This window comes from Rhinolophus sinicus, linkage group LG07, assembly GCF_036562045.2.
Source record: "Rhinolophus sinicus isolate RSC01 linkage group LG07, ASM3656204v1, whole genome shotgun sequence".
NCBI lineage: Eukaryota > Metazoa > Chordata > Mammalia > Chiroptera > Rhinolophidae > Rhinolophus > Rhinolophus sinicus.
In genome coordinates, this window is record NC_133757.1 from 64,096,162 (window position 1) to 64,168,250 (window position 72,089).

Consider the following 72,089-nt stretch of genomic DNA (forward strand, 5'->3'; position numbering starts at 1 on the left):
AAATCTCCAGAGAAGGCACTTAAAGATACAGAAATATGTGACTTAAATGACAGAGAATTCAAGATTGCAGTTCTGAAAAAACTCAACGAGATACAAGAAAACACAGATAGGCAGTTAAAGGAACTCAGAAACTCAATCAAAGAACAGCATGAGCATTTTACGAAAGAGATTGAAATCTTAAAAAGAACCAAATAGAATTTCTGGAGATTAAGAACTCAATAGAAGAAATTAAGAATGAAATAACCAGCTTAGGTAGTAGAGTTGACCAGATGGAGCAAAGAATCAGTGACATCGAAGATAGAAACCTGGAAATGACACAAATTGAAGAAGAAAGAGACTTGAGACTTAAAAGAAATGAAAGAACTCTACAAGAACTTTCTGACTCCATCAGAAAGAGCAATATAAGAATAATGGGCATACCAGAAGGAGAAGAAAGAGAGAAGGGAACAGAGAATATATTCAAACAAATTGTCGATGAGAACTTCCCAAATTTGTGGACAGAACTGGACCCTCGAATCCAAGAAGCAAATAGAACACCTAGTTACCTCAATCCCAACAGGCCTTCTCCAAGGCACATTGTATTGAAGCTGTCTAAAATCAACGACAAAGAAAGAATCCTCAAGGCAGCCAGGGAAAAGAAACCGGTAACCTACAAAGGAAAGCCCATTAGATTATCATCAGATTTTTCAGCAGAAACTCTACAAGCCAGGAGGGAGTGGAACCAAATATTCAAACTATTGAAAGAGAGAAACCATGAGCCAAGAATAATATATCCAGCAAAGATATCCTTTAGATATGAAGGAGGAATAAAGACCTTTCCAGACATACAGAAGCTGAGGGAATTTTCTAATACACGACCTGCACTACAAGAAATACTAAAGGAGGCTATTCGACCACCATCAACAGGGACAATTTGTGGCAACCACAACTCAAAAAGGGGAGAGTAAAGGCCTGAACCGAATATGGCAATGGAGAAAGTAAACGTGCTGAAGAAAATGGAATACTCTAAATATCAAACTTTCTTTTACATAAACTTAAGGGTAACCACTCAAAATAAATCCAGAATTGAAATATATACTGAAATAAAAGAAGAAACAGAGGAAACATCATAGAATACCACCACACAGAAATAATAGACAACAAAAAGGCAAAGAAACAAAGGAGACACAGCCTTACCAGAAAACTAAGATAGAATGACAGGAAATCCTCACATATCAATAATCACCCTAAATGTAAATGGACTGAACTCACCAATAAAAAGGCACAGAGTAGCAGATTGGATCAAAAAATTAAACCCAACCATATGCTGTCTCCAAGAGACACATCTCAGCTACAAGGACAAGCATAGACTCAAAGTGAAAGGGTGGAAATTGACACTCCAAGCAAATGGTACCCAGAGAAAATCAGGTGTAGCCATAATGATATCAGATGAAACAGACTTCAAGGTGAAAAAGATAACAAGAGACAAAGATGGACATTTCATAATGGTGAAGGGGACTGTACAACAAGAAGACATAACAGTCATCAATATTTATGCCCCGAATCAGGGAGCACCGAAATACACCAAGCAACTACTAACAGAACTAAAGGGAGAAATTGACCAAAACACAATTATACTAGGGGACTTAAATACATCATTGACAGCTATGGATAGATCATCCAAACAGAAAATAAATAACGAAATAGTAGCCCTAAATGACACATTAGATGAAATGGACATAATTGACATTTATAGAGCACTTCATCCTAAAACATCAGACTATACATTCTTTTCTAGTGTACATGGAACATTCTCAAGGATAGACCATATATTGGGACATAAAATCAGTCTCAACAAATTTAAGAAGATTGAAATCATACCATGCATATTCTCTGATCACAAGGCTTTGAAATTGGATATCAACTGTAAAAAGAAAGCGGCGAAAAACACAAATACATGGAGATTAAACAACATACTTTTAAAGAAGGACTGGGTCAAAGAAGAAATTAGAGGAGAGATCAAAAGATACATAGAAACAAATGACAATGAAAATACATCCTACCAAAATTTTTGGGATGCAGCGAATGCAGTTTTAAGAGGGAAATTTATCTCATTACAGGCCTATCTCAAGAAACAAGAAAACTCCCAAATAAATAACCTCATGTTACACCTTAAAGAACTAGAAAAAGAAGAACAAGTAAAACCCAAGGTCAGCAGAAGAAAGGAAATAACAAAAATTAGAGCAGAACTAAATGAAATAGAGAACAAAAAGACAATAGAAAAAATTAATATGACAAAGAGCTGGTTCTTTGAAAAGATTAACAAAATTGACAAACCCTTGGCTAGACTTACTAAGATAAAAAGAGAGAAGACACTGATTAACAAAATCAGAAACGTAAAAGGGGAAGTTATCACGGACACCACAGAAATACAAAGGATCATCCAAGAATACTATGAAGGACTATATGCCACCAAATTCAACAACCTAGAAGAAATGGACAAGTTCTTAGAAACATATAGCCTTCCAAGGCTGAACCATGAAGAACTGGAAAATCTAAACAGACCGATCACCAGTAACGAAATTGAATCAGTCATCCAAAACCTTCCCAAAAGCAAAAGTCCGGGACCAGATGGCTTCACTAGTGAATTCTACCAAACCTTCAAAGAGGATCTAATACCAATTCTGCACAAACTCTTCCAAAAAATTGAAGAAGAGACAGTACTCCCTAACTCATTTTATGAGGCCAACATTACCCTGATACCAAAACCTGGTAAGGACAGCACAAAAAAGAAAACTACAGACCAATATCTCTAATGAATACCGATGCAAAAATCCTAAATAAAATTCTAGCAAATCGAATACAACAATGCATTAAAAAGATTATTCATCACGACCAAGTGGGGTTCATCCCGGGCACAAGGATGGTTCAACATACAAATCCATCAATGTGATACATCACATAAACAAAATAAAGGACAAAAATCATATGATTATATCAATTGATGCAGAAAAAGCATTTGACAAGATACAACATCCATTTATGATTAAAACACTTAATAAAATGGGTATAGAAGGAAAATACCTTAACATAATAAAGGCCATATATGACAAACCCTCTGCTAATCTCATAATTAATGGAGAAAACTGAAGCCCTTTGCTCTACGTTCAGGAACACGACAGGGATGTCCCCTATCACCTCTGCTTTTCAACATAGTGTTGGAAGTCCTTGCCAGAGCAATCAGGCAAGAGAAAGAAATAAAAGGCATCCAAATTGGGAATGAAGAAGTTAAATTATCACTCTTTGCAGATGACATGATGCTATATATAGAAAACCCTAAAGACTCCACCAAAAAGCTATTAGAAACAATCAACGAATACAGTAAAGTTGCCGGCTACAAACTCAACGCACAAAAGTCCATTGCCTTCCTATATACTAACAATGAAATCTCAGAAAAAGAAATACAAAAAACAATTCCTTTTGCAATTGCAGCAAAAAGAATAAAATACCTAGGAATAAACTTAACCAAGGATGTGAAAGACCTATATGCTGAAAACTATAAGACATTTTGAAAGAAATTGAAGAAGACACAAAGAAATGGAAAGACATTCCGTGCTCATGGATTGGAAGAATCAACATAGTTAAAATGGCCATATTACCCAAAGCAATATACAGATTCAATGCAATCCCCATCAAAATCCCAATGGCATATTTTAAAGAAATAGAACAAAAAATCATCAGATTTGTTTGGAACCACAAAAGACCCCGAATAGCCAAAGCAATCTTAAGGAAAAAGAACAATAATGGAGGTATCACACTTCCTGACTTTGGCTTGTACTACAGGGCTACAATAATCAAAACAGCATGGTATTGGCAGAAAAACAGACACATAGACCAATGGAATAGAATTGAGAACCCAGAAATAAAACCACATAAATATGGACAGATAATTTTTGACAAAGAAGCAGAAAACATACAATGGAGCAAAGACAGCCTCTTCAATAAATGGTGCTGGGAGAATTGGATAGCCACGTGCAAAAGAATGAAACTGGACTGCTATTTGTCACCATGTACCAAAGTTAATTCAAAATGGATCAAAGACTTAAGCATAAGACCTGACACAATAAACTGCATAGAAGAAAACATAGGTACTAAACTTATGGACCTTGGGTTCAAAGAGCATTTTATGAACTTGACTCCAAAGGCAATGGAAGTAAAAGCTAAAATAAACGAATGGGACTATATGAAACTTAAAAGCTTCTGCACAGCAAAAGAAACCATTGACAAAATAAAGAGGCCACCAACTGAATGGGAGAAGATTTTTGCAAACAGTGCCTCCGATAAGGGGCTAGTTTCCAGAATATACAAGGAACTCATGCAACTCAACAACAAAAAAACAAACAACCCAATTGAAAAATGGGCAGAGGACTTGAAGAGACATTTCTCCAAAGAGGACATACAAATGGCAAATAGACATATGAAAAAATGCTCAACATCACTAATCATCAGAGAAATGCAAATCAAAACCACAATGAGATATCACCTCACCCCAGTCAGAATGGCTATCATCAACAAGACAAATAGTAACAAATGTTGGAGAGGCTGTGGAGAAAAAGGAACCCTCATACACTGTTGGTGGGAATGCAGACTGGTGCAGCCGCTATGGAAGGCAGTGTGGAGGTTTCTCAAAGAATTACGAATAGAATTACCATATGACCCAGCAATCCCTCTCCTGGGTATCTACCCAAAAAATCTGAAAACATTTAGAGATAAAGACACGTGTGCTCCAATGTTCATTGCAGCTTTGTTTACGGTGGCCAAGACATGGAAACAACCAAAATGTCCTTCGATAGATGAATGGATAAAGAAGTTGTGGTATATATACACAATGGAATACTATTCGGCTGTAAGAAAAGATGATATAGGAACATTTGTGACAACATGGATGGATCTTGAGAGAGTAATGCTGAGCAAAACAAGTCAGACAGAAAAAGCAGAGAACCATGTGATTTCACTGATATGTGGTATATAAACCAAAAACAACAAAAGAACAAGACAAACAAATGAGAAACAGAAACTCATAGACACAGACAATAGTTTAGTGGTTGCCAGAGGGTACGGGGGGCGGGGGGTGGGGGGTGGTAGATGAGGGTAAGGGGGATCGAATATATGGTGATGGAAGGAGAACTGACTCTGGGTGGTGAACACACAATGGGATTTATAGATGATGTAATACAGAATTGTACACCTGAAATCTATGTAATTTTACTAACAATTGTCACCCCAATAAATTTAATAAAAAAAAAAAAAAAATCATAGAAAATCAACCTGGAGAACCATCTGAAGTCTGGCTGAACAAAAGTTTTATAACTAAGGATAAAAAGAAGCCACCCTGAGACTGGTAAGAGTGGCAGAGACGTGGAACTGGCTAACCCCAAAACTTCGTGTCACAGTTGAGAATGAGGAAGGATAGCTATCTCAGCTGCAGAGGATACCCCCAGAGAAGCAAGAAACCCCAACCTTATACCAGCCTCCCCAGCCTAGAGTACTGGTGCTGGGAAAAGGAGCCTCCAAACATCTGGCTGTGAAAAACAGTGGGGATTCTGAGCATCTGAATGTGATGGGAGGGGGTGAGAAATCCAGGCATCCTCTTAAAGCACCTGTGCACTGACTTTCTCACTCCCAGTCACTCCCCTTGGGCTCCAGCAGAGGGACAGTAACTCGGAGGGTGTCAGAGACATGCAGGGGGTGTGGGGGCAGACTGAGTTGTGTTGCTTTGGGTTGAGGGCTGCAGGATAGTCACAATTTCCCTGTGAGGAGGTCCTCCTCCTGTACAGCTAGCAGGTGGGTGCCATCTTTCCTGTGTTGAACCTGCCCCCTTGCCCCGCTTCCCAGCCAAATCTGAATCTGATTGGCCTAGTGAGCTCTGTAGCTCTGCCCTGCTGACTTACTGGGACCCTGCCCCACTCCACTCCCCCAGTACTAGAGGCACTTTCTCCAAGAGCAGCCAGCCTCGCCCACATTGCCCTCATTCTTGGTAAACTATCAGAGACCAACAGACCCTAGGCGTGTGGAGACCGGCCTCAGTGAGCTCTGAGACTTTTATCAAATAGCTCAAATAGCTTCAGGTTCAGCACTGGCACCAAACCAGAATTTACATTAACCTGGAGACACAGTTCTTCCCACTCTAGCAACTGACTCCCTGAGACCCTGCCTCACCCAACTTGCATACCACATGAAGCTTTATCAGTGGCTGAACCTTAAGTGAGCTGGCAGGTGGCAGCAGGACTGGAGGTGTCCTGGCATTTTGTGAAGCTACTCTATGCCCAGTACTGGCAACATACATCCTCAGTTCACAGAATGGCCTCTCCCACACACGTCCAGAACTAGCAGAGGCAGCAAACAACCACAAATTGCTTTGTAGCTTTTACCAGGTATTTGGCCCAGGGTGACCTGCACCAGAGCCCCTTGTAAGAGACCCCAAAACCAACATACTTGGAGGTTGGTTTCAGACCACAGCAGAGCACTGCTCAATTAGCCCCACAAGCCGCACACCCAAAGGGTGCTTTCAACAGGCACTGGAGCCCACTGGGGAAAATCCAAATCAGTGGGGTAAGTCCCCCACCATAAGCCTGTAAGCTGTGGACGTGGCCAAACCCCACAGCCAATCAGCCTGAGTCAATTCCACCTACTGACATGCCAGTAGCAACCAAGGCTCAATTATAACAGGAGGGCACACAAACCACACAAGGGACACTCCTACAGCACCAGTGCAGTTGACAAGGGAAACTGTGCCACTGGGTCTCCCAGGACACCTACTATATAAGGCCACCCGGCCAAGACTGGGAGGCAGCCAAAATGAGGAAACAAAAAAATACATCCCAAATGAAAGAACAGGAGAAAAACCCAGAAAAAGAACTAAATAAAATGGAGGCAAGCAACTTAGCAGATACAGAGTTCAAAACAATGGTTATAAGGATGTTCAAGGAGCTTAGTGAGAACTTCCACAAAGAGATAGCAAGCATAAAAAGGGACATAGAACCCATAAAAAAAAGAACCATTCAGAAGTGAAGAATACATTAACTGAAATGAAGAATGCAGTAGACGAAGTCACCAGAAGACTAGATGAAGCAGGATAGTATCAGCGATTGGGAAGACAAGGTAGCAAAAAACACCCAATCAGAACCGCAAAAAGAAAAAAAGAATTAAAAAAAAGTGCGTATAGTTTAAGAGACCTCTGGAAAAACATCAAGCATAACAACATTTGCATCCTAGGGGTACCAGAAGGAGAAGAGAGAAAACAAGCGATTGAGAAATTATTTGAAGAAATAATCACTGGAAACTTCCATCATCTGGTAATGGAAATAGACATGCAAGTCCAGAAAGCACATAAGGGAGCTCCCATAAGACTGTCAGCTGATTTCTCAACAGAAACTTTGCAGGCCAGAAGGGAGTGGCACAAAATATTCAACGTGATGAAAAGCAAGGACCTACAACCCAAAATTACTCTACCCAGCAAAGCTATCATTTAGAATCAAATGACAGATAAAGAGCTTTCTAGACAAGAAAAAGCTAAAGGAGTTCGTCATCACCTAACTAGTATTACAAGGAATGTTAGAGGGACTCCTTCAAGATGGAAAAAACCCTCAAAATTATGAATTATAAAATGGCAATAGATACATATCTATCAACAATTACTTTCAATGTAAATGGATTATATATTCCACTCAAAAGACATAGGGTGGCTGAATGGATTACGAAAAAAGACCCTTACATATGCTACCTACAAGAGACTCATTTCAGATCGAAAGACACACACAGACGGAAAGTAAAGGGATGGAAAAAGATATTTCATGAAAATGGGGGAGGGAAAAAAAACTGGGGTAGTAATACTTACACCAGACAAAATAGACTTTAAAACAAAGGCTATAACATGAGATAAAGAAGGACCTGGTAATCCCACTTCAGGGGATTTATCTGAAGAAACACAGACACTACTTTGAGGGGACATGTGCATCCATATCTTTATTGCAGCATTGTTTACAATGGCCAAGATGTGGAGGCAGCCTGGGCATCTGTTGATGGAAGAACGGATAAAGAGGACGTGGTGCATATATACAGTGGAATATTGCTCGGCCTGGGAAGGAAATGTGTTCTTGCCATGTGTAGCAGCATGGATGGACCTGGAAGGTATTGTGCCGAGTCAAGTGTCAGACAGAGGACAACAGATGCAATGTAATTTCACTTATATGTGGAACCTAAATAACAAAATAAACAAATAAAACAGAAAAAAAGCTCATAAATACAGAGAACGTGGGAGGGAGGTGGGGGTGAGCGAAAAAAGGAAAGCGATTAAGAAATGAAAATTGGTTGTTACACAGTAATCATGGGGATGTAGGGTATAGAAAAGGGAATCTAGTCAATAATATTGTACCATAATAATTATGTATTGTGCAGATGGGTACTAGATTTGTTGGGGTGATAGATGGGAGGGGGTTAGGGGCAAGGTGAAAAAGATGAAGGCATTAAGAAGTACAAATTTGTAGTTACAAAATGGTCATGGGGATGTAAAGTAAAGCACAGGAAATATAGTCAATAATATGGTAATAACTATGTATAGTGCCAGGTGAGTACTAAACTAGTCAGGGGGATCATTTCTTAAATTATACAAATGTCTAACCACTATTCTGTACACCTGATATTAATATAAAATAATATTGAATGTTAACTGTAATTGAAAAAATTTAAAAGGGGGTAACCAGTCAAAATGGTTATCATCAATAAATCAACAAACAACAAGTGCTGGCAAGGATGTGGAGAAAAGTAAACCATTGTGCACTGTTGGTGGGATTGCAGATTGGTGCAGCCACTATGGAAAACAGTATGGAGGTATCTCAAAAATCTGAAAATGGAATTACCTTATGACCCAGCAATTCCACTCCTAGGTATATATCTGGAGAAATCCAAAACTCTAATTCAAAAAAAAAAAAGTATGCACCCCTATATTTATTGCAGCACTATATACAATAGCCAAGACATGGAAACAACTGAAATGCCCATTGGTAGACGACTGGATGAAGAAACTGGTACATTTATACAATGGAGTAATACACAGCCATAAAAAAGAAGGAAATCTTACCATTTGCAACAATATGGATGGACCTAGAGAACATTATGTTAAGTGAAATAAGTCAGACAGAGAAAGACAAATACCATATGATCTCACTTATATGTGGAATCTAAAGAAAAGAATAATGAATAAACTAGTCAGAAACAGTTTCAGAGACATAGAGGAAAAACTGAGAGTTGCTAGATGGGAGGGGGGGTGGGGATAAGGGGGAAGGTGAGGGGATTAGAAAGCACAGTCGGTAACCACAAGATTGCCACGGGATTACGAAAGTTAATTTGGGAAATGTAATCAATAATGTTGTAAAGATTTTGTAGGGTGTCTGATGGATACTTGTCTCATTAGGGAGACCACCTCAGGGATGGTGTAGATGCCTGATCACTGCACTGTACACCTGAAGCTGAAGCTGAACAATAATGAATGTCAATTATAATTATATATATATATATATATATATATATATATATATATATATATTTATATATAAATAAATATGTGTGTGTGTGTGTATATATATATGTGTGTGTGTGTGTGTGTGTGTGTATTTACAAGAAGCAGAGTACAGCATTAGGAATAGAGACAGTGGAAATGAAATGGCTGTGTGCGATGTCAGAGGGGTAGTGGATGGGGGGGGGAATTGTCACTGTGTGAGGGATATAAATGATAAATGTCTAACTATTACATTGTTTTGTGCACCTGAAACTAATAAAAAAATGTTTTAAAAAAAGGGGAGGGTAAAAGGTGAAAGGGAATAAGAGGTCCAAATTTCAAGGTATAAAACAAATAAGTCAGGGAGATGTAATGTACAGCACAGGGAATATAGCCAATAATATTGTGATAGTGTGGTACGGTGTCAGATGATTGCTAGACTTATCATGGTGATCATTTCTTTGGGTATATAAATGTTGAATAACTATGTTATACCCCTGAAACTAAAATATTATTGTATGTTAGCTATGTTTTAATAAAAATCTTTTAAAAATAAAATAAATTGAAAAGAAAAAAAGGATCAGTGATTGCCAGGGTTTAGGGTAGTCAGTGGTGGCCAGAGATAAACAGAGCACAAAGGATTTTAAGGTCAGTGAAAATGTTCTGTATGATACTATAATGATGGATCACGACACTATACATTTGTCCAAACCCACAGAATGTACAACACCAAAAGTAAACACTAATGTAAACTATGGACTTTGGGTGATTCTGATGTGTCAGTGTAAGTCCATCAATTGTAATGAATGTCCCACAGCAGTGGGGATGCTGATAATGAAGGAGGCGATGCACATGTGGGGACAGATGGTGTATGGTAAATCTCTGAACCTAAGAGTGCTCTTTAAAAAGTCTTAATTGTGTTTATATACCACAATGGAATACTATTCGGCGGTAAGAAAAGATGATATAGGAACATTTGTGACAACATGGATGGATCTTGAGAGTGTAATGCTGAGCGAAATAAGTCAGACAGAAAAAGCAGAGAACCATGTGATTTCACTAATATGTGGTATATAAACCAAAAGCAACAAAAGAACAAGACAAACAAATGAGAAACAGAAGCTCATAGACACAGACAATCGTTTGGTGGTTGCCAGAGGGTAACGGGGGCGGGGGGTGGGGGGTGGGAGATGAGGGTAAGGGGGATCGAATATATGGTGATGGAAGGAGAACTGACTCTGGGTGATGAACACCCAATGGGATTTATAGATGATGTAATACAGAATTGTACACCTGAAATCTATGTAATTTTACTAACAATTGTCACCTCAATATATTTAATTTTTAAAAAAAAGTCTTAATTGAAAAAAAACAACAACAAAACCTCACCATACAGGATAAATTCTAGACAGAAACTAGTTGAGGAGAACATTAATGAATTGGAAGATAGACAAAAGAAATTAAAAGATATATTGAAAAATCGATTATGAGAACCGAAGGCTACTTTGACTTGTTCTAACAAATATCTAATAGGGGTTCCAGAAGCAGGGTTTGGAGAAAATAGCAGAAAATACATATTTGAAGAGATAATACCTGAGATATTTCCAGAATTGAAGAAAGTGTTCTCAGAGTGCACTATGAGTACCAGTTAGCATAAAGAAATATAAATCTATACCTAGATAAATTGTGACAAAACTGCAGACCATCAAGCGTAAAAAGTTTCCAGAGAGAAAACACAAATTTCTACCAGAACAATAATTAGACTGATGACAAAATTTCCATCAGCAACAATGAGAGCCAAAGATGATGGAGTAATATATCTTCCGAAAGGCTGAGGGTAAATAACTCAACTTAGAATTTTATGTCAGAAAAACTATGATTTATGAATGGTAATAAAAGAGTTTTTATACATACAAAGGCCTATAGATTTTCACTAAAATAATTATTAAAGATTTGTTTGAAGGGTACAGGGGTTTGTTTTAAGATACAGGGATTTGTTTTACTCAGATGTAGTAAGACACAGAGATATGGAAATGAATGGCATGAAGGAAGTTTTTATATTTACAGATCCCTAGAAACAGGGGGCATGGGACATTACATGGAGGGCCACACAGGGCAGCACCAGAGTCAGTCAGGAGGCAGAGAGAGTGGGGAAAACATGGGCAAGAGCCTTTATTATGGTTTCTGTAGGAAGAAATGGGCAAGGGAGAGAGAGCAGGTTTAGGATTGAGTAGTTTGAATAATCTTGGCGGGCTCTGGAGCAAAGGAGCTGTCCCTAGTTGTCTGGTACCTGACCTTGAGCGATTAAGGCTGGAGGATAGTGGTCCAGAGTGGAAGAGTCCAGTGGAGGAAGTAGTGTGGATATGGGTTCTGAATTGGCTGGTTTGCATATGAAAGTCATGCTCAAGAGGGAGTCATTTAGTATCTCTAGGAATTGGCTCAGCCTGGGAGGGACAGTCCCTCCAGGATCAGTGAGAACCCAGATGTCAAACATCAGAAAATACAGAAAATAAAAAACATGGTTAATGCAAGGTTGTATTTTAGCCCAAAGAAAATGAACTCAGATGGAAGTTGCGGGATACAAAATACAATGCTGAACACAAGGATAAATAAAACATCATTAAATTTAATTAACAAAAAATGGTAACATACTCATATTAAAATAATGTAATTTCTGTGTTTAACAATATTGTTTTAGATAAGAAGACCAAAATGGGAGTTATTCAATGGTAGTTCATTTTTTCAAAGTTTCTTTGTTAATGAGATTAGAAATACTAAGTAACTCAAGTTTTTTTGTTTTTGGTTTGGTTTTTATAAAAGCTTACCCTAAAGAATGCATACTAGAATGAATTTTAAAAATATGTGGCCTCCAAACCGGAGGAAAATAAATTGGATTTAAAAAGTTGTTAATGTTTATTCAACAAAAAATAGGATAAATAAAATGGAAAGATAAGCTACAATTTGGAAAAGGATATTGGTAACAAATATAACCGTCAAAATTAGATTCCAAAAAAAAAAAAAAATTAGATTCCATAATTTATAAACTCCTAAAACTCAACAGAAAAACAAAAACAACAGAGTTTCAACTGTCTTTGTTAGGTTTTATTGTTTTGAAAATATATAAAGTATGTATGGCAAGACGTTAGGATTTGATCAAGATAAGTGGTTAATGGGCACACTGATGTCTGTTCTCATATCCTCTTTTCTGTGTATTTGAAACATTTCGTATTTTTTATGAATTAGAGAAAAACATTCATGTTATAGCAGCATTACATATGTACCATTTGATCCCCAAGTCTTTACGCTTAACCACCACACTAGAAAGCATGTTCATCGTGCTCCCCCAAAGAGGTCTCCGCTGAGACCAGAAAGCCAGGAGGTGGAGGAAGGGAGCTTCTTGGACGTAGTTCCGCCAAGAAGAAGAGATCTTTGCCTCTCTACTGGAGGTAGTCCCTTTCTTTCTGCTGTTCTGAAGAAGCTGAAGATTCTACATGGGTGGCAGATGCAGTCCACCAGCTGGTCTTACCCTGGAGAATCCAGTCCTTTTTAGTGTGGTTTTCCCAACGAGCCTCCCATATGGTGTTTAGCAACAGGGAATCACTGGTCGCTCCATAGAGCTCGCAAGGGGTGGAAGGACACTGCTGGGACTTCTGCTGTAGGAGCCCCATTTCTACTGACTCCTCAGGACTGATCACTTCCAGCATTTCAGTACCTTTGGGATAGGGATTTCAATACAAGAAAATCCAGTTCAGCAGTTAGCTGGATGAAGATAAGTAAGCTGGAGCAGCATTCAAGCCATGGGATGTTCCAGATACCACATCCTACACAGTTTTCAGCGAATTTAAGCATCAAAGATACAAAGTTTATGTAAGTTCCTACTTAGGTAATAACTTGGGGGTCCCAGGTAAGCCAGAAACTCCAACTTAAAACCAAAAAGCATATCAATATAATCAATTCTCAAACCATAGTTGCCTAGTTTTTATTGATTACAAAGAACTTATCTCTTGGAGAGATTTCAAGGCCATTCTCGTGAGTGAAAAACAGCCAGTCTCAAAAGGTGCTATTCTATATGATTCCATTTATATAATATTCTAAAAATGACAAATAGAGACGGAAAAGAGATTAATGATTGCCAGGGGTTGCCAGGAGATCAGTGGGGGTGGGGTGGGAGTTGTTATTAGAAATGACTACTGTGAGAGACATCCTTGTGATGGTGTAACAGCTCTGTATCTTGAATGCAGTGGAAGTTATTCAAGTCTACACCTATGATAAAATAGCAAAAAACTATACACACACTTTGTACCAATGTCAATTCCCTGGATTTTATATTGTACTATAGTGATGTACAATGTAACCACTGGGAAAACTGAGGTACACAGGATCACTGTACTATTTTGCAACTTCTTGCAAATTTATATTTTAAAATTAAAGAGAACTTACTTGTATTTAAATAGTTAAATCTATAGAATAGGGGTGAGCAATCTATTAACCACAGACCAAATCTGGCCTACTGACTATTTCTGTGTGAAAAATCTATATGCGCATGGGTAGGAATATCCCCAGGATAGAACAAAGAAATGAAGGAGTTTAAATTTTTAATAGATATTGCCAAATTGTTCTAGGAAACAGCTCCTGGTAATGTAAAGGAGCTTATATCAAATTAACTCTCCTACAGATAACATTTTAAAATGCTGGGCAAAATGTAAAAAGAATGGTGGGGATCAATTAAAAGCAGGCAGAAATTGATCAGATATGACTCTTACAAGAACAAAAGTAAAGTAGGTAAGAAATATATTAAACCAGCTTTTCCTCTGAAGGTGCTCCCTTAGAGGACAATGGAGAATAGAGGCCAAGTAGAAAGTGTCTTATAGAGCTGAGGAGTCAGAAATCAAAGGATGCCAGCTAGAAGGGTAAAGAGAAGACATTTCAACAATTGCCTGGTGTTGGGGAATTGGGATTTTGGAGTTCAAATTCTGCAACTTGAAAAAGTGTGGTAAACAGAATTTCCACTAAAACCTCAGAAGGATCACAACGTCAGAGTAAGGATCACTTACTAACTAAGGACTATACACAGACAAAATTTCTCAGCTTTTTTTTTTCATCATCTTCCCCCTCCACCCCTGCTGAGGAGAAAAATTAAATTTAAATTTCCCCTAATGAGAAAATGAAAAACTAAAGAATATTTTGTCAGGTATGGTTGAGCTTTGGAGGACCACAAACCACTGTGATATCTAAGATATTTTTCACCTCCACCAAGTATCAATTTTCACCCCTTTGGGGGTAATATTGCTCCTGTTGAGAATGCATGGCCTGGCAATAAGAGAAACCCTGGGGGGGAAAAAAAACCTCACTCTAAGCCTAAAGCCAAGCCTTCACTGGATCAAATTGATCCACCAAAAATCTAACTGCCTGCTAGATCAAAAATCTACCTTTCTTCACAGGAAGATAACAGAAATCAGAGTCTCTGCAGTCTGTCACCCATAATGTCCAGCATGGACAAATTGCTACATATGTGAAGATGCAAGCAAAAGTGATCCATGACCAAGAGGAAAAATAATTAATAGCAGCACATTCACAGGCAAGCCAGCTTTTGGAATTAACAGACAAGGACTTTAAAATAACTATTTTATGTTAATAAACTTACAGGAAAAGATAATGGGTAAAGTGATGTGAAATTTCAGGAGAGTATGAAAACTCATAAGAAAAAATGGTAATTCTAGAATCAAAAAATACAATATCTGAAGTAAAAATTCATTAGATGAGATTATCAACATGCTTGGACAATGAAGAAGAAAGAATCAATGGGTCTGAAATTCAATTAAAATGAGCCTTGATTGCTTTTGGCACATCAGTGGATGGAATTGTTTCAGGCTGACTGGCTCTAAGGATTGCCTATTCCCACAGTGTGTGAGCTGCTGTGTGTGGACTGACCCCTCAAAGACGGATTTACCCCAATGGGCTCTTGTGTTGTTGAGATCACCCTTTGGGTGTGCCACTTGTGGGGCTAATCGTGTGGTACCCTGTTTTGGTCTAAAGCTGGCCTCTGGGTGTGTTTTTGCTGGTGCCTCTTGAGAGGGGCTTCTGTGAGGGCCAAGTTCAGCTGTTGCCTGTGACCAGCCAGAGGCTACCTAGTCGGAGCTACAGAGCTAAATGTGGTTGGTTGGTGCCTGTGCTGGACTTGCAGGTGTGTGGAGGTGGCCATGCTGTGAACCAGGATTGGCTGCCCCCAGTATCAGGTTTGGGGCAGCTTAGCAAAAAGCCCAGGGAACTCCTTGGTGTGTTGCCACCTGCCAGTTACAAGTTAAAAGCGCCTCCCTAGGTGCTCAGTCTGGGTTGTTTGTTCTGGTGCTGACAGTGCCTCTGGTGGTGCTCAACTACTACAGGAGGGCACACATGACCCACACAAGGGACACTCCTGGAGTACACACACAGATGATCAGGGAGACTTGCCACTGGGCCACACAAGACCCCTCCTACATAAGGCCACCCGTCGAAGACTGAGAGATATAGGAGATCCATCTAATACATAGGAGCAAACACAGAGAGGCAGACAAAGTGAAGAAACAAAGAAACATGTTTCAAGTAAAAGAACAGGAGAAAACTCCAGAAAAAGAACTAAATTAAATGGAGACAACCAATCTACCAGAGACAGAATTCAAACCACTGGTTATGAAAATGTTTAAGGAACTTAGTGAGTACTTCAACAAAAAATTGTAAGCATAAAGAGAGACATACAAACCATTAAAAAGAATCAGTCTAAAATAAAGAATACAATAACTGAAATGAAGAATATGCTAGGAGAGACTTTCAAGATGGTGGATTAGGTAAATGCTATGCCTATTTCATCTCAGAATCACACCAAAATTACAAATAAATTATACAAAAATCAACCTCAACAATCACCTAAACACTAGCTGAATAGAAGCATTATAATTAAGGATATAACGAAGAGTCCACATTGAGAATGGTAGGAGGGACAGAGATCCAAAATGGGCTGACCCCAAATCCACAGATAGAGGTTGAATGCTGGGAGGGACACCTTGGTGGCAGAGTTCCCTCCTGAAGAGGAAGGGCTCCCCCAAACTACACACTGGGCTCCCCAGCCCAGGGGTCCTGTGCCAGCAAGAGGAATTTCCATGGCATCTGGCAGTGAAAAATCAGTAAATACTCTGTCTGCCCTTCCAGCTGGAAACCCAGACACCCTCTTGTAGAGCCATCATATGGACTCAATTGATGGTGGGCACTCATCTGGTCTCTGGTGGAGGGATGACAGCTTGGGAAGCCCAGGATCATGTGGGAAAGGACTGAATTGAGTGGCTTTGGTGCAGGAGCTGGAGGGATAGGAGCCATTGTTGTCACTGTGTGGAGCCTGACACACATGTGGCCTACAAGAGGGTGCCACCTTTTCAGGGGTAAGCACTCCCCCAAAAGGCCAAGTGTGGGACTGGTGGACCAAGCATTGGTCTGGTGGAATCCTTGTGTGCATACTGCCTTGGTGATTCCCTGGGTCCCTGCCCTCTGCACAACTGGTGCTAGGTCACCCATGAAACTCTTGACTGCTGGGCTGCTGGTCCCACCCCACAGGCTGCTGATTAAGGCAGGTGGAGGACCTGTGGAAGCCCAGGAAATGTTTGCTGGAGGGTAGTAACCCAACACCTGCAATGCAGCATAGACAGGCAGTGGAGGGCCTGAGATGGGTGGTGGTTAGCCATACTGTTCTCCTGGTGTTTTTACACCAGGGTGGTGGCAGGCCCAGCACTGGTATGGGAGCTGATACTGCATTGACTTTGTAGAAACCACTAAACACATCCCTTAGCTCCCTGGAACCCCACCACACCGACCTAGATCTGCATTGCCAGGGGCACTCTCAGCACCTGGATGGCTGGCCCCACTCCCACAAGCCATGGAGGTTTTTTACAGCAGTGCACAATCTGCAACAGCCCAGGAAGATTTTGGCAATGGACAGAGACCCCAAAACTGTACCACACCCACTTGGGAGCAGCTCTCTGGAGTTTGTAAGTGTGAGGTGGTGGCTGGATGCAGTGTTCTCAGGGCGCTGTGCAAGGTGGTCATAGGCCAGGCACTGGTGTAAGAACTGAATCTGCATTAACAATGTAAAATCCACCAGTCATCTCTCGTGACTCCCTTGAACTCCACCCCACCCAGCTAGTGCTGCATCACTGAGGGCATTCTCAACAACAGGACAACCAGCCCGGCATGTGAACCTAAGGAGCTGCTTTCAACAGCTGGGCCTTACGAGGAGTTGACAAGTGGCAATAGGCCTAGGGAACCCTGGGCCTTTTGCTAAGCTGTCTCAGGCACACTATTGGTAGCAGCCATCCTCAGTTCACAGTGAGGCCACTCCCACATGTCTCCAGGTCCAGCACAGGCTGCAGCCAACCACATACAATTTTGAGGCACCTACCATGTGTCTGAGGGCCAGTAACAGGCAAGCCTGAAATTGCCCTGCTTGGGAGCCCTGCCCAAGGGACACCAGAAACAACACACCCAGAGACCAGCTTCAGACCACACCAGAGCACTACCTGGTTAGCCCCACAAGTGTCACACACAGAGGGGTTTCTCAATAGGCATAAGTGCCCACAGGGCTGAAGCCTCCTCTGAGGGGTCAGCCCCCACACAGCAGCTCATACACTGTGGGCATAGCCAATCCTCATAGTCAGTCAGCCTGGAAGTCAATCCCACCCATTGATTCACTAAAAGCAATCAAGGCTCAAATACAACAGGAGAATACACACAACACACAAGTGACATGCCTGAAACACACTTACAGGAGATTATGGAGACTGCACAATTAGACCACACAGGACACACACTACATAAGACCACCCAGCAAAGACTGAGAGACATAGGAGATCTACCTAATACACAAAAGCAAACACAAAGTGACAGCCAGAATGAGGAAACAAAAAAACATGTCACAAATAAAATAACAGGAGAAACCTCCAGAAATGGAACTAAATGAAATGGAGGCAACAACATACCAGAGGCAGAATTTAAAACACTGATTATAAGAATGCTTAAGGAACTTAGTGAGAATGTCAACAAAGAGATAGCAAGCATAAAGAGGACATAGAAACCATAAAAAAGAACCAGTCAGAAATAAAGAACACAATAACTGAAATGAAGAATACACTAGAGGATTCAAGAGCAGATTAGATTTAGTAGACAAGGTAGCAGAATACACTCAATCAGAAAAAAAAAAGAAAAAAGAATTAAGAAACAATGAAGATAGTTTAAGGGAACTGTGGGACAACATCAAGCACAACAACATCGCATCATAGGAATACCAGGAGGAGAAGAGAGGAAGCAAAGTATCGAGAACATATTTGAAGAAATAATGACTGAAAACTTCCCTAACCTGGTGAGGGAAACAGACACACAAGTCCAGGAAGTACAGAAAGTCCCAAAAAACAAGATGAACCCAAACAGGCCCACACCAAGACACATCATAGTTAAAATGGCAAAAGTTAAAGACAAAAAGAGAACCCTAAATGTGGCAAAAGAAAGAAAACTAGTTACTCACAAGGGAACTCCCAGAAGACCAATAGCTGATTTCTCAAGAGAGACTTTGAAGGCCAGAAGGGAGTGGCAGAAAATATTCCAAGTGATGAAAAACAAAGGCCTACAACCAAGACTACTCTACCCAGCAAGACTACCATTTAGAATTGAAGGAGAGCTAAAGAGCTTTCCAGAAAAGAAAAAGATAAAGGAATTCATTATCACCAAGCCAGTATTACAGGAAATATTTAAAGAACTTCTTTAAGCAGAAGAAAGGAGAAAACAAACTAATGAAGATAAAAAATATGAATAATAAAATGGCAATAATTATGTACCTATCAGTAATCATTTTAAGTGTAAATGGATTAAATGCTCCAATCAAAAGACATAAGGTAGCTGAGTGGATGAGAAAACAAGACCCATGCATATAATGTCTACAAGAGACCTGCCTCAGATTGAAAGACACACACAGACTGAAAGTAAAGGGATACAAAAATATATTTCATGCAAATGGAAATGAGAAAAAAGCTGGAGTAGAAATATTTATGTATATCGGACAAAATAGACTTTAAAATGAAGACTACAATAAAAGACAAAGAAGGACATTACATAACAATAAAGGGATCAACCAAACAAGAGGATATAACCCTAGTAAACATTTATGCAACCAACATAGGAGCACCTAAATACATAAAACAAATGTTGACTGACATAAAGGCAGAGATCAACAGTAACAAAATCATAGTAGGGGAGTTTAACACCCCACTGACGCCAATAGACAGGTCTTCTAGACAAAAAATCAACATGGAAATAGTGGCCTTAAAAGACACACTGGACAGGTGGATTTAATTGATATTTTTGGAGCATTCTACCCCAAAGTCCACCCCAAAGCAGCAGAATATACAAATGGAGGCTAAAAAAATATGCTACCAAACAATGAATGGGTTAGAACTGAGATCAAGGAAGAAATCAAAAGACACCTTGAGACAAATGAGAAGGAAAACACAATGGCCCAAAATCTGTGGGAGCAAAAGCAGTCCTAAGAGGGAAATTTATAGCAATGCAGACCCACCTCAAGAAACATGAAAAATCTTGAATAAAAAGTCTAACTTTATACCTAAGATGACCAGAAAAAGAACAGCAAACACAGCCCAAAATGAGTAGAATGAAAGAAATAATAAAGATCAGAGCATAAATTAATGAAATAGAGGCTTAAAAAAATACAAAATGTCAATGAAAAGATAAACAAAATTGATAAATCTTTAACCAAATTCATCAAGAAAAAAGGAGAGAGGATTCAAAATCAGAAATGAAAGAGGAAAAGTGACAACTGAAAACACAGAAATACAAAGGAGTATAAGAAAATACTATGAGCAAAAATTACATACCAACAAATAAGAAATTACATACCAACAAATAGGACAATCTGGAAGAAATGGATAAATTTCTAGAAGCATACCATCTTCCAAGGCTGAATCAAGAAGAAACAAAAAATCTGAATCAACTGATCACTAGTAATGAAATCGAATCAGTAATCAACAGCTCCTCAAAAACAGAAGTCCCTACACAGGTGAATTTTACAAAACATTAAAAAATAATTAACATCTATTCTTTTCAAACTATTCCAAAAAATTCAAAAAAAGGGGAGGCTCCCAAGCTCATTCTATTAGGCCATAATTATTCTGATTTCAAAATCAGACAGACATCACAAAAAAATAAAACTATAGGCTGTTATCCCTGATGAAAATAGATTCAAAAATCCTCAACAAAATATTAGCAAACTCAATTCAGCAATACATTCAAAAGATCATACAACACGATCCAGTAGGATTTATTCCTGGTATGCAGGGTTTGTTCTATATTCACAAACCAATTAATATGACACACCACATAAACAAAATGAAAAATAAAAGTCAAATGATCATATCAATAGATGCGGGAAAAGCATTTGACAAAATCCAGCACCCATTTATGATTAAAAAAAAAAAACAACTCTCAACGAAGTTGGAATAGAGGGAATACATCTCAACATAATAAAGGCCATAAATAATAAACTGATAGCTAACATCATACTCATCAGAAAAAAAGCTACAAGTATTCTCCTTAAGATCAGGGACAAGACAAGGATGTCCACTTTCACCACTTTTATTTATCGGAAGTCCTAACCACAGCAATCAGACAAGAGAAAGAAATAAAAGGCATCCAAATTGTAAAGAAAGAAGTAAAACTATCACTATTTGCAGATGACATGATACTACATATAAAGGACCCCGAAGATTCCACCAAAAAGCTATTAGAACTGATAAATGAAATTAGTAAAGTAGCAGGATACAAAATTAATATTCAGAAATCGGTTGCATTTTTATACACAAATAATGAACTACCAGAAAGAGAAATTAAGAAAACAATCCCATTTACAATTGTACAAAAAAATACCTAGGAATAAATTTAAACAAGGAAGTAAAAGACCTGTAGTTAGAAAATTATGACATTGAAGAGAGAAATTTAAAATGATACAAATAAATGGAAGCATATACCATGCTCATGGATAGTAAGAATTAATACAGTTAAAATGTCCATACTACCCAATGCAACCTACAGATTCAATGCAATGCCTATCAAAATAACAACTAGAAAATAATCCTAAAATTTATATGGAACCATAAAAGACCCTGAAGAGCCACAGCAATCTTGAGAAAGAAGAACAAAATTGGAGGTATCAAGCTACTTTATATCAAACTATATACTACAAGGCCATACTAATCAAAACAGCATAGTATTGGCACAAAAAGAGACACATAGATGAATGGAACAGAATAGAGTGCCCAGAAACAAATCCATGCCTATATGGTCATTTAATCTATGACAAAGAGAGCAAGAATATAATTGGGGTATATTGTTGGGGTAAAGACAGTTTATTCAATAAATGGTGTGAAAAACCTGGACAGATACCTGGAAAAAATAAAACTGGACCACCTTCTTACCCCATATACAAGAATAAACTCAAAATGTATTAAAGATTTAAATATAAGACCTGAAACCATAAAACTCCTAGGAGAAAACATAGGCAGTAAACTCTCTGACATTACCTTTAGTAATATTGTTTCTGATCCATCTCCTCAGACAATGGAAACAAAAGAAAAAATAAACAAATGGTACTACATCAAACTAAAAGGGTTTTGCACATCAAAGGCAACCATCAACAAGAACTGACTGTGGGTGGTGAACTCACAATGTGATATACAGATGATGTATTACAGAATTGTAAACCTGAAACCTATATAACTTTACTAACCATTGTCACCCCAATAAACTTTAAAGAAAAATGAAAAAACATCCTATTGAATGGAAGAAGATATTTGTCAATGATACATTTGATAAGGCCTTATTATCCAAAGTTTATAAAGAACTCATACAACTCAACATCAAAAAAAAAATCCAGTTAACAAATGGGCAAAGGACCTGAATAGATATTTCTCCAAAAAGGGCATACAGGTGGCAATAGACATATGAAAAAATGCTCAATATCACTAATCATCAGAGAAATACAAATAAAAACCACAATGAGCTATCACCTCACACCTGTCAGAATGGCTATCATCAATAAAGAAAAAAAAAAGTGTTGGTGAGGATGTGGAGAAAAGGAAATCCTCATGCACTGTTGGTGGGACTGCAAATTGGTGCAGGCACTATGAAAAACAGTTTGGAAATTCCTCAAAAAATTAAAAGTGGAACTACCTTATGACCCAGCAATTCTACTTCTGGGTATTTAGCCGAAGAAATCCAAAACACTAATTGGAAAAGATATGTGCAACCCTAGGTTCACTGCAGCACTGTTTAGAATAACTAAGATATGGAAGCAACTGAAATACACATCAATAGGCGATTAGATAAAGAATATATATATATATATATATATATATATATATATATATATATATATATATATATATATATGAGTAATCAGACCAGACATAAAAAAATAAAATCTTACCATGATTGACAACATGGATGGACCTCGAAGGTATTATGCTATGTGAAATAAGTCAGACAGAGTGAAAAACACCAAATGATCTTATATGTGGAATCTAAAGAATAAAACAAACAAACAAACAAAAACAGAAACTGACTCAGATACAGAAAGTAATTCTGTATCTATGGTTACCAGATAGGAGTGGGGTTGGGGAGCTGGATGAAAAAGGTGAAGGGATTAACAAATACAAATTGGTAGTTACAAAATGGTCGTGGGGATGTAAAATACAGTATAGGAAATATAATCAATAATACTGTAATAACTATGTATAGTGCCAGGTGGGTACTATATTTATTGGGGGGATCACTTCATAAATTATATAAGTATCTAACCACTGCACTGTACACCTGAAACAAATATAAAATAATATTTAATGTCAACTATAACTGAAAACTAAAAAATAATAATATACTGTGCATTTGCAGTATATCCTGTATTAACAAATATTAGGAATATTCAACATTTCTGATTAACAATGATTTGTTGTACAGGAATAAAAATACATACATACATATACCATTTCCCCTCAAACAAGACCTAGCCGGACAATCTGCTCTAATACATCTTTTGTAGCAAAAATTAATATAAGACCCAATCTTATATTATATAAGACTGATCTTATATTACAGTAAATTAAGACAGGGTCTTATATTAAGTTTTGCTCCAAAAGATGCTTTAGAGCTGATTGTCCAGCTAGGTCTTATTTTTGGGGAAACGTAGTATATACCAGGGATGCCAAGAAAATGTATACATTTTAAGAGATGTTATCTATGTATTACTTTTCAAAGTTGAATTGAATTACAGTAGTAATGTGTAGTATGACATGCACTCAAAAGATGGCATTAATCAAATGAATGCTAGCATCATTCATTGTATTACAATTTTAACACAGTTTTTTCCTTCCTTAAAATGTGTATACATTTTTTGGAGAGAGATATATATATATATATATATATATATATATATATATATATATATATATATATATATATATATATATATATATATATATATATATATATATATATATATATACACATATATATATACATAATATATATTGTACTATGTATGTATATATTATATACATATATGTATGTGTGTGTGTATATGTGTGTGTGTGTATATATATATATATTCCCCCAACACAAAACAAAAGGAAGCCAGAGTAGCTATCACAGAAAGTAGAATTCAATTCAGAAGAAGGAATATTAGCAAGAATAAAGAAAGATACTATGATGACAAAGGGATCAATTGATCAAAAGTAGCAATACTAAATGTGCATGCATCAAAGAACAAAGCTTTAAAACATATAAAGGAAAAACTGATAGAACTGAAAGGAAAAATAGACTACACTATAACTATATTTGAACATGTTGACACTCATTTGATAATTAATAGAACAGACTCTAAAAAGTCAATAAAGATTTAAAAGTCTTAAATAGCATTATCAACCAACCTGTCCTAATTGGAATTTCTGAAAGAGTCTACACAACAACAGCAGAATAAACACTCTTTTCAAGTTTACATGGAACATCACCAAGATAAACTATATTCTGGGGCACAAAACAATTCTCAATTTGAAAAGGACTGAAATAATGGATATGTTCTCTGACCAAAATAGAACTAAACTAAATATCAATTAACAGAAAGATATTTTAAAAATACCCAAATATTTGGAAATTAAACCATATGTTTCTAAATAGCCCATTGGCTAAATATCACAAGGGAAATTAGAAAATGTTTTGCACTAAATTAAAATGAAAATACAAACTATTAAAATTTATGGTATGCAATTTGGGTCTTCCTTAGAGGTAAATGTATAGCATTAAATATTTATATTAGAAAACAATAAAGGTTTAAAAACAGTGATCTATACATCTACCTGAAGAAATTTTTTAAATGAGCAAATGAATCTTAAGAAGAAAATAAAGAGAACAAAAGTCAATGACACAGAAAATGAAAAAAGAAATAAAGAAAATCAATAAAACCAAAGTAGGTTCTTTGAAAAGATTTTTTTAATTGAACAACTTTAGTCAGAATTGTCAGAAAAAAAGAATGAAGACACAAATTGCCAAAATCAGGAATAAAAGGAGACATCACTACAGAGGATACAGACATTGAAAAAATAAAGGCGATACTGAACATTTCTGTGTGGTAAAATACACGTAACATACGATTTACTGTCTTAACCATCTTTAAGTGTACAGTTCAGTGGCATTACATTTGTAATATTGTACATCACTACCATCCATCTACAGAACACTTTTCATTTTGCAAAACTGAAATTTATGCCCATTAAACAATAACACTCCATTTCCCCCTGCTCCCAGCCCCGGGCAACCACCATTCTACTTCTGTTTCTATTACTTTGATTACTATAAGTACTGCATAGAAGTGGAATCATACAGAATTTATATTATGACTGGCTTATTTTACTTAGCATAATGTTCTCAAGGTTCATCTATGTTATAGAATATGTTAGAATTCCCTTCCTTTTCACGGTTGAATATTCCATTGCTTTTATACACCACATTTTTTTTTTTTTTTAAGAGGAACAGGACTTTATTGGGGAACAGTGTGTACTTCCAAGCCTTTTTTTTTTCCAAGTCAAGTTGTTGTCCTTTCAATCTTCGTTGTGGAGGGTGCCATTCAGCTTCAAGTTGTTGTCCTTTCAGTCTTAGTTGTGGAGGGGGCAGCTCAGCTCCATGTCCAGTTGCTGTTGCTAGTTGCAGGGGGCGGAGCTCGCTCACCATCCCTTGCGGGACTCGAGGAGTTGAACCAGCAACCTTGTGGTTGAGAGCCCACTGGCTCATGTGGGAATTGAACCGGCAGCCTTCGGAGTTAAGAGTATGGAGCTCTAACCGCCTGAGCCACCGAGCCAGCCCCACCTTTTTCTTATTCATTCATCCAGTGATGGACACTTGGGTTGCTGTCACATTTCAGCTATTATAAATAATGTTCCTATGAAAATGGGTGTACAAATATTTCTTTGAGACCCAGATTTCAATTCGTTTGAGTATATACCCAGTAGAATTGCAGGTTAATTATATTTTTAATTTTTTGAGGAACTGTCCATACTGTTTTCTCCAGTGGCTGTACAATTTTATGTTCCCATCAAAAGTGCACAAGGGTTACAATTTCCCCACATCCCCACCAACATTTATTTATTTTGAATAGTAGCCATCCTAATGAGTGTGAGGTAGGAGCCCTTGTAATTTTGATTTGCATTTCCCTATAGTTTTATGTTACAAAATTCAGCAACTCAGTGAAATGGACAAATTCTTTGAAAGACTACTTTTAGTAGGGCTGTAGTACTTTACAAAGTACTATAGACTGGGTGGCTTAATCAGTAGAATTCTTCCGCCTCACAATTCTGGAAGCTAGAATCCGAGATCAAGGTGTCAACAGAGTTGGTTTCCTGAGTCCTCTTTTCTTAGCCTGTAGACAGCCATCTTCTCCCTGTATCTTTACATGGTCTTTCCTCTGTGGATATCTGTGTCCTGAAATCTTCTTATAAGGGCACCAGTCATACTGAATTACAGCCCACCCTAATATCCTCATTTTAATTTAATTCTCTCTTTAAAGGCCCTATCTCTGAACTCAGTCACATTATGAAATACTAAGGGTTAGGACTTCAATGTTTGAATTGGAGGTGGGGTATTGGGGACAAAATTCAGCCCCTAACAAATACAAACTACCAAAGCTCACTCAAGAGAAAGTAAGTAACATGAATAGCCCTGAATTCATTAAAGAAATTGAATTCGTCATTTAAAACCTTTCCACAAAGGAAACTCCAAGCCCAGGTATCTTCACTGGTTAATTCTACCAAACATTTAAAGAAGAATTAATATCATCACAATCTCTTCCAGAAAATAAGAGATGGTGGAACGCTTCTCAACTAATATCAAAACCTGACAAAGAATTACAAGAAAAAAAAGTGACAGAACAATATCCTTCACAAGCATAGATGCAAAAATTTTAACCAAAATTTTAGCAAATTAAGTCTATTAGTACATAAATGGATAATACAACATGACCAAATGGGTTTATCCCAGAATGCAGTTAGCTTAACATTCAAAAGTCAAGCAATATAATCTATCATATTAATAGATTCAGAAAGAAAACTATATGATCATCTCAATAGATGGGGAGATATTGCTAAAGTCCTATTTTTAAAAAACTCCTTATAAAACTCTCAGCAAACAGGAATAGAAAAATTTTGCTCAACCAGATAAAAAGCACCCAAGAAAAAAATCTTTGGTTAACGTCATGCTTAATAATGCTTTCTAAGAACAGGACAACTTCTTACAACTTCTGTTAAACATATTATAGGAGGTTCTAGCCAGTACAATAAGGCAAGAAAAATTAGCAAAATGCATTAAAAGTGTAAAAGAAGATATAAAACTATTTGGAGATGATATGATTGTTTTTGTAGAAAAGTCAACAGGATCTATTTTTAAAAGCCATTAGAACTAGTAAGCCTCATTGCATTATGTAAAAATAAATTGCACTCCAATATACCATGTTTCCCCAAAAATAAGACCTAGCCGGACAATCAGCTCTAATGGGTCTTTTGGAGCAAAAATTAATATAAGATCTGGTCTTATTTTACTATAACACCTGGTCTTATATAAAACCGGGTCTTATATTAATTTTTTGCTCCAAAAGATGTATTAGAGCTGTTTGTCCAGCTAGGTCTTATTTTTGGGGTAACATGGTACTAACAATGAAAAATTAGAAATTTAAAAATATCTATGATGGCTAAAAAAATACAGAAAAATTTAACTATGTGTTATACCTGTACACTGAAAAACTATAAAACATTGCTGAGTGAAACATTGGGGAGAACTGATTCCTAACATTAAGCCTTCCAATCTATGAACATAGTATAACTCTCTATTTATCAGATCTTTAATTATCTCAGTAATCTTTTACACATTCAGTGTACAGGTCTTGTATATCTTTTGATATTTTTGATGCTATGTAATTGACTAAATATACAAAAGGTCCCAAGTTAATTCAATGAATAAAGGATAGTCTTCACCTGAAACTAATAATAAAATTTAATTTTTTTAAAAAGGATAATCTTTTTAACAAATGGTACAGGATCAATTTGATATCATACAGAAAATGCTAAATTTTGACGCTTACCTCATACCACGCATAAAATAACTCAAAAGTGTATGTTTACAGACATAACCTTGAGTTAAAACTATAAACTGTCTAGAAGAAAATACAGGAGAAAATCTTTGTGACATTAGGTTAAGCAATATTTTTTTTACTTAGGATATAAAAAAATGCAAGCTATTAAAAATGATAAATTGAACTTTATAAGAATAAAAATCTTTCACTCTTAGAGAAAACTAAAATACAAGCCACAGACTTACAATATTTATAAAACATGTATCTGATAAAAGATTTGTATCCAGATTATATAAGGAGCTCTTACAACTCAGTAACAGGGAGCAAATCATTCATTTTTAATTTACCTTTTTTATTGAATTGTGTATTTACATGCAGTTTAAGATATATCTCATGTAGCCTTTACCCAATTTCCCCCAATGATACCATCTTGCAAAATTACAGCACAATGTCACAACCAGGAAATGGACATTGGACACTGATACGGTCAAAAGATAGAACATTCCCACCACCCCAAGATTCCCTCATTTTTTCTCCTCCTGGGACCCCGTTAAGACGCATGTCAGAACAGTGGAATCTATATGTACTCCATGTCTCTTTAAAGAAGTTTTTAAAAAAATACCTCTTTGCTCTTTGTTCTATTTTCTTAGCAGCATTCCTAGGCCTTATGTCCAGATTTATTATTTTACATTTCAGCTGTGTCCATTCTGCTATTCAGCCCATTTTTGAGGATTTTATTTTGGCAATAGTTGGTATTATCTAAATATCTGATTTTTTGTCTGTTACTCTTTAATAGTAGTAATGTCCTCCTTGCCCTCTTAGTTATTATAGTTCATTTAGTCTTTGTGTGTTCCATGAGCTCCATTTTACTTCCAGTGTTAGTCTTATGTTTGTGGAGTTTGCAGCCCTCTCTTCATATGATTGTTTTTCCTTGGTGTGGTCTCAAAAGTTGGTCCTCACTAGCTCTCTGCAGCCTTCCTACGTAAGAGTGAGGAAAGGGCAGTGTGTGCTACGAGCAGAACGTGCCAACCATTCAACTGCAAAGCACGAGGGCTCCCTGTCTAGCCCAGTCACCTGCGTTCCTTCTCACTGTCCACCCAACTGCAGGGAGAGCTGGGGCTGCTGGATCTCCATGGGGCCAGGAATACATGATATTGGAAAGAGCTTATTTACCAAGGGAAGTAGTGTGGTCCTAGGGACAGAGGCCACGTCTAGCTGGTGAGTAACCCTGGGCAAATAACTTCATGTGAACCTCAATTTCCCCATCTATAAAATGGGCACATATATTCCCAGCATGCAAGTGACAGTGAAGGTTAAATTGTATTTAGCAATATATGCAAAATGTCCAGTAGAAGGCCCAGGACCCAACAGACACACTACAAAGGCAGCTGTAATTATTTCTACTTTATGTCACTTGGAATGCTCCAACAATGTGATTCAGAGGGTACCCTAACAAGCTGTATTTGAGGCTGATGGAACTTAACACCGTTCTCCAATTTCAGGTAGATTTTTCCTTCAGGTTGCCCCGCCTCAATCCCTTGGCCAGTATTTCTGGGCTGCTCCACAGAAGGCTCATCTCTCCCATGTTCTCCTGTGAGACTCTTCTTCCTTCAAACACCATCTCCTCCAGGGCGACTTTGTAGGACTCCCACAATCCTCCGCACTTACCTCCAATATAACTCATAACTCAGCGAATAAACTATTTACACATCTCCCCACTGGACTCCTGAATGGAAGAGCCAGCACACAGACACACACCTTCACCCTGGGCCCCAGCGTAGAGCACAGAGGAAGTACTCTGAGAAGGGGATAAATGAATAAATGATCTGCACAAAGCAAAACATCCCTCCTGTGATGCAGCTTCCCTGGCATCTTTGTGGGGAAGCAAAACCAACAAAAGGCCAAAGAGTGGAGACATCAACAGGTCTGCAAACACTGCCTGGTGCTCAAAGGAAAGTGTCTCATGGAGGCAGGTATTTTATACTCTCCACGTTTAGCTTTTTCTTCTCCCCATTCCACACCTTCTCTAAACCATCTACCTCTCCCACCAGTTTTGCAACAGAAAATGAAAACAGAAATCTCTCTTAAGCATTTTTTAATTTCTCTATTATTTGGTTTTCTAGTTTGGTGCACGTGAGCTGTGGTTGGCTATACATCACACAGAAGCTGACATGTCTCATCCTGACACACCCGTAAAACAGAGCACGTATGAATCAGCTGGCACGGTTTTGCTTCACCTAGTTGTTATTGCTGAAATCTCTATTTCTAAGAGCACAAAAGAACATTCCTTGAATCTACGGATGAACGAGGACAGAGTGAACAGCAGCCTGATGTGCTAGGATGAGAGACCCAAGACATGGGCGCCTGGGTTTCTGCGAGAGATGCAAATGACACAGACGGGAAAGCCATACACAAATCCCAGAAAGACCAGGGCAGCTGGGGAAACACTGCAGAATGACATCCCATCTATCACCCCCTCTGGCTTTCTTGGTCCTACCAGATTCTGAAATCAGCAGGAAGGCAAAGGAAGCAGTGCCTACTCTGGCCTCAGTTGCTGCGTGAGCATGTTTTCCCCTGGAGCCCTCAGCAGACCTCTCCTGTGCAGGCTCACCGACCTTCCCCTCAGCAGCCCTTACACCCCCAGCTAAGCCCACGTGAGCCCCAGGCAGGCCTTGCCCAGCTCTAAAAAGTCTTGCCCTCAAAGGCCTGAAGATTGAAGGCAGTATCCAGAAACTTCTTCAGAGACACCAGGTGAGTGTTCCTGTTTCCTGTGGCTGGTGCAGCCGCTGGGTCCCGGCCAACATACCTGAGGGAGGAGAGACAAGATGAGGGGAGGATGGGGCCACTACAGTGGGCCTCCATTAGGCCTAATCCTTTTCATCATCCTGCTGAAGAGATGAAGAGCCTGGGGCTCCAGGAGGCATAGCACTGGCCTAAGATCAAAGGGAGATTTGAGATATGCAGGAGGTTCTCTAGTTCAGTTCTGGCTGCAGAACAAGGGCAAAGGTTTGCTCTCTGTAAGGTGGCACTGACGGGGGTCCCTGATGGGGAAACCGACATGTCCCCAACAGTCACAGAGCCAGTAAGGACTGGTTCCAATGCAGCCCAGAGAAGGCAGTGGCCTTTTCTGAGGCAGGAAAGCCAGAACGGAGCCTCAAGCCCCAATGCCCCCCAGCAGGGAAGAGGTGGTGGCAGCCCTGCACCCAGCCTGGTACCAGATGGGCCGCGCCCGGCGCAGGATGGTCATGAAGCGCGGGCTGATATAGTCATAGTAGCCCATGTTCTTGTGCTCCTCCTGGCACCACACCAGCTCTGCGCCTGGGTACTTCTCTGCCTCTCGCTTGACCAGGTCAAAGGGGAATGGAGAGATCTGGGGCAGACAGGGAGAAAGGGAGCTTAGCCGTGGGATGGGGGGCAGCTCAGCTCCCCTCACCGGCCCCAGACCTGGCCCTGCCTGGCACACTGCCCAAGGCCACGGGCTGGCAATCTGACTGCCCATCACTCTGACCAGGTACCTGCTCCAGGCGTGTGATGGCCACTTGCCCCTCCAGGCCCTGGCTGCTCCGCTCCTTCACCAGGTCATAGTACACCTTTCCCGTACAGAAGATGAGCCGCCGCACCTGCCCAGGGGTTCGTGCTGCGGCTCCGTCCTCAGGAATCACCCGCTGGAAGCTGGTCCCTAGGGGACCGACAGGGCATGGTACAGGCACCGGCTCCCAGACGGGCCGAAGAATCCTGGGAACAGGCCTGCATCCCAGCACCCCCAGGCTCTCCCCGGCCACTGCGACTAGCCCCGAGTTTAGATCTGTGGCTGCACTGGGCACCTCTTCAGCCAAACGATGGAGAAGGGGACAGATGAAACTTGAGCTATCGTAGGGAGAGAGGTATAGATAGGGGCTGGAACCAAGGGCACAGCTTTGGGACCATCAATATTCAAGGTGATATGGGGGTATGATGGAAAAAGCCCTGTGGGGAGAGAGAGTGACATCACAGCCCCATCTGATGGCACCATTGTTGGTCCTGGACCCGCGCCCCATCCAGCCGTGCCCACCTCCTGCATGCACTCTGGCCATCCGATCACCCAGCTGGAAGGCAAGCAGCTGTCCCTGGAGACCACTGCACATTCCTCCCTCCCTCAGGCCCACAGTCGAGCCCCATCTCTAAGTCCTGTCCATCTTTCTTTCCTGAGTGTGTCATGTGCCAGGCACCAGGCAAAGCATGCTGCAAAAACCTCTGCAGAAGCTACTGTAGTGTCCCCGCCTCCCAGGAGAACACAGAGAGACACAGAAGGTAACAGGCTGCCAGGCACCACCAGAGAAAAGCCAGCCCCAGGCATCCCACCCAGGAGGTCCAGCCCCAGCCAGAGCTCTGAACTGCCAGCTCAGCCACCTGCCCACACCGGAGGGACACCCAAACTCACACAGGTGAAAAACAAACGCCTGTCCATGCTGCTAGGCCCTTCCTGGACAGACCTGCCTGGCCCCCTACCACCCGGGACTGTTTTCTAAGACAGCTCTGCTCTGCCAAGCCGCCACTGGCTCCCATCTTAACTCCAACACTTGGTCGTCTAGGTGCTTTATCTCACTGACTCCTGACTCCCAGGTAAATGAGGCGGAGGGCTCCTAGAGGGGCACGGTGTTCTCAGGACCAGTAATATCTGGCTCATGAGTAAAGAAAATGTATGAGTGAGTAACACTCAGGGTGCTGTGAACCAGCAGAGTCCACCGGGGCCCCCACCTCTAAGGTCCCCTGGTACAGCCAGGCCAGCCCACTGGGGCCAGTACACTCCTCTGCCCTGGTGCTCAGCCCAAGTGACCCGACCCAGCCAAGCCAGCCGGCCATGCGCCAACTTCCTACGCCGGCCACTGGTGGGGACCATGCAGGATTTGCTGCAGGGCCCCCAGAGCCGCAGAGGCGAGGACAGAAGAGTCCCAGTGGCAGAGGCCATGCCATGGGCCAGCAGGCCGCACACCAGCCACCTCTCCAACACGCCCAGGCACATACCGGACACCATTTGGTCAAAGCTGGACTTGGCCTCTGGGTGCCTCAGCAGAGACTTGGGTGTGAAGATGATCAGCTGGAAGGGAAACAGGTGCCCAGCTGCCAGCTGCCCCAGCAGGCCAGGGCCCCTCCCGCATGTGGCCGCGGCACCACTACGCTGACGGCTAGGGCGGCTCACCGGCTTGCGGAAGGGCAGCAGGATCTGCCTGCGCAGCACGTGGAAGTAGCTGGCGGGGGTGGAGCAGTTGACCACAATCCAGTTGCAGTCGTAGAGCTGGCTCACCTCAAAGTCCTCGGTGAAGGCCTGGGGGGACAGGGCATGGCTGGGAGGTGGCCTGGCCTGCCTGTGGTCCTGGGGCCTGGTGCCAGTGTGCCCCTGTCCTGGGTAAGGTGGGCAGCACTCACGGGGTAGGCATCCGAGTCGTCATTGCTCATCTGCAGGAACCTCTCGGGCCTCGCTGAGGAGTGCTCCGGGCCCTGGAAACAAATGCCACATGGCCCAGGCTGGCCGAGTGGGGGTAGGGGGGGGTCACATAGGACAGACACCTGGTCTTGCAGGGACCCAGGTCTCAGGAGTGTAGATGGATTCTCAGAGAAGTTGCCCTCACTCTGGAGCCTTGAAAGAACCAGGAATGTGGGAGAAGAGGAGGAAGGCCTCCTGGGGGTGGGGGTGGGAGTGGGGGTCCAGCTGGAGCCAGCAGCTGCGGACATGCGTGGTGGGAGTATGAGGCAAAAGTCCAAGGTGAGAGGTCCTTCCTGCAAACGCTCTGACTGCAGCGACTGCTGCTCCGAGCCGTGCTGTGCCAGGCACACTTGAGCAGACCCCACACACAGCCACCAGCCCTGAAAGCAGCCCGGTGATACAGGTGATGTAGACAGTTACTTTCCAGGTGAATAAGGGCAGGGTAAGGAGATGAAGAAACAACCCCAAGGTCACTCAGCCAGGAAGGGCAGATCTGAACCCAGGGATGGCTCCTCCTGCCGCCCTTGCCCACGTGGGCTGCTCCGGCCCATGAGCACAGACTGCCCCACAATGACCTCTAAACTGGCTCCCCAGGCGACAGCGTGACCTGCACCATGGCTGCCACATGCCCCTCCCTTAGTGGGGACTCAGCACGGACCCAGCACAACAGGCACCAGCCAGGCCAGGCCAACCCTCCTCACCCAGCCTGGCTTAAGCTCCACTAGTGAGAAGCCTTTAGTTGGTGACCTTGGGCAGTTCAGGCCCCTCTCCTCAGGTGTGAAATGGGAACGGGACCAACACCCAGTCCTGTTCCAAGGATCCCACAGGGTTTTACACAGCATGTCAAGTGCTCAGTGTGGCCAGATCTGGCTCTGAACAGCCATGCAGTGGTGACACATGATCAGTCCCTGACTGGATGACCAGTCCTAGTTGAGGGGGGCCTCAGGGACATCCACTGCAGCCCGACCATCCAAGGTGGGGAAAGACTTGCCCCGGGTCACACAGCCAAGCCCACCCTGTGCAGTGCTGCTGCCCCTGTCCAACCCCGACCTGGTCAGGGTGCACAAGCAGTGGGGTGGCATCTCGTGACACTCGGCTCCTCCCCTCGCCTCCCCTCCCCCACTGGCCTGCATGTCCCCTCTCCCCATGTGCGGCTACACAGGCTGGTCACCGAGACGGGGACCAGAGGACAGGAGGACTGCACAGATTAGGTTCACATCCAAGCCACTAGCTGTGTGACCTTGGACAAGCTAGTCCACCTCTTTGTGTCTCTGTTTCCTCATCTGGAGAATGGGAACAGGGCCTACTCCATTAGGTTGTAAAGATTAGAGAATTTAACAGATGGAGGGTTTTCACGGAGCCTGGCACATAGCAAGCTCTCAGACATGTCAGCTACTCCAAGTTAGTAACGGGAAGGTCACGATCGACTTCAGACGTCTGCAGGCCCCACCCTAAGCAGACCCATGTGTTCCAGGGGCCCAGAGGGTGCCCTCCAATCCTGCACTCAGGCAAGGCTCCACCCACCCTTCCCCGGGCCCTGGCCAGCAGGCAGCCCTCACCATGCCCTCCATGCCGTGGGGCAGCAGCAGCACGATGCCATTGTGCCGAACCCACTTGGCCTGACCGCTGCTGATGAACTGGTCGATGATGCACTGGGCCGTGTTGTGGAAGTCTCCAAACTGAGCCTCCCAGAGGACCAGGGCGTTGGGGCTGGCCATGGCATAGCCCAGCTCAAAGCCTGAACAGAAGACACCGAGACAGCCTGCCACACGCTTTTACTAAGAGGCAGTGGCTCCACTGAAACGCAGCCCGTTCACAGACCCTCCCTGTCCCAGCCAGGCCTCCCAGCAGGCCAGGAGGAGCCTGGGGACTCCTTGGGGCCCAAAGGCCAGGATTTCCCTTCCTGGGAACTGAAAACATGCCGGGAGAGGCCACCCTTAGCCCTGACTGGCTGTACGGCCAGCTCCAGCCTTATCTGACAAAGAGTCAACAGATATGCTAAGGAGGCAGCAGGATCCGTCTTCCAAGAGGAGCCCCCCAAATATGTGCAGGGTTACTGAGAGGAAGGGGCAGGGACAAGTCTCTGAGGGTCCCTGCTTCTGGGAGGATGCAGTGAGGGAGGATGCAGGCCAGCTAAAGATCAAGCAGAAGGAGAGAGTGCAGGAGACACAGTCTGGGGAGCCCCAAGCCTGGGGAGGGGACCTCAAGACAGGGATACTGGGTGCAGCACAATGGAGAAAAGACAAGGGTCAGGAAAGTGGAGCAGCCAAGCCAGGCTCAGGGCTAGCTGCTGGCTCTGTCCACAGGGACTATTGGGTTTTCTGGGCCCACTGGGGCTGGTGCCCAGCGACAGGCCTCTGGTATCCAAAGAGCCCCTCCCAGGCAAGCAGAGACCCCCAAGTGGGCTCCCTGAGGGGCCAGACAGGACAAGCCCTCATCTCCCATGTGGCGTTGGGGTCCCTCAGCACCCAGCTTTACCCCAGGGGTCTCTGAGCCTCTCGGCCCCTCCTAGGCCCTGGCCCGGCCCCTCCCAGCCCTAAGCTCAGTCCATGGTCAAAACGGCAAAGACAGGACACCGTAGGATGCAAGCCCTTCTCTGGTCCCTCAGTGTCTCGGCCCACCTGACCTGCCCCCAGTCTCACCCACCCAGAACTCCATACTCCGAGAGAGAGCTGTTGCACACAGTGTATGGGGCCTGGTCAGGCCAAAGGTGGTTCATGGGGACGCACGTCCTCCGGTCCACTTCCTGGTCATGGAGAACATGGTGCCGGTGACTAAAGAGAGACAGACATGGAAGGGGTGAAGGGCAGGCAGGCTGGAGCCTCTTCACCCAGAGCAGGGGGCCGGGCAGCAGGAGGCAGGCAAGCCCTCAGCACTGTGCCAGGAAACCTACCAGAGTCTCACAGGATGACGACACCAAGGACGCCCTGAAAGCCAAAGCAGCCTGTCGCCTCCTCCAGGCAGCCTCCCTCCCAGCAGCGCCCACATCCCACACACTAGGGGTTTTGGAGCACAGACCTCAGAGATTTACCTACAGAAGGACCCGACAAGACCTGCCTCGCGGACCCCCAAGTGCTGGGTAGAGCCCAAGACCCTGAGACCTCATACCCCGAAGACGCTGTGCCCCTGCCCATCCTGCTAGCCCTTCACGACCTTGCCTGCCCTGCCCAGAGTCACAGGAGGCAGGGACTGCATAATGGGGGGGACCTCGTTCACCCCACGCCCAGCGACGACTCACATGTGGCTCACGGTGCAATGGAGCAGCCCCTGTGCCCCTAGCTGGAGCAGGGCCAGCAGTGACAAGCAACTGAGGCCTGAGAAAGACGGCCTGTTGGATCCTGGATGTCACAGCACCATGACTCACTAACATGGCAGTGACCGAGCCAGGACCCAAAACATCTGGGGCCCCACACAGAGAAAACATGATAGGGACAACTGACAAGTGTAAAGTCCCTCACCTGGACTCAAAGAATCAACTGTGAACAAGCCAGATGGGGAGGGCTGCCTTGACAGCAGTGTACACACACATGCACACACACGTGCGCTCACGCAGGCACACACATGCGCACACACATGCACACAGGTATACACATGCACACACGTGCACGCGCGCACAGGCACACATGCGCACACACACGCGCACAGGCACACGTGCATACAGGCACACACACACACACACACACACGATGATCACAGATGACTACAAGCCTTGGTATCAATCAACAGCTTGGGCCAAGGAGTCAGCTCTGCATGCTTGTCCCATAGGGGTCAGAGAGGTGTTCCAGCGGCCCTCTGATGGCTTGGCCCAAGGGTGGGGGCTGGGGGTGCTGATGGCGTTACCTCTGATTACCTCAGCCAGACAACAGCCCTCCGCGGGCTCCTCAGACAAGGTCTGGAAGGAGGAAGGGCCAGCTCCACTCCAGAGCTCCTGGGCTGACTCCGGGAGACCCAAGCACAACTGAGCCCTCAGCTCCCCCACAGGCTCAGTGCGGAGAAGACCAATGTCCACAGGCCTGGCGCCCAGAGTCCCGCCCTCACCTGAATGTGCCCCTCTCCACGTCCTGCCCGCTGAGCCGCACGTGGATGCCCTCCTTGAGCAGGGAGCCGAAGGCCATGTACTCTGCCAGGGCCCAGTCTACCATCCGATTCTTGGTCATGTCTGCAAGGCCCCGAAGGATGCGAGAGAGGCCTGTGGGAGGGGAGGGCCAGCCTGAGGGACCCAGGGGCTTGGCCACTCCAGGGGACAGCCATAGCCCCAAGGACCGGGGCCAGGTGTGCAAGTTCTGTTACACCCCTCCCACAGAGCAGAGGGACCTGGCCAGGCACGCCTTCTCCAGCACCACCAATACGATGGGCTGGCCTGAACCACCATCCTCCCCAGACTCCCCGGTGGGAAGGAGGAGCAGGTACGCCATATGTACACACTGCATGCCCTGAGTTGGGTACATTCCTCACAAGCGCACAGAGTGGACTGTCCCCACTCACCAGATGAGGAGACGGAGCCTCAGAAGAGGGAAGTCATTTACTCACAGTCACACAGGTATAAAGGTGCTTGGATTTGAGCCAGGCACGTGGGCCATGCTGGGCTCCTGTCAGCCCTACACCTGCCCAGACCCCCTGTGGTGTACACACAGAGTGAGCACCTCAGGACACCTGGGCCTCCATGTACATTGTGGGGGAAGCCCCTCAGAACCCCCCACATGCTGGTCAAAAGGAGCGCAGGTACCCCACTACCACCTTGGGGGCCCTCCAGGCTGCCCAAGCAGAGGCCACAGCCAGGATTTGTAGCCAGAAGCCAGCTACTAGCCCAAGCTCACCCAGGAAAGGCAGGGTCACCTCTGTCATCCATCTAGGCTGCCAGCAAGCTCAGTACTTCCGCCCCCCACATTCCTCCAGGGAAAGCACTTGCTTCCCTGCTCTCCTTCTGCCTGACCCAGGGACCGCACATAGGCCTGGTCTCTGAAACACAGCTAGGAGAGTGGCATCCACATCTGCAGGGCCTGCCTGAGAGGGGCAATTACCATGCGCACCTCACAGGGTGGGGCGCAAACAAGGCTCTAAGAGCATGGCTGACCCACCAGTCACCAAGTGGGGATGCAGGCCAGGCCTCCCTGACCTCTGAGGCCATCTCTCTTGGGGGACAACATCAGGTCTGGGACAGTGGCCCACGCTGGAGCCTGCACAGCAACCTCACCCGTGTGGATCTTAAAGTCTTCCAGGGGCACAGAGCTGGCCACGTTGCCGATGTGGGTCAGCACGTCCTCAGGAATGCCTGTGGCCGGGCACGTCATACTCTTGGGCTCCCCATCCACATTGAAGAAGCCTGAGATGGCAGAGACTCTGTGCACTTTTGGGTGGTGGTGGGGCCTCAGATCTCCATCAGCCTGCCTCCCCAGGATTCAGGGCCCACCCCTTCCTTGACCCCACCTGGCACTCAAAGCCTGAGCCCATCCTGGAGAACTGCGACAACTGATAGTCACAGCTCCAGCTCCTGCACCTACCCAATGTCCTCCCCTGGGCTCCTGCGGGAGCCACTCCCTGGGCCCAGGGTCACAGCCAACTAAGTCCACTCCAGGGAGGCCCTCTGAGCTCCTACCTCCCAGGGAGATCCTCTGAGCAATACCCCCTGGCTCTCCCCACTTTGGTGCCCACCCACCCTCGCTCAGCCCTCCTTTTCCAGAGTTCAGCTGCTCACACGTGCTCTGAGGGCAATGCTAGCCCCCCTCTACCCCAACCCACCCCAACCTGCAGGAAGCAGCCCCAACAGCCTCAGGGGTCTCAGGAATAGAGCCTGTAGCCTCTGGGCAGGGCCGCTCTCATCCTGGGCCCAGTGCTAGAGTCCAAGGCCCAGGCAAATCACTTTTGGCCACACAGCTCACTCACCGGGCCAGGGGGAGTCCAGCCAGTGCTTTATGTGCAGGATCTTTTTATCCTTGGACCTGCCATATGCCTCCTCACAGATCCGGTCATATTTAGCGATTTCTTCCTGAAATCAGGGTGAGGGCATGGATGGAGGCAGCGATGCAGTGGGCAGCCAGAGGCAAGGCAGACCTGGATTCATAAGTCCTGGTCCCCCTCACCACATTCTAGAACTCTCTGTCTGCAGGGACCTTGTGGCCAGAGGCCAAAGTCTGAGAGTTCAGGGATATCCTCGACAGAGTTCTGGAGGATCCCAATCAGCAAGAGACTTGGGAGAGGCGGGAAACCCTCAGAGCCCTGTCAAGGAGGGAGGACCGACATGGCATCAGGTAACTGTGGGGACAAACCCGGTTCAGGGCCACCTCCTGCAGGAAGCCTTCCTGGACTCCTGCCTGAGCCTTGGCTTCCCCATCACAGCATTTGCTGCATCCCACCAGGTTATAAATGTCTTTGGTCCTCATCTCCCTTGATAACTGGGGTCTGCTGGGGACAAGGACCATACTGGCTACTCCTTCAAATACCAGCTCCCAGCACTGGGCTGGCAACATCAGCAACCACGCAGGGTCCCGGCTCCACCACGGCCTACCCCAGGCATTTGTGAGGCCGCCCACCCACCTCGAACTCCTGCAGGGTGACCGTGCCCTCAGCAATGAGCTTGTCTGCGTACTTCTTCAGCACAGGCACCTGTCTGTGGATCTGCTTGTACATGAGCGGCTGCGTGAACATGGGCTCATCCATCTCATTGTGGCCGCGCCGGCGGTAACAGACCTGCAGGGACAGTGGAACACGGGGCTCAGGCCCTGCCCGTCACTGCACAACTGGAGCACATCTGGCAGGGCACACGCTCTGAGGCCCCTGAAAGGGCCCCACTACCACCTCTCACTGATGTCCCTCCCCCAAGCCTTTGTACAGATTGCCCTTGTGGCACTAAACCTTTTGTATCTTCCCAGCCCCGACTGTCGAAGATACTGCAGACCAGGCATGCTCAGCACAGCAGAGACAGGCTGCGCCCCCGGCCCCGGCCTCGCCCCCCGGCCCCGGCCTCGCCCCCCGGCCCCGGCCTCACCCCCCGGCCCCGGCCTCCCTCCCCAACCCCGGCCTCACTCCCCGACCCCGGCCTCGCCCCCTGGCCCTGGCCTCAGCCCCACGACCCACCAGGTCTACAACAACGTCTTTGTTGAAGGTGTTCCTCCACTCTGCCGCTACGCTGCACACGTATATCACGGCCTCTGGGTCATCTGCGTTCACGTGGAAGATGGGAGCATTGACCACACGGGCCACATCGGTGGGGTATGGTGAGGAGCGGGCCATTCGGGGGTCTGTGGTGAAGCCAATCTGCAAAGCAGGAGGAACTGGCAGCGTCTCTGTTTACTCAGAGCTAGACGTCTGGGTCAGAGAGCTGGCGGGGGCTGGGGAGGGAAGGCCTCTGTCTCAAGGTCCATCAGGTGTGCCCAGGAGGCACGTGGGACAAGAAGGGACAACCAGACGTAGCAGTAGGTTCCACAGGGAAGCATGCCTGCTCTTTTCTCCTGCAATCATTTCCTACAGTGGCAGGAGAGAGCACAGGTCTGTGCTCCACCAGTTATTAACTGCACAACCCTGGCCAAGGCACTTAAATCACCAGAGCCTCAGTGTCCTCATCTGTGAAAAGGGCTCATTAAATCCCTATCGCACAGGGATATCCTGTGAAGTTGTTAACCCAGGGCTTCGGAGGCACAGAAAAAGAGCTGTCACTAAGCACAGCTTCCTGAAAGCAAGGCCTGTGGGAGCGGCAGTCTAAGCCTGACTGCCTCACGTGGGCTAAGGCCGCAGCTAGGACCATGACGCCCACCTCTGAGCCAGCCAGTTACAGCCTTTACTGCTTTGTCCTGACAACTTTCTCCACGATGAGAGATAAATAGATGAGGTGGGGGGGCTGGGGAGAGCAGGCATCCTGCCTGACACCACACCCTGGGACGTGACGGAACAGTGGTCTTAGAACCAGGACCATCTCTTCCTCTCAAAGCGCTGCCTCGATTTAGGGAAGAAGGATGCTGACGAGGCCTGACATGCAGCCAGGCCCTCACCTGGTTGTTGACAACGACATGCACGGTGCCATTGGTGGTGTAAGAGGGCAGGTCGCTCAGGTGGAAGGTCTCATACACCACACCCTGGCCTGCGAAGGCAGCATCCCCATGGACCAGGATGGACATGACCTGCAGGGTAAGGTGTGAGCCAGGAGGAGCCCCCAGACCCAGCCTGTGCAGAGCTCACCCCCTCAGAGCCCACCCCTCAGACCCACTCTCACACCAGCCCCTCAGGGCCTACCCCTCAGGGCCCACTCCCCAGATCCATCCTCTCAGACCCAGCCCCTCAGGGCCCAGGTGAGTTGAATTCACCTTCTTGCCCTGGGCGTCCCCGCGGTAGAACTGCTCTGCCTTCGTCTTCCCCTGCACCACAGGGTCCACAGCTTCCAGGTGGGAGGGGTTGGCCACAAGTGACAAAGTGATATTTCTGTTTGTGACCCGGTTGATCCTTTCATGGTACATGCCGAGGTGATATTTAACGTCTCCGGAGCCCTGGAGGTTGAGGGGAGGCCTGTCATCTCAGGTAGATAGATCAAGCCCCCAGTGGGGCTGAAGGACTCCAAACTTTGCTCCCTGGGAAGGCTTGTGCTGTCCCTGACCTACCCCCTCTTCCAGCCACCCCCCACCCCTGCACACCCCTCCTTGCCCTCCAGGCTGGCCTGAGAAAGGCTCAGAGGGCAGACCAGCTGCTCCCTCATTAGAGCCCTTCTGCATTTCAATTATGTCCCCCTGTCATGAATGACTGTTGAGTGGGACAAGGCTAAGGCACCAGGAGGAAGGGGCCGGCCAGCCAGCATCAGTGAAAGCAGAGAAAGGAGGACGGTTCAGGCATGATGTGGAGACCACTGGCCAGGCCTCTGGGCAAACACCAAAGCTGAGCTCCTCCTGACTCCTTACAGCAAAGTGACTAACAGTGTACATGTGAAACATGAAAACATCAGAGGAAAACATGCAATTTTATGGCCCTGGAGTAGGGAAAGCCTTTCTAAACCATGTACAAACCTCAGAAGCCATAAAAGATAAGGCAGCTAAAATCTGATGAATTTGTCACAGGGGAAGCAAATCCACGCACAGTGCTAGGGGAAAAAAACCTCAAGCTGAGAAAAATATAAGACAAATGAAGGCAAATGGCTGGCTCCCTAAATATATAAAGCACTTTCACAAATCGGTAAGATACAGCCTAAAATCCCACAGAAAAATGTGCAAAAGCCATGAAGAGGAATTTACAGAAGAAATATACATGGCTTAAAAACACGGAGATACTCAAATTCATAACAAAGACATATGTTAAAACAATCACGTTTGCACCATTCATGTTGGCAAAGATGGAAAGACGGAAGGAGGGTCCTTGTGCACATCATGGGTGGGCACGCTGCTGTCTGCCGGCTCTGAGGACAACAGGCCTCGCCCCTCAGAGCCAGCCATGGCCTCGCTCAGACACCACCGAACACAGTACTCACACACACGTGCACTCATTCCAGCACCCTAACACCCATTGAGAGATGGCGTAAACCACAGGGACACGCAGAGCTCATGGAGCTGTGTACTGCCATGACACAGTGACAAGTCACTAAGTGAAAACAAAGTGTCGCAAGCTGCTCCCCTGGCCTGTTACAAATAAGGCTGGACTGGACAGATGTGTGTTTGTACCTGCATGGGACACTTCTGGACGTACACACCTTAATACAACAAACACTGGCCACAGTGGAGCCTCCGGGAGCAGGAAACGTGGCTCGCCAGGAAAACTTGCTCTCGTTATAAGCTTTTTTTTTTTTTTTAAACAATGCTCATATTTCTTCTTAAAACAAACAAACAAACAAAAACCCTAAAAAACAACCTAGTAAATACTTTCTTTTTAAGTACCAACAGAGGAGAGAGCAAGGCCGCTGGACTGAGGCCCAGCAGGGCAAAGGCGTGGGGGGTGAGGCATGTGTGACGTGTGTGCCACGAAGATGCTGTGAGCAGAGACATGTCTGCTCTGCTCACAATGCACAGGAAACCATCCTGACCTCTTAAGGCTGCCCCCGGGGAACACACGACTGAGGCCCTTCTGGGCTGGAGGACAGGACGTTGGGCAGAGGCATGGCCCGTGCCACAGTGAATGACTTCAGGACTTCCCTGCACTGTTCTGGGGCTCAGTTTTCCCAGCTGGAAGCTGGGAGGCTTGCCCAGATCCTCCCAGCCATCAGAGACCACAGCACTTGCTCCTACACGCCTTAGTGGCCTCGCGCAAATATTGCCAGCCTCCTTCCCACTCTGCTGCATGTCTGTCCATCTCAAGGTCTGTCTGAACCTGGAAACTCCTGGCCCAGTTCCTCCCCAGCCCACCTCCCAAATACCCGGCTCTCCAAGGGTTCTGAGACCTGGGCTTGGCACCCACCTCGTCGGCTGCCTCCAGCTTGGGGTCAAACTGGCAGAAGATCTGCTCCAGGTCCTTGCGGATGACGTTAGCCAGCACATTCAGCCGGCCCCTGGAGACAGAGGGGGCGGGGCTCTTACCTGGCACAGAGGCCACCTCCCCCAACAGGACCCAGCAACATCACAACGCTCCCTGCCCACCTGGTACCTAACAGAAGCAGCATGGAGTCTGAGGGAACCCCCTTTCCCCAGTGGAGCCCAAGAGAGGCCTAGCCCTCATCCTGTCTATAAGACGTGAATAACCCTGGCTGGCCAGTTCCCCCCAGAGACACACCCCTACACATCAGACTCAGGAGACCCTCATGAGCCGGGAGCCACCAGCCTCACAGCAAAGTGCCCACCCTCCCCACCTAACAGTAGAGCCAGCCAGGCATCTCGGCCCCAATCTGCTAACGCACCATAGAGGCTCACATGAGACCTCCCACCCAGCCCAGCAGCATCCTGGAGAAGGATAGGGGAAAAAGAACTACCCTGACCCTAAGATCAGAAGTTACCAGAGGACCTGTCCAGGGGAGCTGAGGTCTCGGGGGTGGGGTGGGGGGGACAGGAAAGCAGCCAGGGACCAGGGATTCTCCAATCCAACTGAACTTCTCATCAGGGGGCAGTTTATTCAGGGGTGGGCACCAGCCAATGAGGGTACACTTAGCCCTAAGAACTCACCCCCCAAAGCCCACGAACAGATACCAGCCCCAGGCACACACATACCCTACCCCGATCTCCAGCTCCACATGGCCTTGTGACAGAAGGGCAGCCCTTCTCCAGGTAGCCTCTCCCCCCGTTCTGTAGGGCCACGGGAGCCATATAAACAACCCTCAGTCCCTTCGGGCAAAGCCTGCCAGCCTCAAAGGCCCCCCTCAACTATGGAGGCCTGGCCCTGCTCGGCATGACCCTGCTGTCCCCATATCCCTGAGCCCTTCCCAGGCCGAGAGCCTACCCAGCACCACCACACGGTCCCAGAGCTGCTCCCGACCACCGCGTTCCATCCTCTTCCACAGGTCCACTGAAGCCACGGGCCCATGCCACCTCAGACCATGGGGCTAGCTCTGCCTGACCGTGACCAGACACCGGGCATTTCCAGGCCCCTCAGAGCATGAAGCCTGTGATGGGCAAATGCCCAGCTCTGGGCAGGCCAGCCCACAGAGTGGGGACCTTTTCACACTGCATATGGACCCCTGGACCCCCTCATGCTGATGCAGTCTGAGGCTGGCCCAGTTGCTCATGAAATGGTCACAGGAAATGCTCGGGCTTTGCCTCCCAGACTGCTCAGCACGTCCTCTTATGGCCCATTCGACAGGACCCCTGGCCAACTTCGTTTGTCCCCGGGCTATATTCCTTATCAGACCACAAGCTCCAGCTCAGAGGTCAAGCCAGTTGCCAAGTCAGTCTTCCAAGTCTTTATCAAGGTCACAGGGAAATGTGCAGTCAGCCTGCAACCAGAGGAAAAGACCCCTGGCTCACCTCCAAAGACCTCCCTCCAGGGGATGGCAACCAGGTTCCACCTGCCCAAGCCCTGCCCACACTTCCCTAGGACATGCCCCTTCTTGTCCTCAAGAAGCACAATACAACCCTTTTCTGAACTCTTGACCCTGCTGGGGACAGTGGCAACGTGGTGAGAGAAAAACAGAATCTGCGAGAACCTGGCTCCATGCAGCTTTTGCCAAGTGCGTGGCTCTTTCTGTGATGAGCAGACCAGGGCCCAGGTATGCTGAGAATTTTCTAGGCCACTCTGCCTCTACCCTCAGGTCCTACCAACAGCCCTGCTCTGATTTTTATCCCTTCCTTTCCAGCTCAGTCTGCTGGGCCTGGAGGAGAATGGAGTGGGCTGTGCAGGGGAGGGAAGGGGCCCACCTGTGTGGCATCCCCAGGATGACATTCTCAATCCCCATCTCACTAGATTTGTCAATGATGGTCTTCAGGGCAGGAATCATGACCTCACAGCCCTCTAGGCCAAACCGCTTCTCTGAGGACCATTTCCGGGCCAGGAAGTCTTCGAACCTGCTTGGGGAGAGAAGGGAAAGGAAGACGGGGCTGGGCTCATGGGGGCTGCTCATGAGGGCTCGCAGCAGGGTGCCCAGAACAGAGGAAGGTGCAAAGTTACCTCCCTCCACATAGTCCAGGACCTGCCACACACACCATGACACCCCCCCAGCAAGGAGCACAGGTCCTCCCAGCTTAACCAAAACCTCTGCCTACACCCGTTCGCAGCTATCGGCCTTTGTCCTTTCCAGTCAAACTGCTCCGATGAGCCATCTCCCTGCTCCCAGCCCCTGCCCTCCTCACCCATGTACACTGCACACGGCTCCCTCACCAGCCGAGACCTCCTCATGGCTCAGCGCACATTACAGTCCACACCTCACTGCTCAGGGATCTACTGTGCACCCAGCAGCGGTGCCAGCTGCTGCTCTAGGGCCCCAGTTCAGAGAAGGTGGTAGGCAGTCAGTGGTGCCCACCGGCAAGGCCTTGCTATATTCACTCAGCACAGGGACATCTTTCTGCCCAAATGTGCCCAAGCCACTTTCTGCCACATCCACCCCTGCTCGGCATGCCCCTCCTATCCTGTTCTCTCAGGGCCCCCATCCTGCCCACCCGCCTGGCTCTGCCTGAGCACCAGCCCCAGTGCTCCCCCCATGGCTGCCCCCAAGCCAGGGGCTGAGGCCTACTCAGTCCTGCCCTCCCATGCCAGGCATCCTCCTAGTTTCTTAGCCAGGGCCTGGGACCCCTCGCACACCCTGGAGCAGACCCTCCAGCCACTCGGGCAGTCCGGGGGTGTGCTGAGGGCCTGACCTCATGGAGCGCACCAGCCGGGCCAGGAGTCTCCGCTTCTCCTCACTGGAGAACTGCATCACACCAGGGGTCTCGAACTTCTGCCGGATCCACTGGCACTGCTCCACGTCATTGATGAACATAAACTCCAGGCCGATGTGCTGGCAGTAGGTGCTCTGGGGGGACAGGTGGGTACTCCCTGAGAAAGTGGGAGGAGGTCCAACTGCCTGGCATCTGGAACAGAAAAGGCAGTGCCCTCCCTCCCTCTGGCAGGCTCCAGAGAGTTCCATAAGGTGTGCTGACACACATGCCTGTGCTCACCTCCAGGCGCCGAATGATCTCCCGCAAAGAGAGGGTGTGCTCAGAGCCCCCGATGAAGGTGGTCGTGGGCAACTGGAACTCCTTATCCAGGTCAGCCTCCCGTAGGTCGTAAAAGGCTGGGGAGGCACACACGGCACAGGCCAGGTGGCAGAGAGGAGGAGAGGGGGGCCCAGGGGGGCCGCAGCAGTGAGCCCAGGCACCCCACCAGTACCCCTGGTACCCTCCTGCCAGGTCTAGCCTAAGCTCAGGGATCCTCTGTCTGCAGGGAATAGGGGGTGAGAGTCAGAGCCCAGCTTGCCACCAGGGTGGGCCGGACAAGTCTCTCAAGCGTGCTGAGCCTGATGCACCAGCTAGGGAAGATGGGGCGACATTCCTCACAGGGACACGTGCAGTAGATGGGTAAGGGTCAGAAAAAAGCCTCCTGGGCTGCTCACTGGGCCCCGGTACCCACAGGCACTGCTGTCTCGGAGTCCCTCACAGGGCACAGGTACCAGCTGGTTCTGGCGTTACCAGGGCAGTAGGAAAGGGTACTGACTCTCACCCAATTTATCAATGGTTGTGATTAAGTCTGAGGGCACAAAGGAGTCCAGGTCTGCGTCCAGAATGCCCAGGGGGTCCAGCTGGGCCACATGATGTCCCCGGATCTGGGAGAAAGGGGAAAGGTCAGGCAGGGCCAGGATACAGCTGGACGACCCTCACCAGGAGTAACGCTGTGGGCCCCGGACCCTCACCTCCCACTTTAGAATCTCAAGTGTCCATATGTCTCCAGCCCCCAGTCACTGCACAAGTGCCTACAAGGTCCCACCACGGCCACTGAAGTGGCAGGAGATCAACTCTGTTTAAAAGTACAACATGCAACTTTTAAAAACAGCAATGGATGCATACACAGAAGTAGTCACTATGGTACTATCAGGAATTGCAAAATTCTAGAAACTTCCCAAATGTCTATCAACAGGAGACTAGCATACGGATATGGGAAATCCACGCAGGGGAGTACTAGAGAGCTGCTAAAAGAAATGAAGAAAATCCCTATCAGCTGCTCTGAGGTAATCTCCACAAACAAATTATAGAAGTGTATGGAAAACTACCATTGTCTATGACAGGGGAACTACAAGTAAATATAGGCATTTGCATTTATTTGTATACATACAAATAAATATATGCATTAGAAGAATAAATTGTAAATTAAGAAAACCAGAAAATATGAAAAATTATCTATGGGGAAAGGATGAAATAGGGTAGAGTGGCAGAGCTAGAAGCTAGACTTTTAAGAATACCTTGCTTTGAAGATTTGACTTTGGAATCTTGTAAATATTTTATATCACTATAAAAAAAATTAACTTTTAAAATTGAAAGTAAAATGAAACAAATGAATTAATGCATCCATTTGGTGGCACGATGCACGGAGAGGAACTATTCCAACTGACTAATAGAATATTCCCTAAAGCAAACAGAACTGCAGGGGAAAATTCATAAATTCATTTCCATTACCAATCGGCAGTGGTAGTGTTAAAATTGTGTTCTAAGACTGTTGTGTGGGGGCTGTAAGAAAATCAAATAAGTCATTGTATTGCTATCTTGGAGAACCTCTATTTTTGGTGTCTTTAAAAGGAGATGGTGAGATAAGATGAGGCCGAGGATAAACCTGAAGTCTCACGTAGAAGCATCAGTATAAACCCATAAAGTATGTTACCTTAAAAAAAAAAAAAGTACTTCCAGGCTGTAACCACTGAAAGGGCCCAGAAGTCATGATCAAACAACAGCAGTAAAGACTGCCTGCATCCCCTGGAGAACTGGTGGGTCCCAGGACGGAGCAGAAATGTACACGATGACCTCGAAGCATCTGTCATACCAGACAGCACAAGGGCGCTCAAAACAGCTGGGGCGGAGAACAAGGGCACGTGCTGAGCGAGGATGTGGGTCATATGTGTAATGATTGAAGCTCATCAAATATGTGTAAATTCATGCATTCATATCATACAAAAAAAGATAAATATTCATTGGCCATCTTTGAAGGATGTTAAGGAATCACCTCATAATTTTGAAAATTCATCAATAAAAAGGAAAAATCAAGCACTGATCCTGCCTTTCCTATACAATTTGTACCTCAGAATAAATGGAGTTGACAAAAGGAAGTTTCTCCTGATAAAATTTTCAGGTAATGAAGACACAATTAGAATGTCACCATTTTTACCACCCCTAAAGAATTAATGTATCTAGGAAGTAATCATCCATAGCTGCTAAGTGATGAAGGGCCATCACTACCAGGAAGCTGATTTTGAAACAAAAAAAGTCAAATCTATATTGAATAAAGCTTCTAGATCTAGCTCCCAATTTACAGAAATTACATGAGCAAAGGGACAGATGAAGTGACACCATGGGGATGTAATCAGCAAAATCGAGACTCAGGAAAATTCTACAGGATAAATAACCACAAAAATGTCAGGGAACACAAAAATAAATAGAAAGGAACCTGCAGACTACAAGAGACTTAAGAGCCACATCAACTTAATCACAAACGTGGCTTTATTTCGATACTAATCCAAACAAGCAAAAAAAAACAAAATCGTAAGACAAACAGCCAATTATGAATACTAGCTGGATATCTGATGAGTCAGGATTATTGATATTATTTTTAAGTGTGATAATGCTTTCGTGGTGTGTGTGTGTGTGTGTGTATATATATATATATATATATATATATATATATATATATATATACATATATTAGTTTCAGGTGTATAAAGCAATAGTTTCAGGTGTATAAAGCAATGTAATAATAGACTCGTGGTATATTTTTTAAAGAGCCTTTATCTCTAGAAATCCATGCTGAAATGTTCGATGAATGAAATGCTATCTGGGATTTGTTTTAAAATAACCAGTGGCCAATGGGGAGAGCAGGAGGTGGGTAATAAATGAATGAAGACAGGCCCTGTACTGATGGCGCGGAGGTTCAGTACATAATTCTTTTACCTTTCATGTTTGAAAACGTCCATAATAATAAATGTGTGGGGGGAAGGGGGAAGTACGGTGTACAAATGACTCAAACCAGAACTCTGCCTCTTACTGGCCTGTGAGAAGCTACAGCCCCCAGCTGGTGTTCACCATCAGGCATAAACTTTGGTGGATTTTCACTAGGCAGATACAGAGTAACGTGCCTGAATGCAGAGAGTACCATACTGGGAGGCCTCTCTAGAGTTAGTCTTGGCTAGTTACAGAAATAACGGCAGCTGAAGGGCTGGCACCAATATTACCTCGTATATAACACAGAGTTTTATAGACTTTGTTCTTTGTTTTCAAAGTCAATGGGTTAAAATCATTTTCTGCTTCTTTCAGCCAGTTGCTCCGGGATGGCCCACAGGGTGCCCCGTCCTGCCCACCGGCACAGCTGGGGCACAGGAGTGCAGCTGTCAGCCCACACCATGGCTCACTCAGGACCAGGCACCTCTTCCACTTGCTAAGGCCCCCACCCCTGCTTCCTGCAGCGGCTGCTGCTTCTTCCCCAGGGGCCCCCGCGATGCCCTTGCCCTTCCTTCTGCACATCAGTAAGACAACTTTCTCTTCTGACATGTCTTCTGCCACTAATTCCTGGAGAAATCCCAGCGGCTGCACTGGTTTTGGAGTGAACACACAGAGCAGCCCTCCCATTAGTCCTGTTCAGTCAAGACCAAGAATATGGAATGTCGTCAGGACTGCTGGGTAAAGCAGGGGCCCAGCCTGGGGACGCGCAGGGAAGAGCCGAGTCTCCAGAACAGCAGCTGGTTGAGAGAGATGTGTTTACTGAACTGTTCACTCATCCCATAAACACTAATTAAGTGCCTTCTGTATGTCAGTCCCTGTCCTCTTGGTATGCTCAGTCAAGAGAAGAAAACAGCTATTAAAAAGGGTCAATCTACTCAACTTTCATTCAACATTTACTGAAATTGATTACTTGCTAAGCCTGCCTCTAGGTACTGGGGCACAGCAGTGTGTGGCAGGTAACACTCCATAAGATAGACCACACATAGAAAAGACCAGAGTGGTGTAAGTGACAGAGAGTAGCAGAAGCGAGAGCCACCCCACAGATGGCTTGGAGAAGGGGTCTCTTAGATGACGCTGGAGCTGAGCGAGTTTGGTTCCTGTCAGCACCTGCCAACCCCAGGAGTTGGTCCCACCTCACAGCCTGTGCCTGCCCTGCTGCTCACCTGGTAGGCCCGGATGAGGGACTGCACAGCCAGGTGGTCCTCCACCAGCTTGCTGCTCTTGGTTCGGCTTGAGACTGCTGGCCTGCTCTCAGGGACAACAGAGGGAGACAGTGGCTGAGCCGGGCCACAAGATGCTTCCTCACTGGCTTTCCGGAAGAAGCTGTCCCAGGACTAGGCAGAAGCAAGAAAACTGCCAGGTCAGGGCCTGGAAGGAGTGAGGGGTGGTCCTGGCTGGGGCCCCCGGGGATGTTGAGTGTTCCTCCACCATCATAGCTCTCAGAGCCTTCCCAAGACCATGCCAAGAGGACCCTCAAATCCAATCCAGGCCCCGAACCCAGAGCCAAGATCTCTCCAGGACCCAGCTAGGTAGGGGTTTGGGGGAGGCTATAACTTGTGACCCAGAGGCTTTAGGTGGCAAGGGGCTTCTACCACTGAGGGAAACATGCCCTCACACACAGTGGGTTGGAGGCGGCCTTTGTGCAGGGCAATTTGGCAAGCAGGCCCTCAACATTTTCAACGCATGTATCTTTTGAACTAGCAATTCTGCTGATCGAAATTTATTCTACAGATGTACTTGTACAGGTATGCCTAGATGTATGTACAAGATGTTCCTTATGGGACTTTATAAAAACAACAACATAAAAACAATCTAAGTGGAGATCAACAGGAAACTGGTTAAATAAATTATGATAAATTTAAATTCTGGAAGATTACGCAGTCTTTACAAAAAATAAGGCACATTTATTATTGTAGATGTGGACTATCACCGACATATACTGTAAAGTGAACAAAGCAGAGAGGGTTATGCTGTGCTACTATAAAGGAAGTAAAAGGCAGCTATGCATATGCCCGAGTACCACCGTGTTCTGGCAGAACACAAAGGGCTTTCCTCTCACGGTACTGGTGGAGAACAAGGTGGTACAAGTTCTGTGGAAAGCAACTTGGCAAAACCCATCAATGTTATATACACAGGGCTCTCTGACCCACAAGTTCCACCGTGGAGAATTTATCCTACAGATAGCTGTACATGTGCAAGATGAGAACACACAAGATTGTGCATTGCAGCACTGATCGTGACAGCCAGACGGTGGAACTGAGCCAGATGTCTGGCAATGGGCACGGATGTGGCACATCCATACAATGGAATGTTATGCAACTGGAGAAAAAGAACAACGAGGCTCTGACGTACCGACATGGAAAGATCTTGGAGATGTGTGCTAAGTGAAAACCGCCAAAGCACAACAGTGCTTACATTTTACTTCTGTATAAAGGGGAAATCTAGAGTTGTGTTTGCAGTAAGCTTACCTAAAGAAATGCTCTGAAAGGATACAGAAGTGAAGAATAAACTGGGATACAGATAGGTGGAAGCTGAGCAGATAGATGAATTAGGAGAAAGCATTTTTACTAACTCCATACGATTTGTTTTGGGATCATGTGAGCGTGAGTGAAGAGGAGACACACTACCTGCACTTTTCACTTTCGCCCTCTCTTTTTTTTTTTTTTTTTTTTTGCCATCAGCAGGTATTTATTTTCTCGGTTACCTAACTACATAACAAGAGGCCATCTGGAGACAGCACAGCTTGACGAAGAGGGCAGGGGCAGGGGCAGGTCTCAGACCAGGTGTGGTTGAGCGGGGCATTGTCAGGACTTCTCAGGCCAGCCCATCACCCACGGGCTGGTTCAGCAATAGGAAAGCAACAGCCTTTCCCCACCCAACATGAGGACAGGCTCTTTTACACACAGAAATGATGAAGGACCTGACAAAGAAACCTGCCCAAGATCACACAGCTGGCAAGTTCCTTCTCCGCACTCTCCCCTCCACAGCCCGGCCCAGGAGCTTCCCTCCCACACAAAGGGCAGGGTGGGGGTGCCAACCTTGTGGACACTCTGGGGGTTTTCCAGCCAGGCGAAGTACATCTCCTCCATGTAACTAGAGCTGCCTCCACCTCTGCTGCTTGGGAACGTGGCCGATGGCCCAGACCTGCTGCGCCAGCTGAACCTCTGGACATCACATGGGGCCAGAAGCCTCACAGCCTGTGCCCCCAGCCGGGATGGCAGCAGCCTCAGCTGATTCATTCTGGACATGGGCAATGGAGGAGAGGCATAAACCACAGTACCAGGACAGAGGAGGCTCTGGAAGCCAATCTTTCACTCATCTGGCATGTGTCGTCCTACCAGGCAGGTGGCCCTGGGCAAGGCAGTGACGATACAGAGGAGATGGGGACAGTCTGCCAGCCCTACTGGGTTCACTGCCTAGTCGGAGATCCCAGCTCGATAAAGTCCACCCACTGCTTTGGCACTCTGAGCCCCAGTCCTGCTGTGTCCCACCCCAGCTCCCTCCCTGCCATCCCCCAAAGCTTGGTACAGAGACAAGTACAACCCAGGCCCTGCCTCAGGGAGCTCCCAACCCAAGTCCTGGAGCCCACTCAGAGGGCCACAGGGCACGTGCAGTCAGACTGCCCAATAAGGAGTAGGCCACGCAGCTGGCCACCCTGGAACTTGGACAGGAGAATCCTCCAGGGGCTGGGCGCGCCATGCCCAGTCAGGAAAAAACCCGAAAAAAGGGACCTGGCTAAGTAGCACTATGTCAGGAGGCCACGGCACAGCTGGGTCTCTGGTCATTATGAACAAAAGTGACCAGTGACCTCATCTGCCTGCAGTTCTGACCCAGAGCAGCCTCCCAGGCCAGAAGGCCAATGACATGGGTCTCAATGGTCCCACTTCACAGAGAAGGGAAAGTACTAGGGGCCACTGGAGGGGAGACCAGAAGGCAGGCCCATGCCCAGCTCTCGGTTGGAGCCACCATCAGCTTCCATACCCAGCCTAGAGCTCACACGCAGCAATGTCACTCAGGACAGCTAACAGCTCAGGGGCTACCTACAGGCTGAAGTCCACCCAGGCTGGACAGGAACGAGAACCTGGAGTTTATCTCACCCCTGTTATGTCATCTGCCCTTTCCCAGGGAAAATTCCTGAGTAACAGTAGGAAGCTTCGTCCAGAGGAGAAGAATTCTGAGAGCCACCTCCAATCCTGGAAATCCCCCTATCCAGGCAGGTGGAGGGCCCACTCAGGTTCATGCTGCCCCCAGGCCCTGCCACGTCATCTTACACAGGACGTGAAGAGTAGGATCTCTGCCCACACCCCTCCCACCACAGCTGTGAGCAGAGCCCCCTTCTCTGACCCAGCCCAACGCCTCTGGGACACAGAACAGTTCCCCCGATGCTCGCTAACACTCTTCTGCCCAGAGAATGGCAGCCTGGGAGTGGGCTGCAGCACCAGAGCCAGCGGCAATGCAGGCAGGAGGGGCCTGCTTCCCCGTGTACAATTCAGTCCCAAAAAATGTGCCTTCTGGGGTGCAACTGGCTCCCCAGTCCTGTCTGGGCCTGGCCCTAGGCCAGTGCACCTGGAACCTGGTGTGCTCAACCAACACGGCCCCTCCGCCTCCACATCAGCTCAACCAAATCACGAAACCATTTGGCTGGGCCTTCTGCACGGGGTCAGGCCCCAAGGCAGGACAGGGCACAGTCCTCCCAGCATGTCCCCTCCCTCTGTCCCTCCAAACTCACATGAGGCAAAGGGAAGGGGAGATGGTCTCCTTAAGCAAGAGAAAGTGGGCTCCTCAGGCAACCAGCAGCAAGTCTGAACAGAGGAAAACTAAAAAAGCAAACATATATCCCAGTGCAGAAAGGAAGGAGGTGGGTTCAGTTGGAACCTGAGCCCCAAGTGCCCCAAGCTTCCTTTCCACACACTCAGCCCCTGAAGCTTTGGACCACCTGCCCAACCCCACCACCAGTGACGCCAGGCCCTACAGCGATGGCCACTAGGGGCTGGCTCTCCCTGGAGCAGCATCTCTCTAAGTGCAGGATGAGAGCTGGAGGCATGGGCTCTCGGGTCAAAGGGCCGGGATCCCAACCCCTGTTCTACCTCTGACCAGCTCTGAGGCCTGAGCAAACACAGGGCTGCCCTGGCCCAGATGGCCAGTGGGCCCAGGAACTACTGGCCCAGGCTGTTAGAAGAATCTAAATAACCCTCGAAGTTCTACCACCTCTATTCTAAGGCGAGGGAAACCAGACCCCAAGACCATCCATCGTGAGAATAAAAATAAAAGCACACAGTGAGCCCTGGTTCTGGGACAGGCACTATGGTCATTTAACCCTCTCGACAATTTAATGAGGTGGGTACTTCGATTAGCCCCATTTTATAAACAGGGAAACTGAGGCACAGAGAGGCTAAGCTGGTGAGTGATAGGGCTGTGTGTGGAGAGCCTGCACTCTCCTCACCATGGAGTCAAGATGTAACCCAGATTTCATCTAGACTATGCACTTTCCAACGGCTGCAGTCAGAGCTGCTCTCTGCCAGCACTGACCCCACCCCCACAGGGGAATGGGATGGCTCAGGAGGACAGTGACAGAGCCTGGCTGTGTCCAGCCTGGCTCAGTGCAGGAACACTGTGTTTTACAAATACTGAACTGTCCGGGGCAGCCACAGGACACCGCTGTGGCCTTCACCCAGCCTGGCAGGAGGTCAGTCAGCCAACCACCTCTGCCCCCATCCCAGCAGGGCTTAGGGACCTAGGAACCCTGGAGGACTGGGGACAAAGCCAACATCAGTATCGGGAGCCAGAACCCCAGCCAGCCCTTCCAGGTGCTTCCTACACAGGCAAAGGGCAGCAAGGAAGAGTCAGAGTCAGGCACCTTGCGCCCCCTACCCAGCCCAGCCCCTGGTGCACTACCAGGCTGGGCGGCTCTTGAGGGGGGGTATCCTCTCTAGGGACAAAGTTAGTACCATCCCCACCCACATTCCCAGAACTGTAACAACTACAGACATCCCTGGCCACTAATCCCCCCACACACAAGGCCCTGTCTGGACTGCCCCGGGGAGGACTGGTCTGCAATACGCCCACTGCAGAAATCAGTTACTAGAGATCCCAAGATGGGAAGGGCCCTACCCAAGACCTTGAAGCCAGGCAGCAGCAGAGCCTGGACTCAGATTATCAGTCCCTGCATTCTGAGAACTGGGTGGGCTTTTCTCAGGAATAAGCACCAACTCTAGTTTGCTTAACCCAAGCGAAGGCCCAGGAGGCAGATTCCAAGGTGGGAAGCAGGATAGGGAGGGGGTGTGCTTATTTACTTGGCAGAGATGAAAGGCCTGAGCTAAAGCCCGTAGGTGAGCAAAGTACAAAGGTAGATGGGGGCTGTTCCAATATCTTAAGGGACGTGTGGTGAGGGCTGCGAGGGCGGTCCCTGGAGGAGTGGTGTCAGAGTGGGGTCCTTGGGGTCGGTTAATGCCCAATGCACCCTTTTGGCACCTCTGGGTTACCCCATCTCCCCTCCTTCTACATCTCCCTGGGGGTGGGAGAAGCACTGCCCAGGCTGGCTGTGGCCTCAGGCCAGTCTTGCCACTATTAGGGCCTCAGTTTCCCTGTCTGTGAGCGGAGACAGTGGTTAAAACCGTCTATAAGGGCTCTGCCCCGACGAGGTCGTGAGACTTGAGGCTGCCTCCAAGTCCTGCCAGGCACAGAACGCTGACCCCTCCCCATTCCCAACGCGGCTCTCCTCAACCCGGTCCCTTAGGAGGGGGTGACGAGCAAACAGCAGGCCACATAAGGCAGGGTGGACAGTCTGTAGTCTTCGGGCTGGAGAAACGCAGGTGATACCTGAAACCCCACCGTTAGTGCGTCGCTCCTTTACGCGAAACACTTGCACTCGCAAGGTAGGACCTGGGGGAAGGGCTGGGGGTCCTAGGGGACGCCGCGGCCAGCCAAGGGCAGAGCCAAGGTCACGCTCACTCCCCATCCCGCCTTCCCCGGCAGGGACCCGCTCAGGACTGTGGGCAGCGGCGCCCCAGGACACGGGAACAGGGAGCAGAGAGGAATCCCCCAAGACGGCCGGAAAAGACGCGCAAGGACCCGGAGGGGAGGGGCTGCCGCGCTCACCCGGCCGGTGGGGTTCCGCGCGGCAGCGTGGTCCGGAGTCTGCAGGTCGGGGGAGTGCGCGCAGGGGGTGCGCGGCGCGCTGTGCCAATTATTCGGGTCACGTGACGCGACGGCGCTGGCCGCCTGCGAGCGCGCTCCTCGGAGACTCCGCGCGTCGTGACGTCTCTATGGACGCCATGCCCCGCCCCTGCCCCCCGCCGGCGCTGTCCCCGGTGCTGACATCCCAGGCCCGAGGCAGCTGTGCCCAAAGAGTGACGATCCCGCAGACCGCACGGCAGGGCGACCTGGTACGGCGGGGAGACCTGGCAGGCTGCTGAGCCCCGGACCCCCAGTGTCTTCGTCCGAACACTAAGGAAACAAGCAGCCGTTTGTGTGTATGGGAGGATAGTTTCCGTTTAATCGTCCGTAAAATGGGATGCTATTAAAAGTCCCACTGTCTTAGGCCTGTCTTGAAGGAAAGATGAGATAAGGCCTATCTTGAAGGAAAGATGAGATAAGTATAAATTACTTATCATAAAGCCTGATAAACATTTTACCCATCCATTGTCCCAGTCATGGAAATCTAGGCTGCCTTCATTTCCCTGTTGCCACAAACAATGCCGCAATAAACATCTCCTACACGTTCACCCATGAACATGTGTGGAAATTTCCCTGGAATATACAACCAGGAGCTGAATTGCTGGGTCATGGGTATGTGTATCCAGTACTTTACTGGACTCAGCAGTGTCACACGGCTGCTCGATTATACATTCCATAAACAGAGCAAGACTATTTTTGAGTCCTCATATCCCAGCCAACAGTTGACAGTGTCCAGTTTTCTAATACTTGCCAGAATCACAGATGCAATATCATATTATTGTTTTAATCTGCATCTCTCTGATTATCAATGATTTGCATCTCATGTTCTTTGTTTGGGGTGTTTCCTGTTTCTTTGGAGTTTTGTTCTCATTTATATACAGTAGTTCCTTGTGTAGGAACATATATGTCTGTGGTTCAAACTACCATCAACTCTCGCATGGATTATTGCAACAGCCCTCTAACTAACCTCCTTGCTTCCACACTTGCACCCTTGAATTTTAATCTAAACACAACAGGTAGAGTTTTCCTTTGTAAAATACTGATTCAAATCAGGTATCCCCTCTGCTCAAAACCTCAAATAACTTCCCATTTCACTCCAAGTAAGAGCCAAAATCCTTACATTTGCTTCTAAGTCCCTTCATCTCATCTCAAATACTTCAAGCTTACAACCATGCTTAATGAAGTAAATTAGGAAAGCAAAAGAAATATACAATGTCTAATAATACTCTTTATATTAATTAAAAGCACATACCCACTAAACTACAATATACATTTCACAAGAAAACATTCAAATACATGTCAAATACATTAATATGCTTGCCTATATGGGGATGTAAAAGTAATTAATTGATCACCCATACCAATACTGATAGCATGCCATGAATGGAGGAATATGATGAATTCTACCCTCTGCACCTAAAGCCCCCCACACTCACACACCAAAAGTTGTTCATTTGGAGATATTTTAAAGTCCACATGGCCAAGAACCATACTTGTTTAATTTACAATTATATCCCCAGCATACTGCCCAACTCATAGTATGTTTTCAGTAAATATTTGTTGAATGAATAAATAACTGAGTACATGGATACTTAATTTGGATCCCAAAGGATTAGTAAGGGTTTGTCTGAAGCAGAAGGGTGAGGTTTGTTGGGAGTTCTTTGATTAAAAGCACAAGAAAATTAACTGGCTGGTTTAAGCCAAAAAGAAGTTGATAGGAAGGCTGCCTGTAGCACAACTCACAGAATAAGAGAAAAACTGAAGACGTCCTCTCAGGAAGTAGGGTGGAGCCACAAATGGACTGTCTCTTCAAAGCTCTTATGATGTTCAAAATTCAAATTCCAGGAGAAGAGAAACTAAATGATCTGGGGGAGAAGGGGCCTGGAACCATCCATCTGAAACACACATAGATTGAGAAGCAAGGCAGGTGGTTTGTGGGATGCTGGTATCACAAGAAATAAGAGTGGATGCTGAGGGGAGGGGGAGGAAATCAACATAAGTGAACTGAAGACCTCCAGCAGGGAAGCACCACATGCAAAGGCAGAGTTGTATGAAGGGCAAGGGGAATGGGAACTTCCTGGATGTGTACAGGGGACTTGTAGCCTAGGGCAAGTGGGACCCAGTTTTGGATGCCATGTTAAGGGGTTTGGACTCTATCCAGCAGGCCATGGTACACCAGCAACATTTGAAACTGTGATGGACATGGTCAGAGTTGCTTTTGGGAAAGCTTTCTCTAGCAACTAGAGGGAGGACAGTGTGGTAAAAGGTGAGAGAGAAAACATATCCAGATGAGAGGCAATAATACACTGGCAGGAAAAACAGAGGAAAAAGACATCTTTGAGAGACATTTAGGAATCAACTCTGTCGGGATTAGTGACTGACCAAGCAGAGTGGTGGGACAATGATAACTCACAGATTTCTGGTATTAATGACTTTGGGGGACAGTGTAAACTCTCAGTGAACTGGAAAACAGGAGGAGATGCAGGTGAGGGAAAATGACAGAAACGTTTGCTAGTTGGAGCCCCCAATGAGCCACTTAAGGAAGATGCGGAGTGTGATGCGGAGCAGCAGGTAGGAACAAGGTGCCCACAGTCGTCTTCAGAGTCATGAGAGGAAACAAGGCCATGGATGGAGAAAGAGCCACATGGGGGAAGCTGAGTCACCGAAGGGGCTGGGAAGGGCAGCTAAGGGCAGAAGCCACTGCTGTGGGAGTCTGCAGGGCTGCCAGACCTTTCAGCCTAATTGACACTCTGCTAATTACACTGATTAAAGCAAACATCAGGGGCAATCAAGGCTCCCATGAGGGTGGCTGCCATTCTCAGAAGACAAAAGACTTGAGGCAGTGACTGTGAATGAAGATCTGCAAAAGACCTTCAGAAGCAGACACCTTTATTTCCTTACATGCATATGTCAGAACAAGCAAGTTTGTATTTATTCTAGTTGCACAGAACTTAAATAACACAGGATACAGAGCATACGGTGAAAAGACTGTCCCTCTGCCTGCCCCAACTTCACCTTTGTTCCTCTCCAGAGATAACTACTAGCCAGTTTGGTGACCATCTTCACAAAACTGTCTGTGTATTTACCTATGTCTACTTTGTAAATACACACTTATAAAAACATTAAATGGATCCATAAAATATAGTTCTGCAGTGTGCTTCTTTTTTCTCCTTGTCATGAAGATCTTTATTGTAATCTCGGTACATGTAGGACCCCTTCACTCTTTTTAATGGGTGTATTGTATTTACTTTATGTGTATAACGATTGTATTTAACTTCTCTCCCACTGAATGGACATATACATTCTTTTAGTAATTTACAGGAAGAAAAAAGTCCTACTACATATAGATCCTTCAGCACATGTGCAACTTTGGTAACATTGATTCCTAGAAAAAGTTTAACCCTGGGTTAAAGACATGAATGTTTTAAATTTTAATAGATATGCTTTCCTGTTAGCATTTAAGAATTCCCACTTCCTTACATCCTTGCCAAGACTTGTCATTATCAGTCTTTTTAATTTGTGACAATTTGATAGAAGACAATTTGATAAAAGAAAAAAAACCTCATTTTGTTCCAGTTTGCATAAAACTGGTAAGTGAAGTTGAGAATCTTCTTATACGTTGATTATTTGGTATTCCTTTTCGATGAATTTCCTAATCATGTTCTTTGCCCATTTTTCTACTGGGTTGTTTACATTTTTCTTATTGATTATATAAACTCTGTGTATATTCTAGATAAGAATAATTTGTATATTATAAATGTTGCAAATATTTATTTCTCCCAGTCTGTCACTTGTATTTTAATTTTGTTTATGGACACTTTAGCCATATGGTAATTTATACTCTTCATAAGCTAAATTGTGTCCTCCCTCCAAATTCATGTGTTGATGTCCTAATACCCAGTACATCAGAATGTAATCATATGTGGAGATAAGGTTTTTAAAGAGGTAATTAAGTTAAAATATGATCTTTAGGGTGGGCCCTGATCCAAAATTACTGGGGTATTATAAGAGAAAATTTGGACACCCATCCACACACACAGAGGGAGACCATGTGACAACACAAGGTAAGCCAAGGAGAGAGGCCTCAAAAGAAACCAACCCTGATGACACCTTGATCTTGGACTTCTGGCCTCCAGAACTGTGTGGAAATAAATGTCTGGTATGTAACCTCCTAGTCTGCAGTGCTTTGTTATAGTGGCCTGAGCAAATGACCCAGGGCTCTTGTTGTAGGCTCCAGTCCTTGATTTGAGGACCACTCAGGACTTCAGGGTTCTCCCTCAATTTCTGCTTCTCCTCAGTTAGGATTCCTATCCTCAGGGATGATCCTACTTTACCCTCCCAGACAGCTCCCCACTAAAGTCTGCTTATAGGGATGTTTTGTTGGTCTTTTCCTCTCCCAGCTCATATAATTATTCTGAAGAGAGATATCAAAGGGACATGTCTTCCCCAAGGAGCAAGTACTGTTAGCTTTCAGGCAGATTTTATCTTCACTCTTTAGAATGAATCTTTTACATACACAGTTGAGATGATACTTTATTTACCTAACAGGATAACTTCCCATGTTATTAAATAGTATTTATAAACCTGATTTTAATGACTGCAACTATATATTGACATATTTTGGGAGTACTTCCTCCAGTACAATTCTTTTCACTTCCAACATGAGCCATTCTCTATCTGTGGCCTCTGACCAGCACACCCTGCTTGCTTGGCTACCAGCAGGATGGCCACTGCCACCAAAGTGCCAGGTTGCAGGCTAAGCACTTTAAGTGTCATCTCATTTCATCTTCACAAGATGATGAAAGTGTCACTTACAGAGGTCACTTATAAACAATGAGTAGGTGGAGGCAGAGTAACACTGTGTGTATCAATGAAGAAATATCAGCATAGTAACTCTAAGACTTCCAGCTCTACTCCCAACACCCATTTCATGGAGTGGGAAGCTGAGCACCTATCACGGTTCTGATATTTGCGTAGTGGCACTGAACAAAGCCAGATGCAGAGGACTGGCCTCCTGCCTCTTCGTTCTGAGTCTTTCCATGCCCCAGTCTGCCTCCTCACCTGTGCCTGCCTCCTCAACCTGCTTTTCACCCTCCTCTAGAGAAGGCATAACCCAAGAGGCCAAGATCCTGAGTTCTTCCCCAGACAAGCCTCTGCCCCAGAAGAGTCCAACCTGCTACCTTGTCCAAACTCTCTCATTCTGGTGCTTGGTGGATGGGGATCTATAGCTGAAAGGTTTATTAATTCAGGTCCCAATCAGTCTATGACCATTCAATCTCAAGGTATGTTCAAATTACTCTTAACAATCTATGCACATGGTTGTTTTCTTATTTTTTATTTCGGGTGTACAAAACAATGTAATAGTTAGACATTTATACCACTCACAAAGTGATGCATGTGGTTGTTTTAAAACTAACATTTAAATCAGTGATATGAAAAGGGGACATTTTAAAAATTAAATACTTATTTGAGATGGTTGTATTTTCACTTGCAAGTCATAAGAAATAATACGGAGAGATCCTGTGTATCCTATACAGTTTCCCCATGGTAACATCTTGGAAAACTCAAGTACAACATCACAACCAGGATACTGACTTTGAAACAGTCAAGATACAGAACATTCCCATCCCCACAAGGATCCCTCATGCTGCCCTTTGTAGCCACATTTGGTGTTGTCACTTTGTTGTTGTTTTTTTAATTTCAGCCATTCTTATAGGCATGTAGTGATAGCTCATTATGGTTTTAATTGGCGTTTCCTATTAGATAGCTAATGAGCATCCTTTCATGTGTTTGTTTGCCATCTGCATATCTTCTTCGGTGAAATGTCTCTTCATATCTTTTAGCTCCTTTTCAATTTGGATTGTTTATTTTTTTTTACTGGGAGTTTTGCAAGTTCTTTATTTATTCTAGATACTAATGCTTGGTCACATATATTGTTTGTAAATATTTCCTCCCAGTCTGTTGCTTGTCTTTGCATCTTCTTAACAAGGTCTTGCACTGAAAAAAAGTTTTTCATTCTAATGAAGTCCAACTTATCAAATTTCATTTTATGGCTCAGGCTTTTGGTTTCGTCAAAGAACTTTTTGTCTAACCCTAGATCCTAAAGATTTTCTACTCTATTTTTTTCTAAAAGTTTTCTAGTTTAACATTTTATATGTAAGCCCATCATCCATTTTGAGTTAATTTCTCTCTCTTTCGCTCTCTATCTCTTTCTCTTAGCCTACTGATGCCCAATTACTCTGCCACCATTTGTTGAAAAAGGCTCTTCTTCCTCCACTGAACTGGTTCTATATTATTGTTACAACTCAGTTGGGCATATTTGTGTGGTTTTATCTCTGGGTTGAGATTTATTGAGATATAATTTGCACATCATACAATTCATTCATTAGAATGTACAATTCAGGAGTTTTTAGCATATTCCCAGGGTTGTGCAACCATCACCACAATCAATTTAGAACATTTCACGACCCCCAAAATAAACCAAAGGGGAACTTTTACCATCTTAAGAAAAACAAATTGTTCCCAGACCTATGGCATATTAAAATTTTTCTGTGGGTGCCTCAAAGTGGAGAACAAGCCTCCTCTGATAATCTTGTGATGTATCAGAAACCAGGTCCTAGGCCTGGAGTGGTCAGTTCATTCAGAAGTTTCCAGAAGCACTTTGACAAGCTCCCCCCAGTCACAGCTGCTTCCCACAGGCCTCACCTACCGGCAGCATTGTGCCTGGCCCCCAATCTCCAGAGACAGGTGAGATTTCCATCCAGAAGGTAAAACCCCTGCTGCACAGCATGTCCACCTCCAGCTGGAACTTTAGACTTTGCCCCAGACCAAGTGGAACGGGCATGCACCCGGCAGTGACTCGGGATTCTGTTTGGAGCAGCAGGATCCAGGTGCGAATTCAGCCCCCAACCCTCTGCAGCTTCCTCCCCTGCAGCAACTGAGTAAGCCCACCTCCCAGAGCAAGCCACCGAGGGGTTCACAGCCAGGTTAGTGGAATGAAGGAACCCAGGTGTCGCTCTCCCTCACAGGCGGCGGTTCCTCAGGCCCCTCTGCCCCAGCTCTGGGCTCCCCACAGTCTTCTGCTCCTCTGGGTCGGCTTCCCTCTGAGGAGCCCGCGGCAGTCCCCTCCAGGGACGTCTGGCGAGGGCAGAGATCCCAGCAGCCCCACCACCGGCGGCGTCTTTCTGCCCCGCCCCTCCGGTGTGGCCTGTGCAGGACGGACTTCCCGCAGGTGAACCACTGTCGTCCCGGACGAGCTCAGGACGCTGCCTGCGAGCTGGCCTCGGGTGGGACAGCCCACATCAGTCGGTGGAGTCGGGAGTTCGGGGTGGGGTGAGAATGGGCCTTCGGGCTGGGATCCTGCACCACGAGTAAGTTGTACAGGCGGTAAACTAGGCGAGCGCGGGCAGAAGCAGCAAGACGGAAAGCGCCTGGGCGGCAACCTTCCCTGTGTGAGGCAGAGAAGGGAGAGGAGGCTGCAAGGGCAGGTTGGGGTCAGACCCCCCACCCCGGGGTGCGTGGAGGGGCGCGCGGCAGGAGCCCAGCTGCTCGCGGGCCGAGCGCGGGGTCTGCGCTCGCTGGGGCCTGTCTCGGCCCCTGCCCCGGCCCCTGGAGGAATGCCCCGGATTGCGCTCGGGTCTTCAGAGCCTCTGTCCGATTAGAACGCAATGTCGGGGCTACAGAAGACCCCTCCCGCATCCCGAGTCCCCTCCTCCGAGGCGGGCACCGCGAGGACTGCGGAGCCGCCTCATCAGCCTCACGTCGTGCGGGCCAGAGCGGGCCCGGAGCGGAGGGCGCCGCGCTGTGTGCGGGCGGGGAGCCAACCGGAGGTGCCCCGCGTCTGTGCAAATCAGCGCCTGGGAGGCAGGCCCGCGCCCGCCCCTAATAACTCCTTCAGGGAATATCCTGGGAAGGTCCAGCCCAGGAGCCTGATGTGGGGAGACGCGGCCTGCGCTGGGAGAAAGCTACGTCTCTCCTAAGAAGGGCTTCAGTGTCCCAGAAAACGGAGACGGGCAGCATGATCGCCCACATAGCCCTGAGTACTTGAGCTTGGGGTCTCTCCTGGGCAGGACCAGACAGCCTGCCTGACCCCAAGCTCACCCTCTGGGGCACTGGGTATGAGGACAGATGTATCAGGGAGGGCTTCCTGGACAGGAAGGAAAGGACGTGGGTGTAAAGGGGGATGTTGTAGGGAAAGGCCTGGAGGGCAAGCGAGGGAGGAGGGTTCTCAGTGGCGGACACGGAGAGCGTCAGGCCAGGGCCTGGAGTTACAATGGGCACCTCAGCCAGGCCCAGCGGAGGACCTCCAACGTGCTACCTGACATTGGAGGCTTCAGAGCTCTGGGGAACCTCTTCAGGGTTTAAGTGGGGACTCGCTCTGATTTTATTATAGAAAAATTCTGGAAGGTGGTGGAGGACTGGTATGAAACAAGGCAGAGGCAGGGAGGGAGCCCCCATTGGAGGGGACTGTGGACTGCATTGGAACCAGTGGGGCCTGGGAGGAGGGACCAAGGTAGAATATTCCAGAGGTGGGATCAGCTGGGGTGGAGGCAGTTTGGCAGAGTTCGTGAGGGAAGAAGAATGAGGGGTGCCTTCCGGCCCCCTGGGGGCATGCTCAAACCCCTCATGCTTATCAGGGAGGTGGTTACCACCTCTTAAAAAGCCCTGCCTCATGCAGAGCTTAATAATCTTTGAGGCCAAGAGAACTGTGTTTTCTTATTAACCTTGGAGAACTGATATGAGCTCAGTGGGAAGGGAGACCTAAGCAGTCCCTGCTTTCACAGAGGTTCAGTAGACCCCCTCTTTTCAGCAGGCTCAGTAGAGCCCGCAGCTCTGAATATGCACAGAAGGCAAGACAAAGAGACCAAAAGAATACAACAAAAAGAAAAAAACACTGAAGCGATGAACAAATCAGACAGAAAGAAGGCACTCTTTTTTTTTTTTTTTTTTTTTTTATTGGGGAAGGGGAACAGGACTTTATTGGGGAACAATGGTCAAATTGTTGTCCTTTCAATCTTAGTTGTGGGGGGTTATGTTCAGCTTCAAGTTGTTGTTCTTTTAGTCTTAGTTGTGGAGGTCGCAGCTCAGCTCCAGGTCCAGTTGCCGTTGCTAGTTGCAGGGGGCCTAGCCCACCATCCCTTGCGGGAGTCGAACCGGCAACCTTGTGGTTGAGAGGACAGGCTCCAACCAACTGAGCCATCCAGGAGCTCAGGGGCAGCTCAGCTCAAGGTGCCGTGTTCAATTTTAGTTGCAGGGGGCGCTGCCCACCATCCCTTGCGGGACTCGAGGAATTGAACTGGCAACCTTGTGGTTGAGAGCCCACAGGCCCATGTGGGAATCGAACCGGCAGCCTTTGGAGTTAGGAGCACAGAGCTCTAACCACCTGAGCCACCGGGCCGGCCCCCGAAAGCAGGCACTCTTAACTGAGTCACTTATAGAGTCCAGAATTATTTTAATTGCAATGTCAATACATGCTCATTATAGAAAGCTTAAAAGCACAAAAAATTATGAGGAAAAATATTCATGTCCTTCCACTCAAACTCAACCACTTGGTTGCGCTTATCATTTATTGTATTCCTTCCTATCTACCTTATATAGCTGTCAAACATTTCACATACTTGTGGTTATACAGTAGTCTCCTCTTATCTGAGGTTTTGCTTTCCTCAGTTTCAGTTAACTGTGGTCAACCATGATCCAAAAATATTAAATAGATAATTCCAGAAATAAACAATTTGTAAGGGTTTTTTGCATTTCTTTTTAATAATTTAAAAAATTTTTCAATTACAGTTGACATACAATATTATACTAGTTTCAGGTGTACAACAGAGTGATTAGACATATAACTTATGAGGTGATCACCCTGATAAATCTAGTACCCATCTGACACCATACATAGTTATTATAATATTATTGACTATATTCCTTATGCTACAGTCTACATCCCTATGGCTATTTTGTAACTATCAATTTGTGCTTCTTAATCACTTCCCCTTTTTCACCCATCCCCATAACTCCACTCCCACCTGACAACCCTCAAAATGTCTTCTGTGTCTATGAGTTTGTTTCTGTTTTATTTGTTCATTTATCTTGTTCTCTAGATTGCACATAGAAGTAAAATCATATGGTATTTGTCTTTCTCTGTCTGACTTACTGCACTGAGCACAATACCCTCTAGGCTCATCCATGTTGTTCCAGATGGCAAGATTTCATTCTTTTTACGGCTGAGTAATATTCCATTGTGTGTATGTACCACACTTTCTTTATTCATTTATGCATTGGTGGACACCGAGGCTGCCTCCACATCTTGGCTATTGTAAACAATGCTGCAGTGAACATATGGATGCACATTGCCTTCGAAGTAGTATTTTGGGTTTCTTCAGATAAATACCCAGAAGTGGGATTACTGGATCCTTCCTTGCTTCTTATTATAGCCTTAGTTTTAAAGTGTATTTTGTCTAGTATAAGCATTGCTCCTTCAGCTTTTTTATTTGTTTCCACTTTCATGATATATCTTTTTCCGTCCTTTGCTTTCAGTCTGTGTGTGTCTTTCGATGTGAAGTGAGTCTCTTGTAGGCAGCATATATGAGGGTCTAGTTTTCTTATCCATTCACCCTATGGTTTTGATTGGAGCATTTAATACATTTACATCTAAAGTAATTGTTGATAGATATGTAGTTATTACCATTTTATTATTCATTTTTTTATCTTTTTTTTTTTTCTTCTTCTTCTTAAAGAAGTCCCTCTAATATTTCTTGTAATACTGGTTTGCTGGCAATGAAATCCGTTAGCTTTTTCTTGTCTGGGAAGCAATTTATCTGTCCTTCGATTCTAAATCATAGCTTTGCGGGATAGAGTAATCTTGGTTGTAGGTCATTGCTTTTCATCACATTGAATATTTTGTGCCAGTACTTTCTGGTTTGCAAAGTTTCTTTTGAGAAATAAGCTGACAGTCTTATGGAAGCTCCCTCATAGGTAACTAACTGCTTTTTTCTTGCTGCTTTTAAGATTCTCTCTTTGTCTTTAACATTTGACATTTTAATTATGATGTGTCTTCGTGTGGGCCTCTTTGGGTTCATTTTGGTTGGGCTCTGTGTGCTTCCTGGGCTTGTATATCTATTTCCTTCACAAGGTCAGGGAAGTTTTCCATCATTATTTCTTGAAATAGGTTTTCAAATTTTTGTTTTCTCTCTTCTCCTTCTGGTACCCCTGTCATGTGAATGTTGGTACGCTTGATGTTTTCTCAGAAGCCCCTGAAAGTATCCTTATTTTTGAAATCGATTTGCTTTTTTGCTGTTCCAATTGGGTCGTTTCTGCTACTTTGTCTTCTAAATTGCTGATTCGATCCTCTGTTTCATCTAATCTACTGTTGATTCCCTCTAGTGTATTCTTCATTTCAGTTATTGTATTCTTCATTTCTGATTCTTTCTTTTTTTATTTTAAGTTTCCTATCTCTTTGTTGAAGTTGTTACTGAGATCACCGAGCATCCTTATAACCAGCTAAGCTTTGAACTCTGCATCTGGTAGATTGCTTGTCTCCATTTTGTTTAGTTCTTATTTGTAGCTTTGTTGTTTTCTTTCATTTGGGACACGTTTCTTTGTCTCCCACTTTGGCTGCCTCCCTGTGTTTGTTTCTATGTGTTAGGTAGAGCTGCTATGTCTCCCAGTCTTAGTAAAGTGTCTTTATGTAGTAGGAGTCCTGTGAGGCCCAGTGGCACAATCTCCCTAGTCACCTGAGCCATGTGCTGCAAGTTTGTGGGTTGTGGTGTGCCCTCCTGTTGTAGTTGAGCCTTGGTTGCTGTTTGCACACCCATAGGAGGGATTTACTCTCAGGATGATTGGTTGTAAGGATTTGCTGTGACTACAGTGGAGGAGCTGTCGTGCAGGGGCTGACCCTAAAGAGCACAATTTGCTTTAGGAGGGCTCTGGTGCCTGCCCAGTCTACCCTTTGGTTGTGTCATCCATGGAGGCAGTGGAGTGGTGCTCTGGATTGTTCTGAAACCAGCCACTGGGATGCCAGCTCTGGGGCCTCTTGTTAAAGGCCCTACCACAGGCTAAGTTCAGCCACAGACTGCCTGCCACCTGGAATGAGCCACAAAGCAATCCGCAGATGGGCTTGAAGGTGCCTGGGAGAAGCTAAGCTATGAGCCAAGGCCAGCTGCTACTATTGCCAGGCTTGAGGCTGCAAAATAAGAGGTATGAGCATGCTGAGGGCAGATGCTGTGAATTTTGGGTTTTTGAACCTTTAGGAGATTTTAGGAAAGTCCAAAGCATGAGCCAAGACAGGCCATTTGTATGGAAAATCCACTGGAAATGGCTTGGCTGTGCCTGAAAGTTGGGTGGGGCGAGGTCTCAGTGAATCACCAGGGTGGGGCAAACAGTGTTAGCTAGGTTGATGGAGACTCAGATGTGGCAGCCCCCTGCATCTGTACACTGGGTGAAGGGAGAACTCAATGGCTTCTGCCAGCACTTCTGTCTGGGAGAAAGCTGTTCCTCCAACCCTCACCCTAAAAATAGACAATTCAGGGTCCGGCCCGGTGGCTTAAGTGGTTGGCGCTCCGTGCTCCTAATGCCGAAGGCTGCCGGTTCGATTCCCACGTGGGCCAGTGGGCTCTCAACCACAAGGTTGCCTATTCAACTCCTCGACTCCCACAAGGTATGGTGGGCTCTGCCCCCTGCAACTAAGATTGAACATGGTATCTTGAGCTGAGCTGCCGCTGAGCTCTCAGATGGCTCAGTTGGTTGGAGTGCGAGCTCTCAATCACTCCCACAAGGGATGGTGGGCTGTGTCCCCTCAACTAACAATGGCAACTGCACCTGGAGCTGAACTGCGCCCTCCACAACTATGATTGAAAGGACAACAACTTGACTTAGAAAAAATCCTGGAAGTACATACTGCTCCCCAATAAAATCCTGTTCCCCTTCCCCAATAAAATCTTTAAAAAAAAAAAAATCACAGATAATTCAGTTCCTCCTCATATGTCCGTGGTGCCTTTCAAGCTACTGCCCCTGTGCTGGAGCAAGTGAGTCCATCAGTGAATATGTCCATGAACAAGCCCTTTAAGAAGAACGCCTGGGACTCTGGTCACCCTCCATCTCACTCAGCCACAATCTCCACTGGTTTTCCCAGCCAGAAGTTGTGGGGCATTCTCTTCTTGGTGCTGGAATCCTGATGTGGGGCTGGGACCCCTCACTCATCTGTGGGGACCTCTGCAGCTGAGATATCCCTCCCGATTTTTAACTGCCACACATCAGTGTGGGACCAGCTTGTTCAGTGTCTCTGCCCCTCCTAGCAGTCTCAACTTGGCTTTTTCTGTATGTCCTTAGTGGTAGGACTTCTGTTCAGCTAGATTCCAGGCAGTTCTCAATAATGGCTCTTCTGTAGTTTAGTTGTAATTTTGATGTGGTTGTGAGAGGAGGCAAGCACAGCATTTACCTACTCTGCCATCTTGACTGGAAAATCTACAATTCATAAGTATTAAATTGTGGGCTGGCCCGGTGGCTCAGGCGGTTAGAGCTCCATGCTCCTAACTCCGAAGGCTGCCAGTTCAATTCCCACATGGGCCAGTGGGCTCTCAACCACAAGGTTGCCAGTTCAATTCCTCAAGTCCCACAAGGGATGGTGGGCTCTGCCCCCTGCAACTAAGATTGAACACGGCACCTTGAGCTGAGCTGCCTTCCGAATGGCTCAGTTGGTTGGAGTGCATCCTCTCAACCACAAGGTTGCCAGTTCAATTCCTTGAGTCCCGCAAGGGATGGTGGGCTGTGCCCCCTGCAACTAGCAATGGCAACTGGACCTGGAGCTGAGCTGCACCCTCCACAACTGAGACCGAAAGGACAACAACTTGAAGCTGAATGGCACCCTCCACAACTAAGAGTGAAAGGACAACAACTTGACTTGGAAAAAAGTCCTGGAAGTACACACTGTTCCCCAATAAAGTCCTGTTCCCCTTCCCCAATAAAAAAAAAAATCTAAAAATAAAAAAGTATTAAGTTGCATCCTGTTCTGAATAGTGTGATGAAATCTCAGGCCGTCCTGCTCCATCCAGCCTAGGACATGAATCTCTTTGTCCAGCATATCCATGCTGTAGATGCTCCCCACCCATTTGTCACTTAGCAGCTATCTCAGTTATCAGATCAACTGTCATAGTACCACAGTGCATGTGTTTAAGTAGCCTTTTTTTTATTTAGTAATGGCCCCAAAGCACAAGAGTAGGGATGCTGGCAGTTCTGAAAGAGAGGCCATAATTGCTTCCTTTAAGTGAAAGGTGAAAATTCTCAACTCAAGAAGGAAAGGAAAACAGCTGTATGCTGAGGGTGCTAAGATAAAGAATAAAAACAAATCTATCCATGAAATTGTAAAGAAGAAAAAAAATTTCTGCTCATTTGCTCAGAGAGACCACATTCACATAACTTATTACAGTATATAGTTAAAATTGTTGTTTTATTATTGTTGTTGTTAATCTCTTACTGTGCCTAATTTATAAATTAAACTTTATCATAGCTATGTATATAATATTATCAACCAAAGGTCATCACTGCCAATTCAACATCAACAGGAGTCCTCGATTTAGGGTACGGTGAAGGGGAGACTATTCACTGCAAACAGCTCAGTGGTGATACAGCATGACTGTGGGACAACCTGGGTGAGACAGCCCGGAAAAAGTGTCCCTTGTGTTACTGGTTGGGTGTTATAGCTCTGCTCCACACCAG

General features: G+C 46.0%; 1 protein-coding gene across 6 annotated transcripts; it reads right to left on the bottom strand.

Moving 5' to 3' along the window:
- Positions 1–30,310: 30,310 nt before the first annotated feature.
- On the bottom strand, positions 30,311–57,459 carry OGDHL (oxoglutarate dehydrogenase L). 6 transcript variants are annotated; one of them, XM_074337262.1, is made up of 24 exons: positions 57,303–57,402; positions 54,934–55,021; positions 53,243–53,444; positions 51,368–51,538; positions 47,725–47,827; positions 47,184–47,299; positions 46,884–47,038; positions 45,948–46,097; positions 44,062–44,152; positions 41,994–42,173; positions 41,682–41,810; positions 40,771–40,950; positions 40,231–40,383; positions 39,580–39,682; positions 38,891–39,019; positions 37,735–37,885; positions 36,343–36,470; positions 35,256–35,434; positions 33,639–33,710; positions 33,412–33,537; positions 33,237–33,309; positions 31,748–31,911; positions 31,448–31,602; positions 30,311–31,038 (listed from the first exon to the last, which is right to left on the bottom strand). In XM_074337262.1, exons 3-24 carry the CDS (start codon positions 53,441–53,443, stop codon positions 30,915–30,917), a joined length of 3,033 nt encoding a protein of 1,010 aa, XP_074193363.1. In that variant the 5' UTR covers position 53,444; positions 54,934–55,021; positions 57,303–57,402; the 3' UTR covers positions 30,311–30,914. The 6 variants fall into 6 exon arrangements, with proteins under 6 accessions (XP_074193363.1, XP_074193364.1, XP_074193365.1 ...); XM_074337263.1 differs by having other exon boundaries at positions 45,948–46,094; positions 57,303–57,400; XM_074337264.1 differs by having other exon boundaries at positions 45,948–46,094; positions 54,934–55,006; positions 57,036–57,362.
- Between the last annotated feature and the right edge of the window lie 14,630 nt (positions 57,460–72,089).

Excerpts from the sequence above, each read along its gene's own strand:
- OGDHL (XM_074337265.1), bottom strand. The coding sequence starts at position 53,443 with ATGAATCAGCTGAGGCTGCTGCCATCCCGGCTGGGGGCACAGGCTGTG. Across the intron at positions 36,471-37,734 it reads GTGGAGAGGGGCACATTCAG|TCACCGGCACCATGTTCTCC; the intron begins GTGAGGGCGGGA and ends GTCTCTCTTTAG. Across the intron at positions 33,310-33,411 it reads TGCTGCCCTTCCGCAAGCCG|CTGATCATCTTCACACCCAA; the intron begins GTGAGCCGCCCT and ends TTTCCCTTCCAG.